A 64,016-nucleotide genomic window follows, 5' to 3' on the forward strand; every position below is an offset into this window, starting at 1 on the left:
TATTGATGCAAAACCTGGCACCTTTTTACATCCTCTATTTTTCTCTTAAGAGGACAGAGGACATAAAAAGGTGTCGGGTTTCGTATCAATAGAGGACAGAGGACAACTGGACTGTCCTGTATGATGGCCACCCTAGCTCCAGGGCTTCTCATACAGAGGAAAGTGGCCAGTGGCACCGTCTCCTCAGCCTTGATGCCATCAGGGGGACTTCTAGGGTCTCTTTACTCAACTGTAGCATGTGGACCTAGTTTTGTGGTGCTAGCTCTCAAAGTATGAAAAACAGGCCTCCCATTTGTCAGGAACCCCCGCCCCCCAACACCCAAGGGCTGTGGTGCAGCCTGGGCCCCAGCATAGCAGCCAGGACAGTCAAAAATGGCTTTTGTCACCCTGGGCCTGTTGGGACCTGCAGGAGAACAGGGGGCAGGGGCCGCTGGGCGTCCCCCAGCATAGGTCAGAGAGACAGTGCCAGCGCTGGGCCCCAGCTCCCGAGTCCCCCGGGAGCAGGGAGGGTCCCCGCTGCGCCTGCCTCGTCCCTGCCGAGGGGCCGATTGCCCCCCTTGGAGGAGCGAGGGCGGCGAGAGGACCGGGTGCTCCTGTGGGACCGCGAGCGCCGGGCAGGGCCGCCCCGGCAACTGCTCTGCCTCGGCCCGCGCCCGGCCCAGCTGGTGCTGCTGGCGCTGGGTGGCTCACTGCTCGGCCGGCCCCGGTCCCGGTCCCGGTCCCAGGCCCAGCCCCGGCGTGATCAAGCGAGCGGCCGGCTCGGCAGGCGGCTCCCCCGCGGCGCCCTGCGCGGAGCGGAGCGGAGCGGAGCGGAGCGGAGCGGAGCAATCTGCGCCAGGCCCTTTGTTCCCCGGCGGCGCAGGTGAGGGTCCTCCGGGCGGCGCCGCGCTCGCTCCGTCCCCGCGCAGCCCGCGGCCGCCGGGTTTTATGCGCACGCCGCTGCCCGCCCGCCCGCCGCCGCCGCCGGGGGTGGGAGGAGCCGGGCAGGTTGTCCCCGCCGGGCCCTCCTCCTCCTCCCCCGCCCTCCTCCCCGCCCGGCTGAGAGGGGTCGGGGGAGGGGGCAGCATGGCCTGTCCGTCCGGCCCCTTTTCCAGCGCTCATCTGCCCCGGGAGTGCGGCGCGGCGCCTCGCGCGGAGAAGAGGTCCGATGGAGACGGACGCCAGCCAGCCCGGCCTCGCCTCGCCGGACTCCCCGCACGACCCCTGGTACCGCCGCGCTGCCCCGGCCCGGCCCGGCTCCCGACCCCCGGGCCCCGCTCCCCGCCGCTCGCGGGCCGGCCGGCCGGGCTGCCTGGCGGCGGCGGCGGCTGCCAACATGGCCGATCCCCGCGCTCCCTCCCGCCGGCAGCGCCCGCTCGCCGCGCCCCGCATCCCTGCCCGCAGCCGGCGTCCCCGGCGCGCCGCCCGCCCCGCACGCGGCTCCCGGCCCCGGTCCGGTCCGGTCCGCCCCGCCCCGCCCCGCTACAGCCCCGGCCCCCGCGGCCCGCTCCATTCACGCCTCTTTTTGTCTCTCCCGCAGCAAGATGTTCATCGGCGGCCTGAGCTGGCAGACCACGCAAGGTGAGGCAGCGCGGCCGGGCCGGGCCGGGCCGGGCCGCGGCAGTGGGTGGGGGGAGCGGCGGGCCCGGCGCCCCGGGCCGGGTCCACCTGCCGCCCGAACTTTCCCAGCCCCGGCCGGGGCCCCGCGCGAGCCCCGCTGGCCGCGGCCGAGCTGTGTCGTGGCTCCCCGCGCTCCCTGCCGGGCCAGGGCACCGCGAGGGGCTGGGGGCGGGGGCTGTGCGCGGCCCCCTCCATCCCGCGCTTTGCTTGCAGAGGGCTTGCGGGAGTACTTCAGCCAGTTCGGCGAGGTGAAGGAGTGTCTGGTGATGCGGGACCCGCTGACAAAGAGATCCAGGTGAGGCGGCTGCTGCGGCTCCTCCCTCCCCCCCACCGGGGCCTGGCACCACTTTAACCAACTTTCTTTCTTCTCTCCATCTCCCCCTTCTCCCGCGTGGGCCTGGGGGCGCAGGGGGTTCGGGTTCGTCACGTTCATGGACCAGGCTGGTGTGGACAAGGTTCTGGCCCAATCCAGGCATGAGCTGGACTCCAAGACGGTGAGACTCTTTCCATCCAAGGGGTTCACTCAATGGCGGGTCAGGCTAGAAGCCCTCTCCCCTGTGGTATTTGATTTCCAATTTGGGGTTGTAAAGTATGGATTCCTGATAAAGCACTATGGATCCCTTCTCCATCCTGGTTATCAGTTTGTAAACGAGCTGTTCTTCTGAGCTGTGGGTTTTAAGTCTGGCTTAGTTACTGCATGGTGGAGTATTGATTACAAATCCCCTGTGATGATGTTCTGTTCTACCTATTGATTTTTAAGATCCCTTTTGAGAAACTGCTCGTGTCACTTTGAGATGGGAAGGACAAATACGTCCTGAACAAGGGGTGCACAGGAAAAGTGACAAGCTAAGAGTATCTGTGCAAGGGATTTTCCTGTGAGTGGGAAAGAGAGGTGGGGCCTTGCACCCTCAGACAGTGCGCAGTCCCAGTCCTTTATGAAAATCTAGCACTGGAGCTTCCTTCTCATGTGAGCGCTAGTCACCATCTCCTGCAATGAGCATGTAGTCGAGTGCTTTCTAGGCTGGGTACCTGACCCTTACAAAGAGCTAGGCCCAATCCTCTTTGGCATGAGTTGTTTGGCATGTGGTATAGACTCCACCTCTCTCTTGGGGATTGTATCTTGGACTCTGAAGGTTCTCCATTGACTTCTCCAGGATAAGCCCTTATAAATCGTGAAGACCCAAGAGTTTGTCTTCTCGTGCAGATTATTAATGCCCATGTGGGATACCTTTTGCCTTTTGAGACATCAGTGATAACACCATCCCTCACAGTGCTCATGGGTTCTCACAAGTATGAGCAGCATTAGGCCTTTGGTGAGCTTGTAATTAGCGTTGTATGTGTTGGGTTTGTTGTTTGGTTTTTTTTGGTTTGGTCTGTTTTGTTTTGTTTTGGGGGTTTTTTTGTAGATGCTTGGAATGTATCAGCAGGAATAGATACATTGTGCATTGCAAGCCCTTGGCACTCAGGAGAGATATAGGATATGTAGTTTGGGGCTGGGTGTTAAATGTCTGAGTGGGAGGTCTTTTCTCTGTCTAGTTGTTAGTGACTTTCCTGATGTTGAATTCCTATTTCTTGTTACTCCCCTGGGGGTGGGGAGATTGGAAGCAGGGTGACATGGTGAAAGAAGAAGTTCCAGTTCCAGGCATGGACTAATGACAAGCCCAAATGTGTACCTTAAGTTGAGTGAGGCACTTCAGGCATAGTAATCTATGTTTAAGTAGACAGAGTGGGAGAGACACCCCTTCCTTGACATTTTGCAGCATCAGTTGCAGTGAGATTTATGTCTGTCCTATTTAACTGTATGGATTATTCTTTTTGATGTACACAGGACCTTCCTCCCCATGGGAACTCCTGGTTAAACCTATTCCAGCTTTCCTTGCCCCATTTTTCCTTGTCTCTTAAACCTCATCCTCTCTGGATTGTATAAAGTTAGTTTTGCTCTAGGGGAGGGTTCTGATGAGGTGTTTTGCAGAGGGAGCACGTTTTTTTTGTTTATGGCCTGTGTAAACATGGTGTGTGATCAACTAGTCCCCTTGCAAATCTGTGGGACGGATGTAAGTCCTTGCTGAAAAGGCGAGTGATGACTGTCTGTAGTGGCAATAATCCCAAGACCATTTCTGGGACAGGAGTGAGATGAAACCCACAGTCTCCATTCTTCTGTCTAAACCAATGCTGCCTCTTGTGTTAAAACCATTCTAGGATTCGTTGTGTGGTAGACACATGAAGGGCTGGGGAGGGGGAGGGTGTGTGTGTGGTGTGTGCGCGCACGCTAAAGGAGAACAGAAGGGTCTCAGGGTGTAGAAAACATGGGGTTGGCCAGCCATTGAAATCCTGCGTCTGCTTTGCTGGTTGTCTGCAGCAGAAAGAAATGAGGGAAGATTTTCTCACGTCCTTTCTTTGTCAGCAACTTTGATTTTTTTCCCCTCTTCTTTTAATTTCTTTATTTAAAGTTTTATGTTGAGCAGAGTGGCTTTGGGTAGGATGCCTGTTTGTTGCTTGGTTAAGTTCTAGGTCTGATCTGTATATGTAGCCCAGTTGTTTTCAGTCCCCTAAAACAGGCTGGTTTTGTAATGCTGTGTGGAGCCCTAGATGTGCCTTTTCCCTCTCTAGGCAACAATCTGTTGTGAGTCATGAGTTAAATGATACAAATTCATCTGAATCTTAATATAGGCCTTTATAAAACTTTGTGGGAAAAGGCTGACTGTCCTGAAACTACACCCCATTCTCTGTGCTTGATGTCTCCTGCTAAACAGCACTGGGTAGACAATGTCTGCCCAACTTGTTGCTTCATTGTTTTCCAAATCTTCCTATGGTAATGAATGTTGTTGGCCTTATTCTCTGGGGGAAACCTTGTGCTTTTCAGACTCTTCTTTGTTTGTTAGCAAGATAGCAGCCTACGGGGTTATTTATGGAAATGCTTGATATGAGAATTGGCTTTGCAGTCTTGAGGTAAAAGATTTGCGTGACTTTGTAAAGCTGCAGCCAGCCACTGCCTTGAGCTTCCTAGAAATAATGGCATTACAGGAGTTTGGTTGCTGTCATGTTTGTTGGTTTTGCTCTCAGCAAGGGGGCAATGTTATGGGTCCTTTCAAATCTAGAGTTAACTCATGTAACAAACCTAGCACTAGGGATATTCAAAATGCATTTTTTTTTTTTTTTGGATTACTTCTGATACCAGCTATTGTATAAAGGCAAAATGGGCAATGATGTAAGCAAGCTAATTGCTGCACGATATTAAATGGTATCTAAACTGTTATGTGACTTGTAAAATGGTGACAAAGAACATAATTAAGCTTTTGGTTACACCTGTAAAGTCGGTGGTATTCCATAGATATAACTGAAGATGCAAATTGTCCCTAAAGGTTAGTACTTTAACCTGAAAGTGATATGGACTTAAATAGTTCCCTCAATGGTATTTAATCCTGGTTTTTGTTTGTTTTTTTACATTATCTGAGCAGCTTTTTTAACACTTCCACCATTATCAGATTTGTGTCCAAACCTGTAAAGGGGATTCATCTCATCCATAGCTGACACTGATATCAAATTCTACCAGATTTCTTGGCTTTGGTACCAGGAATAAGGTATTAGACCACCACTACTTTTGCTTTCATTAGGAAGACTCCAGCACTTAAGGAGTAACCCCCTTGAAGTAACTCGAGTCTCCTTTCAAACTCTCTCCCCTCCGTGTTCTTCCATGACGTGCCTGCAGTCAGTTGGCCTGGCCTTGGTTTACCTGCAACAATAGCTAGTTGTGTAGAAGAATTTGTGAAATTACTGCCTGCCCTCTCCAGCCAGGAGGATACGTTATCTCTGCCCAGTTGATCACGCTCAGGGTAATGAGAAAAATGAGGCTTGAGCTTAACTTTGTTGAATATGAAAGCATCTTCTTGGCAGGAGCTGAATGACACTGGCTGGGAACTAAAAGACAGTAGATTATTGTTTTTGCTTATTATCTGCCATCAACCTCCTGGTCTCCTGCCGTCCCCTGTCCTCAGAATTCACTGAGGATTTCTGCACTAGCCAGAGGATTGTGTATGTAGGAAAGGGGAGGGGAGTTTGAGATGCCCCTGTGAGGCACCACAAGGATATGTTATTCTGGCTGTGTTTGGAACTCTTTGGGGGAAACTTATTTTTGAGTTTATTTTATGTTCTTCACTTTTGTCTCTGTTTACTTACGTGCTGAGTTTATTTATGTTCTAGGTTGTGAGTCAGGATGGAGGTGGGGAAGGCAGGGAGAGAACTGCATGGAGTGACCTGATGAGGCCCTGAGCTGTGGGTTCTGTGAGACAAGTGAAAGGACTAAGGGAAGGGTGAAAAGCCAGGCTGAAAAGTAGAACAATAGCAGTGAGATGAATTGGAGAGAGATGCAGTTTCTTATGGGCTGTTTGAGCTGCTGGGCTAATGAGACAGACCTTTCAGCTGCTCTCCTGGCCTCAGCCTACCCAACTGGGGGCTGAGCCAGACCATCCTTTAGCACAGGTCCTCCCAGAGCTGCTTTGTAGGATTGGATCATCTTCTAACGTGAAGTTACATCACAAGAGTTGCTGTAAAAATAGGCTGTAAAGAATGCGGTGGTATCTGAGGAGGAGCAGGGATGTCATGAGCATTTGGTGTTCAGCTGCATTAATATTTTCCCAGTTTATGGAGTGTGCTTTAAGACTAATGCAGGCATGCGTTCATCCACTGCTGACCCCAGCAGAATGTGCAGCACCTGGATGGTAGTGCTGAGATGCAGGAGCTCCAGCGGACAGCCGGTTTATTAATAAGCTAGACACAGGCACATAATAGAGAGCTCAGCCTGCAGATTGGAACGGATTGTCCTTGTTGTGCACAGTAGGAGATGCTGAAAGGGTGATAGCACCATCTGACTTAATGACATTGCTCTTCATTGCAAAATTGTGTATATGGGACTCCTCTGTTTAATTATCTTTTCCCTTCTCGTATGAATTCTGGTGATTTCACTCACATTTGTGGTGTGCCCTACTTGGCTTTTTGTATACTGTGCCTTACCTGTTCTGTTATTAACCAGATGAGCTACTGCACCTAGGCTGAAGGGGAAAAACAGATAAAGGCAAAGAGCACTTGTAATGTGACAGTTGGTGTGTAGGGTGGCCAGGGAGCAGGCTGAACACAGGGGAGTGGTTAGCAGGGACTGCTAATCCCAGCATGTCAGGTTCCGTTTTGTGCTGGCCAGACATTGCTCAGATTGAAACAGAATGTTGCATGCTGGGAGCTGTAGTCCCTGGGGTCACACCTCTATTAAAAGATAAAGATGTCTGCAGCTGACTTCATTTTATCCTCGTTAGGCGGGTTTCTGGTGAGCTGTCAGTTGGGCAAGATTTGTGCATGCAGAAGAGATCTTATATTAGTAAATGAAACTGAGAGAGAATTAAAGTGTGTTCACTTGCTTTCTCCCCATGTCTTTTTCAGATTGACCCGAAGGTTGCATTCCCCCGCCGTGCTCAGCCCAAGGTAGGTAGTGCTTGTAGCTCTTACCAATCGAAATGGTAAAAACTTCAGGGATTGAACTCCTCCCCACCATGCCCTTGTACAGTGGACTGAGGCCTAGAGGCTTTGGTGATTAGCATTAAAGATAAATGTTAGTGCCTGACCATCACCTTCAGTTCTATATGAACTCCCAGCAGGGTTTTGGGATGCTTTAGGGTTGCTGGTCTAGGGCTGGAAGTAGCTCAAGCTCAAATTGGTTCTGGTTCATGGTGGCAGTAACTAGAGCTGATGAAATGGGAAACTTTGCTCATGGAGAATATAGCACCTTCTCTAACTCCTTTTATAGCCTGTGTCTGGAACTCGAAGGTATGAAAGAAACATGAAGTAGTTCCAGTCTGTGGCAGATGACTTGCTGAATGATCTGGGAGAGGTGTGGGGTGAGGGGAAAAACTTCCTTTTGCGATATGGCAAGGTGCCACTCATGCAGCAGAAGGGGCAGAGAGAGCAATGGATTGGGCCTTACCTACAACAGGAATACAGCTGCTTGGTGGAAGTGAGCAGCCCCAGGTCTTGTTCAGGTTCTTATCCAGAAACTTTTACCTGGGAAGCAAATGGCAGACGAGATCTGCCTTCAGAGTGAATAGAAGCTGGGATCTGCCTTAACTTCACTGTTGGGCTGAGGGATTGCTCTTTACCCTCTGAATACTGCAGTAGGAGAAAGATCTAGTGAGAAGGACAGGGCAGAATCTCTAAAAGAAAGAGAATGAAGTGGGGAGGAAAGCGAAGGAGATCAGGAGCTGAGAACAATTAGCGAGCAGGTATCCTGAGTAACTGGAGCCAGGAAACACATGGGAGGAATTGGGTTAATTCCATTAAGCAGTTTGGTGACAGAAGGTGCTTTAGTGTTAGAACGGGCTGCTCTCCAAGCCATGGAATTGCTGCGGATTAGCCCTGTGCTCCTTGGGGTAATTAGGACCATGTGTTCCTCTGAGAGCGGGGGTGTGGCCAGGCAGGGGAGGGGAGGATGCTGCTGGAGAGTCCGTTCAAAGGACACTGGTGTGTCTCATCCTAGTAGCAGTGGCCCCTCTCGGGGCAGCTAGACTTTCTTTCTCAGACTCATGGTTGGGAGAGGAGAAAGGCTGAAGGTTTTTCCTTTTGCTTTCTTCCAAATGTTAAAGATGGTTTAACAGGGAGGCCCTCCCATCACCATGTAGCTTATAATATGGGAATGAATATGAAGCAGAGCTTTGTTCCCTATGGGCCTGGACTCTGAATAGTTTGTAAAGCTTTGAGCATGTAGCCAGTCTACACTTGGAGGACTCCGTTTTGCTTTGCCCATGAGAGGCATGGAGACTACAAGGGAAAGAGGGTGACCTGAGGATGGATAGAGTTGTAACTGCAGTGCCCTGACTGTGAAGGGGATGGCAGCACTATGTCTGCTAGGGGGTTTGTGAACATGCCAGGTGGGTGAATGGCAGATTAAGGAGGGAGAATTTTTAATATGATATACTAGCCACCAGGGGATTAAGAGGGGGAGATGGAGGCTGTGCACTGGCTGGTTCTGGGAGCTGTCAGCAACTTGGTGACTGCTCCCTCCAGTACTGTCCTGGCCCACACAGAGGGATAAGCAGTATGGTGCAGGTGATGACTGAGAGAGAAAGTTTCACAAAGAGAAATGTGTAAAGCCTGAAATATACCCTGTTAGATACAGTGTTTGCTTAGGGGACACAGTCCTCTGCTGAGAGTGGTTTCCACTGGAATAAAAACATGTAGCATGTTCCTCAGATCACAGATTAGGATGAAGGGGTGGTTTTGGTGGTGGTTGGAGCGATCTTATTCTCTGTTACCTGTTTGTGTCATGAATCCCTCTCCTCCCTTTTTCCAGATGGTGACCCGGACGAAGAAGATCTTTGTGGGGGGTCTCTCAGTGAACACTACTGTGGAGGATGTGAAACAATATTTCGAGCAGTTTGGAAAAGTAAGTCTTACGTGCAATGTTGGATCAGAGTGGTGTTACTGCTGGTGTTCCCAGTGGGAAAGGGTTCTTTAGACTGACTTGGAGGTATGACTAGGAACCATGCTGCACTATGCATTGGGATGGGGATTTCCTGGTGATCCAGCAAAACAAAGGTCAGTGGAAGGCTTTGAAGGGTTAGGGATTTTGTGCAGTGTGTGGATGTTGCCCTGGTTTGAGTTTAAATAGATGTCTTTTGCTCAGTCATTACATAGATAGAATCTGGGACAGGGGAAACTCCTTGTCCATCCCTCCACTGAAGTGCTCTTTTGAGATGTCTCTGCAGCATGAAAATCTCATGCATTCATAGTAGCAATCTCACTTCCATTCAAACCCGTGCTCCAGAGCAATTGTGAATGAAGCTGAAGTTCTGCTCCAGAACTAAACTGTATGGCTTTGGCCTGTTTTAAATTCTGAGTCTTATTGTTGACCTCTCAGTAATTTTCTAACAAAAAAGTAATCTCTGGGCCTGAAACTTCCCCTGCTGAGTCTTGGGCTGTAGGTGACCTTTTTTTTTTTTGGATGCTTGAAGGAAATCTGGCAAGCAACCTGCCCCAAGCCACAATTGCTCTGCATCTTACTATAGGTAGATTGTATCAGCTGATCATTCAGAACTAGATAACTTCAGTTCATTTGTGTGCTCAGTCCACAAAGATCATGCGTCTTTCACCCACTAAGAAACACTTGGGGAAGAATCTGAAGTTACAGAGACTTTCCATTTTTGCCTTTTCACAGCCTTCATTGGGAAGCTGTGAGAATTTTATGGGGTCATAGTGGTCATATTAGATGGCTCTTTTCACCTTGATTGGACCCAAAATGCTTGAGGAATTAAGTAATGATACAAATTATCGTTGATAAAAGATAATTTCACCCCACTGTTGATACACAGTCACTTTGGGGGCAGAGGGCAGTAAAGTTGATCAATGCATGACACTACTGAACAAGTATTTAGGACAGGAAGCGAAGAGCTCCATAGCCAGTTAGAACTTCTCAGGGATTTTTGGAGGCAAATTGCAATTACAAGGTTGGAATTTAGGCAGGAGAAGTGGTTTAGTATCCCAGCCTGTGTAGAAAGTGCCATGGGGATTTAACATTTTTGTGGGATGAGGACATCAGTATTAATGCCTCCCCTGAAAGAGGGCACCAGTCACAGCCCAGAGTACAAAGTAATGGTATTATGGTGTAATATCTTGATAATATTTGACAATAAGATGTTCTTTTGTGACAAGTTGGTTTTGCCATATTTATGTATCTTTTCATAAAATTTTGATCCTTTAAGAACCTGTAAAGAATTATACCCTTTTAGTTGGAATGGCTGCTGTCCAATACCTTGACTTTATTTTGTAGCTATTTACACGTGCATCCTGTGATTAAATTAATATACAGCCTCCTGACTTGCAATTGTTCAATGCTTTTAGTCAGTCTTAAGGGAAAAGGATACAGAAGAAGTGTTCAGTGTTCCAGAAATATATACACTTGTTAGTTACTACCTCCGTATGCTTTTTTTAAATTCTAATAAAGAAAATGAGTCTACTGGATCCATAAGGTCTTTTCCAGGAGTCTCAAGTGTGACCATGTGGCCATGGTACAGTCTGATCAGCAGTTGGTAGGGAGCAAGCTTTTATCTCTTTAGTCCTATGTTCCATGGGCTACAAATACCTTGTATTCGCTGATCATCCCTCCACTTGTCCCTCAGAAAGTTGCCAGATTTCTGGGGCATGCTGTTACTCATGTCCATTTTGTAAAGAGTAAACATACTTTTACAGCTGTTTTTATTTGGAGGAAAGTACATACCAGACTTCTCTTAGTTTGTCTGGTGGCGGTTGTTTCAGTCACGGGCAGAAGAGAAGTGTTCTAAAGTAAAGATTGGTTCTGTTCCCCTGGTCAAGGTTCCAAGTTCTTGGCCAGGGCAGGTGGGAATATGTTGTACAGTTCAGGGAGTTTCACAGCAAAAAGAACTAGCCTTCCAGCAAGCAGCCTGCATTGAATCTAGGTGAACCCTGATGTAGTTGGCCTCCTTGGACCCTAAAGGTTTCCATTTGGTATGATCCTTTGGGATCCAGATTGAGAATCAAATCAGATCAGCTTTAGTGTATCCCTCTGAGTTGCCAGCCACTCCATCCAGAAATATACACCCTCAGAGCTCTGGTGTCAGAGATGTCTCCTGACTTGTCAAGGCAATGTCAGTTACCTAGGATCTGTGGGATTGTTTCCTGACACATTCTCTCTAGAACTCTCAGTGGAATGGAGAGAATTCTTTCTGAAACCAGCCTGTACCATCACTGGATTGAGAGTTGTTCTGCTTCCATCAGATCTGTGTTCACTGCTGAATTCACTTGGAAATCTTCAGGTCTAAGAACAGACTGTTCCATACAATTCAGCTGTGGTTCATCCTCAGGGAGATCCTGGTTGTGGTACATGGACATCTCTGGAGCCTTATACACCATTCTGGAGGACTCTGGATTTTTACTGTGCAGTACTGGGATCTCTTATTTAATGGTATTGTACTCCTTGAATCTGGCTATGAACTTCCATATTTTACCTATGTGGTTTCTTTGGTGAGAGTAGGGATGTGAGGTCTGGTCTCCTGCCTTTCCCAGGAAGTCCCCTCAAACTGAAGCAGTCTCCTTTTCCCTCCTCTGGCCAAGTCCTGCATGCCAGTGGTGCTGTTGGATGTGGATTCAGATATTGTCATGTAGGAATTGGTGAGGATGCTGCTCTTAGGCACCAGTTTTACCTTATCCCCTGATAAGCTGGCTGTACCTGCTTTCTTTCTTCTTATGAGTGACACCAGATCTTCTCCCAGTTCAGCAGATGGAGTAGCTGCATCTCGTATGCTCTGTTCAGGAAGCCACACAAACACTTGAGATTCCAGAACTAGTGGAGAATGAAGGAAAGCTGGAGCCATCTAGTCTCTGGGGCTTGAATTGCTCAGGATCCCAGCTCATTCTGCTGTACCTCCAGGGAAAGGTTTGAATTCTCACAGAATCCTAACCCAAACTCTGCTACGATTTCTCTTGCAAGGGAGAAAAATCTATAGCTGGGAACTTGTCTGCTTCTGAGGGCAAAGAGTTCAAGCAACTGAATGTCTTTCAAGGAAGGTTAATTTCTAGGTAACCCTTATAGCTGTAAACTTAAGAACATGATAGATTCTCCATCACTTGAAATCTTTAAATCAAGACTGGATGCCTCTCTCTCAGAGTAGGAATTACTAGGCAAAATCCTATGGCCTGTATTTATGAAGGAGGTTAGGTTAGATTACCATAGATTTTAAGACCAGAAGGACCACTATGAACTGCCAGTTTTCAAACTTGCCAAGATCGTTGTTGCCAGATAGACGTTTTCTCTCTGGTCAAAAGCAGTATTGGGAGCTGTGTACATTCATGAGCAGAACAATGGAAAACAAATGTTTAAAAATCACAAATGTATTTGTGCTGTTGTAGGGTTTGAAAATAAATGATTTCTTACTTGGGGGGGAAAAAAAAAGCATTTAAAAATATTCCAATCTGACATCTTAGTTTTGTTGCATTTCCCTCCTGCACTGCTTTTTTTTCATTATTTTGTTTTTGTTTTTCTTCCTTTTTCATTGCTCAGAGTGTTAATAGGAGTTATTTGTTTTCTTTTAAAACTCCTTTGACCTTTGGAGAGCTGGAGTGGCAAAAGAACACTTGAAAAAGTGCAAGGGAAATAAATGTACAGGTCTAAAGGAGCGGATAAATATTCTTCCTGAAATTTCACAGTTTTTTTGTTTTGGCAAATAACCAAAGCAATTAAAAAACAAAACTTGTTTTGAAAGTTAAAGGAAAGGGCCCCTTTTTTTTCTTTTGAAAATGCTCTGAATGAACAGTGTTAACCAGGTCCAATCTTGATGACAAGATGCAACAGTCATTGGGTTGACTGAGCAAGATTAGGGTGTGTGTAAACATATTCCCAGAGCTTCCTTTGATATCACAGGCATCACATCTAAGACTTTGAATGTGACTGGATCCTTTTGGAAATGCTCTTGGATCCAAAACTCGTTATCTTTCCTCTGAAGTGTAAGCTGGGGTCATGGACATGCCTTTCAAAGGAGTTGACCTTTTCAGCTTGGGGGAGGGGGGGGGGGGTCTGAAAAGAATTAAACTCTCAGAGCCCATGGCTAGTTCTCTAGACTTGAGCTGATCTTCATTTTTTGATTTTTACAAAGAATAATTTAAGCGGTTCTCCCTGGAATCTGGCTATCAACAAGAGGGATAGTGAATTTGTGGGATTTTAATCTTCCATTCCGCCTCATTTATGGCTATTGCTGCATTTAGTTCAGAAAGGTGAGGATGGTTCCAGCAGACTGTGATCCTCCACATCTTCCCCCCTCTTCTGTACCCTCTGGGAAGAGTTTATATATTTTACTTCAAGAATCAAAGCAATCAAGAATCTAGGATGAAGTTACTTTTCATAGTTCCAAGCTATGTGAAAACTCAAGCCCCCTGCCTTATTCAGGGATTTCTGTGAGGAAATTTTGTAAGAAGAATACTTGTCTTGAAAACTAGAAGTGTTTTATAATTTCCTGATCTCTAGAAGAAACAGTGGCCTCCACCAGATCCTGGGTGTTGGACCCATTGAGCAAATATATAAAGAAAATCAAGTCCAGCAAGGTTTTTCTGAGGAGAATAACCTCAACTCCCAGGAATCAAGATTAACTCAGTCCTTGGCCATCAAGATACTTCCTTCCTTTGCCAAACCTGCAGTTGAAAGTACCACAGTGATAACCACCTGTGCTAAGCTGTCAGTTCACTGTATTTTACTCTTCAGGCTAGTTGCAGCTCCCAGAATGGTCAAGTAGTTGAAAGTTGTTGCATCTTCTCTTGGTTGCCTGGGTCTACAGCTGCATCTGTGTCAAGCTGATGATCTGAGGTGATTCAACACTAGTGGGAAACTAGTACCCACTACATATCTCCTAGTCTGACAATAAATCTATGTTGGTCCAACTTGGATTCTTGTCTTTGTAGTTACCACCTGAGATTCTGGAAAAGTTCTAACCTGTTTGCTGCAAGGTGGGTTCTGAGATCTCATTTAAATGGTAAACCTTGACAGATCAGCGTAAAAGCCCTTTTGAAATATTATCTTCAGGTGCTGGGCCTGATGGCAGCCTGTAGCACATGTGCATACCTGTGAGCATGTACTTTTCACTTACTCTTACACACATGCACATATACATCAGAAGGCTATGGATATCCCCATTGAAGGCATGGCTGAATTGATGTTTACAAAGAAATGATTCACTGTTTAGAACTGGGTATTTTTCCATATTTAGTTGAAGACTCTTGTAGGCACTAATGGAGAGTGTCTGCTCTGGCCTGGGTTGGAAGTGCACAGTTAGGCTCCTTAGTTGTCCATATCCCTTTAGAAGGTTCAGGTGCCAAAGCTCCATAAAAACATACTACAGCAGAGGGCTGCCAAACTGGCTTTCAGATCCTTTCTTCCACAGATCAGAAGACAATGGATGCAAATTCCTTCACAACATGATTACAACATACAACATGAACAGATGAGGCGTGGAATTTGATCACCTCTGTGTCAGTAAACAATCTGTCAGCAATACATGTGGAACAAAGCTTCCCTTTACTCTGCGTCTGACAGGCAGGTAGCCAGACACGTTAGCATGAATGGTCATTCAGCTCCCCCATGGTTTGTTTGATTTTTACCTGGTATCCAAGGTTCTGCTGAAGAGCAGCCAGGAGCACATGGATATTATACTTCTCTTATCCATATCAGTTTACTGTTATCCTCAGAGCAGTGAGGAAGATTAAGCAAGACAGAGCAACAGTGGTTTATTAGCACTGTCTTCAGCATGATGCACCCACTTTTGGAGCACCTGCTCCTTTCCACGGATCAACCATTTACTCATCTCCTGAATCAAGATGTCTCATCTTGGCAGTGTTGCTACCCAGACTTGAGGTAATTTCATCCTATAACCTGCCGGCTAGGTTTCTAGATCATTGTGACTTTTTTTTTTTTTTTTTTTCTGTTCTGTCTTTTGCTGAAGCCATCCTGGCAGCCATCATCCTTTTTACTATTCCATACCAGGACAGGGTAGTATCTCTTAGGACCTGCTGGCCCTTGTTCGTTTGCTGTCGATGTGGAAACTTGTTCTACTTCTGTCTTCAGAGTTTTTATTTTAATCTTTTCAGCTTAAACCAGTATCTGCACCTGCAGGAGCTTGCCCAAATTTCTGACTCAATCTGAATCAATCTGTCACTGGCTCCCTCACCCCAAGGCCCATGACTGTATTAGGAAGAGAAGTTAGAAAAATAGATGTTAGCTGGTATTTAAGTGGGACTAAGCTGTTGAAAAAGTCAGTTTGTTTGTGGCCTTTGGGGAAAAATCTAGAGGCTAAGTCATGTCTGCTCAAATGCTAAGTGGATAATACTGTAGGTTCAGGCTCATTATGAACTGGCTCATCCCTGGGCCTGACCATCTCAGTGCCTACTCAGTTAGGGGAGTTGATGCAGTGGTGTGTGCCCTTTGGTAAAATCTGTGTGGCTCCTACACTTTTCCCACCATTACAACTTGCCATTCTTGTCAACACTAAATGTGGTTTTGAGAGAGGAATTGTTCTGATTGTTCCTCCACTAACAAGGCTCCAGAGCCCATCTCTCAGGGAGCACTCTGTTAGCCAGGCTCCTACTGCAGGGGCTCAGCGGTGGCAAATGCCGTGAAGGATCAAAAAGGGTTTCTTATCAACAGTGGATTTTTCTGAATGTATTGCCTCCACTGGGCCACAGTCTTCCTTCCGTCTCCCATTTCATTTGATTGTCAATTTTGGATAACACTTCTAAAGCCAGGCAGGAACTGCTTGTTGTCTGTGGAAGGCAGAACCTGAGGACATATGTATCTCCTAACTGTCCTATGGTAGGGCTCAGAGAAGGCAGTCCATCTGAAGAACAAAAGTTAGCGCTGGTAACTATAACCCCCTTTTCTTCCCTGACCCTGCTGACCCTAGTAGCTAAACAGGGAGAGGAACATTACCTAATAGCTATAAGAAAAATCTTAACAGACCTTGAACTTCTAACCTCAAGCGTTGGATAACTATAGCCTTGACCAGTAAGTAAAACACTTCCCTGGTACAGAGCCTTGACTACTAAGCTAAACAGTTTTCTGTTAAAGTGATCTGCTCCTTCTATACTCATCTGCTATGTTTAAACAATTGAAACAAATATTTATTTAAGAGCAGGGAAATACAATTCAGTAAAAACCTTGTTAATGCACAGTTTTTAGTTATATGCTGTGTCCACACGCCATGGTATTGCTGAAAGTGTAAACGCTTTTCTAAAAAACAATCCCATTCCCATGTTAATTCTACTCCTGTATTCTTATGCCCGTATCTTGTGAAAGGACTTTTTCTCCCTATGCAAGATCACAGTGCTTCTGTGCCCTTCCTTCCTCTCTCCACACACACAGCCCAAAGATTCTCCACGCCCCATTTCAGATCAACTTTCTCTCTGGCTCTTTCTTTCCATCTACACTAAGAATGTCCCCCCTTCTGCCCACGACCCTCAACCGTTCTCCTTATCCCTGCCTATCCTCAGCATGCAGTTTCATGATCTTTCTTTCTTCCATCGATCTCTCTGAGACAGCAATCCTCTTTCACAAGCCCTCTCAGTATGCAGTGAGGGCTTCTCCCAAGATATGCTGGGATCTCCTTGCTCTGTGGTTGCTGCACAGGGTTGTGGAATGATAAAGCAAATCCTGATGTGTAGTATAAGGGACAGTTGAGATGGCAACAGGGAGGTGAAGGAGTGGTCTCTGGCCTGGTGATGGGGTTGGGGGCTGGGACAGGTTTGATGTTGAAGCCTTGGGCAATGATGTCCTGAGCTTCTCTTCTTAATTCTAATATTTAACTCAGTGTAGTGGTGTTGGAAGGGGAGCAATCCCAGCCCAATTCCAGTTGTGCACTGCAGTGCATTTTTGTTGGTGTGCTGTTTGAAATCAAGCTGGATTTTGTGTTACAGAGAAGTCAGCAAAATTCCTTGTCTAGGCTCGGCATGTCTGATGTGTTTGCGCTGATGCGGCGTGTGGGTATCTGGGGTGCTTGGTGCTCCTGTTCACTGCACACCCCTTCGGGGGCTTGAAGAGAGAAGGGCAGGACCCCATTAGATGCGGGTGGGGGGGATCTGTGCTGGTTTGTGCTCCTGTTATCTCTCCCCTACCGACATCTATGTGAAACTGGGAGAGATCAGAAGTGGGTTTGTGTTTCCCTTCCCTTTCCCATCAAGGCCAAGAGGTGGGGCAACTCTTTGAACCTTCTCTTCCTGGCGGGCATTCTTCTGTGTGGATATAGGTAGGGTGGGTGAGGGCTGGGGTCGGGACAGCTCTGTGCATCCTCCCCCTTCAAGGTGGTGAGTGCTTGGGGCGAGTGGAGCTGTTGTTTTGCTGGCTGAAAGAAGAGGGCCACTGCTCTGGGCACATGCAGCGAGCAGGCTGTGGCTCTGAGGCTGTGTGTTCAGGCAGCCCAGAGTGGAACAAGGTGGCCTGAAAGACAGTTTTGTGCGGTCTGGGGAGGGAGGGCTGGAGGCGGCCTCCTCGCTCTGCTTGCCCCGGCCTGGGCTCCTGGGAGGCAGCAGTGAGACTCGCCCCAGCAGGGTGTCTTTGTGTCTGCGCCGAGCGCTTTGGAGAAGAGCATTAGAGCTCGTACTAATCTGATCCAGCAGCTGGGATTGGAGGGGCCGGGTTGCCATGGCGACCAGGCCCCAAGAGAAGCCGTCCCCGGCAGCCTCCTTTGTTCGGGCCTAACTCGGCGTTGGCAGAGCGAGCGCGGCCCCGCGGAAGAAAGGCTCCGGAGAATGGGCCGGGGAGCGGCGGGGATCCCAGCGGGGGCCCTGCCAGAGAGGCACCCAGCAGCCAGCCGCAACAATAGCCGCCTGCCAAGGGCTGCCACTCACGCTTAGCGCTAGGCCTCATGAACTTGGCTGCTGGGGCCAGCGGCCCGCTAATCCCGCCTCCCCTGCCCGGGGTTTCCATGGACACAGAAGCCTATTAAGGACACACAGTGGCCCTTTGCGAGTTGAATGTGCGCCCAGTGCAAGGAGAGAGGCCTGAGCCTCTGGGAACAGGTTTGGGGGGAGCCTGGCCCACTGCCTCCAAGGAGCCCCATGCTCGGTGATCTCCAGCCAGACCTCACAGCCCTTGCCTTGGTCTCATGCATGTCCCTGCCCCTCCTCCTCTGCCTCAATTGCCCCATCTCTAACATGGCACTCATGATCTTGACCTCTTGGTGCAGAGGCAGGGGCCTCTGATGGGTAACGTTCATCAAGAGCTGTCAATCTGGCACTCGGGAACTGCGGTACTATAAAGCCCTGCTCCGGACAGAGCAGGATCCCTCTGTCCAAGCTCCACTGTACAGCCAGTGCCAGCAGCAGCAGCATTTCCATACAGGGCGAGGCCTCCTGTGTGCCTGCACTTGCTGCTGTGTTGCCTGGGTGGTTTAGCTTTTGCTTTTTTGTGTGTGTGTGCTGGAGTCTTTGATCTTTCTGCTCTTAAGCTGGAAGTTGCTTTGTTCTTGACTATCCCCTCCACAGTCTACCTTACTCTCCAGAGGGAGCCTCACTGAGTAGCCTTATTATCAGGGTGTTGTTCAGGTGGTAGATTCCCTTTCTTGCTGTGTGACTGCCCTGAGATACTGGAGTAAGGTGCATCCTGCAGCAAGCTCCACTTGCATTTTAAGATGTGTTTTAGGATATGGAGCATTTTAGGGAACTTCGTCCAAGATTGAGATCAGTAGTCAAAAGCTACCATGTAACAGCACATTTTCAGTAGTAGAGCATGACATACTGGGCAGGAACATTGGAGCTGTTGCAGCTGGATACTGCAGTGTCACATAGAAGGGGAACTGCAGGAAGTCTGATCTATTGGATGGGGACCTGAAATTGGCCAGACTGCTATCACAGTCTGGGTTGTTCTCTCAGATCTCCAATGCACCTTGATCCTGATGACCAGTAGTCCTGGCTGTGGAAATCTTGAATCCTGACCTGCTGGTGTTCTAGTATAGGCCTATCTAAAATAAAGCTGTATACTGTGCTGAAGTGTGTGTGCCTCTTTCCAAACTATAGTCTGAGATCACCAAACTCACTGAGCCTGTTTTGCTGGAAAGATGTGAATTACAGTCTCTAGAGGTGAAAAACCCTAGGAAGGATCCTCTTTGCTGTCTTTGGAACTACTGTATATTGTTTGTCCCTGTGTGTCTTTATTGACACTATAGAAATCCATTTGTACTGGTGGATAAAAATGATCCTGGCTCCAAGGGGGACTTTGTTTGACAGTACATTTCCAGGGAGGAAGGCTGGTGACTTTGAAGGGGTCAAGAGGTGGCTGAGTTTAGAGGTACTGATTTGAGTTTCATGCAAGAGGGAGGTTTTCAATCATGTGCATGCTTGCATAAATTTTTGCAAGTCTGTGTGTGCTGAGGAGTGAGGAGGCCTCTTATTTTTAAGTACTAGTTGAGATTTGAAAGGAAGAATCTGCTTGATCATAAAGGACATGGTTGGTTCCCCTAGCATGTAGAACTCACTTTGGAGTGCTAGTTGTTATGGCTGGGTTTCAAGTACTTAAAAGTGCAGCTGCTGACTTTTGGGATGGCACAAAGAATGTATGGAGGGTTGGAGGCTGCTGCATTCTGCTCGCACATGGTTTGTAACATCTGGGATCTCCTGCTCAGGAAGGGGATCCTCCCTTTCTAAGTTCTGCAAGTAGTGATTGTGATAGAAACTGTCTTAAAAGGTAGAATAGTGAGCAGCAGGGCCATCTTCCCATCCATTGTGCAGTGGTCCCTCACACCCCTCCCCACCTTAGTGTGCATAAGAGGGAATCAGGCAGCACTGAGCACTGGATGTCATACTGCTTGTTCATCAGATTCAGATTGTTGCCTGAAGTGGATGATCACCTTCAACTCAGCTTGGATTACTAGTGAATTTCTCAGGTCTCAGCTTTTTTTTTCTTGGCTGAGGAATATTAGGTCTAGGTGGAACATTCAAGAGTCTCGCTTCCCATGCTGTGGTGGGGATTGGGCAGTAGCCAGTGCCTATGTAGGTCAGGAGAGAGTAGGTGAAGCCCCTGGTCCTGAAGAGTCCTAAAGCTGACCTTTTGCTCAGACAGCCTTGGGCTGGGCTGGGGGTAGGGGATGGAAGAGGTCCTCCTGTCCTCCCATTTCACTTGCCTGGAAGAAGATGCCTGTCTTTCTTTTGGGAGTCAAAATTGACAGAACCCTTGTTCCGCTCCCCTGGGGGTGTATCTCAGCAAGGCCTGTCCCCCATCCTGTCCTATCTTGCTCCAATCAGAAGTGCTTTGTGAATAAACCCTGTGGTTTGGTTGCCTGCCTGCACTGGACTGTAGAGATGGGTGCAGCCCCTTGCACTCCTTGTGTCAGGGACTGCAGGGAGAAGGTAATTTATGAGTAATAAAAAGGGCTGGCAAGATAATGGGGTATATCACAGGCTGAGCTGGGGGTTGGAGCTGATCTCAAACAGTGCGGCCTGCTTGGCTACTGGCTGTCTTGTGGCAAGGAGGAGGAAGGCCCTGGTCAACTGTGGCTGAAGACCATCTTGTCCCTCCCCTGAACACTTGAGACATCCAGTTTCATAATCAGATTAAGGCAGTGGTATTACCAAGGAGGATAGGTTGGTGGGACACGGGCTTATACAGAGGGAACTGGTGTGTTTTAACCTGCTTGCCTGCCTTGCAGTTGCTCCCCTGCAAGGAAATGCCCAGGAGAGAACCAGCAGGCAAAGGAAAGTGGCACCAGGCGCTGATGTGTCTGCCTGGGGAGGGAAGAGGGAGAGTGGCACCAGGTCCCAGGGAGGGGGATGGGTGGTGCCTGCCTCCCCTCCCCCATGCAGTAGGCAGTGCTAGCACAGTCCTTGCAGTAAATTTGCTCTAATTACAGCCTCCAGCACTGGGAAACCTCACTTAGAGGAAAGGCTCCTCTGGGGTGGGGGTGGGGGCAGCTTCTAAGCTTCCCCAAGCAGAATCTTTGCTGTCTGAGGCCTCCATTTCCCCTGTTGCTGTGAGGCCCCTTATTCCTTTTCTCCTCTCAGGCTTTGGCTCCCTCCTCCCCCTCCGCCTTTAATTCTCCACCGTGGTTTCAGAACAATGCCTTTGGTGCTCTTTGCCCCTCATCGGAGCCACAGGCAAACAGTCTGGGGTGCTTACCAGCTCAACAGGGAGGAAAGCAGGTGGTGTCCCCAGGAGCAGAGCTGGGTAGGAGCCTGTCCTCCCAGCCCAGTATTTGGGTGGGAAAGGGTTCACTGACTCAGGCTGGCAGCACCTGCCTGACGTGCAGGAAAAAAATATGGTTCTCTTGCACTCTTGCATTGGAGTCGGGGTTTGAGACCCTGGGGCTCAGTGACCTCCCAGGGAGGGGTGAATGTTTGGGGGTTTGTGCCCTGTTTATGCTTAGGCAGCAGGTGGGTGTCCCATTCTCCCTAGCTTGGATCAGGCGAGGGAAGAGCTCTGTGTAAGTTTGTGGTTGTAATTGGCCAGGCCTTTTGTAACATCAGGAAGAACCTGATCCGAGTCCTGTCTTTCTTTGTGCCTCTTGCAGGTGGATGATGCTATGCTGATGTTCGACAAGACGACCAACCGACACCGAGGTGAGGGCAACAGCTCCGCAGCTGGGGATTGGGGGGGGGTTTGAGATCCGGTGGAATCTAGCAAGGGCTTGCCCAATGACTGGAGCAGAGCATGTGTGGGGCTGGAGGAGGCGGTGGAAGGGGGCTAGGAGAATTGGTATCCCATTGCCAGGAGCAGGGCAGGCAGGTCACAGCTGCTCTCTATCTCGCCTCCCATCGCCCCATCCCTCAGCCTCCACATCCTCTACTAGAGTCCCTCTCAGCACAGAGAGCTTTTGTCCAGTCCACTTCCTGTGCTGTAAACATGCCGAGTTGCAGATATGTGAGAGGAGGTGGCTTCCTTCCCTCCCCTGTTACCTACGTGGCTCCAGTCATGTGTGTGTGTCTTACCTTGTCCTCAGTAATCTGAGCCTCAGGGAAGCTGACATGGGAGGCAAAGTAACTGCCTCTTACTCTTACTCTTCCTCAGCCCTGATGCCCAATTGTGCTTCCAGGTCACCTTTCTTGGGATTGTGGTTGTGGAGCTGTTGTGCAGACACGATAAAAATGCTTTGGTGGTGGGCGGGAGAAGTTCATGGAAGGAAGCTCTTCTTACAATACCACCCAGAAAAGACTTAAGTATTTTTACTAAAGTGATTTTTAGCAGTGTGGAATTGCCATAGCTGGCAACTGGCAGACTGGAAGCTCCACCTAACCACAGCTTGGACAGCTACAACATGGGTTGATTCAGAGTCCCTTGCTGATGCCTCACTTCTTCTCTGGAAGGGCCATTTCTGGGTGCGAGAGAGGTTTTGGGACTTCATGAGCCCTTTGATGCTTTGTCCCTTAGCCCAAGATTGTCAGCAGTGGGGTTGGTTAGAGAGAGATGCAGCCTGAGCACAGGACTAGGAGCTGGAAATCCTAAACTTGTATTCCTTGTTATGCATTGACTTCCTGTGTGCACTTAAGGAAATCACTTAGCCTTTCTGTAAAACTAATCCTGCTACTTGCTGGCACATGCAGGACTTTAAGGACTAGTCCTTAATGTCCATCAGGAGATGAAAAACATAGAGTAATACCTTTTTTACAAGGGTTGTGAAGGCCCCTGACTATTGAAAACTGAACTAAGACCCACTGAGCTTGTTTAATTATGAAATAATGAACTGCCATTGAGTGATATCAGCTCTGTTCAAAATGACCCATATTGGGTAAGACCTGGTTTGGGACCCTCCTTTGCATTATGAATTGTGGAGCAATCTAAGATATGGCTGTAGTGCTCTTGAGAAGCACCATTGAGAACCCTGCCCCACTCCTGCTCTACAAGTGCCAACCCCAGGAAGAAGGCAATGAAGTTGCCATGAGGAGCCTTCCCCCTCCCCTTTTTTCTTCAGGGTTTGGATTTGTCACATTTGAGAGCGAAGACATTGTGGAGAAAGTGTGTGAGATCCATTTCCATGAGATCAACAACAAAATGGTGAGTACCAAGGGCAATGCCAGAGCTTGGGTTGCAGAAGTACAAAGTGGGTCAAGGGTATAGCATGTGGGGGAAGAGGAACAAGACACTGATGATCTGAAGCTAGGAAGTAAATGAGACCCCAAAACTCACAGCAGCAAATCAGATAGGAAGGAGAGGAGAGCAGGTGTCAGGGTTTGAAACCCAAAGATGAGAGCAGTCTGTGACTGGGAGCTGTAACTGCAGGGCATCCAAGCGCGTGATGAAATTGTGCATTAATAAAAGCTGTTCCCAGCCATATGAGGTGGGTATTATCTTCACTCAATGAATAAAGAATCTGAGACTCCAAGGTTATCTTGCACAAGGATGCAACCACAGTTGAATCCAGGAGTACAATGTCCAGCTATCCTTCCTAGCTGCTCCAGCACCCGGCTTCTCTACCAGAGTAGCAGAGAGGTGGGAAGGATTCTAGTAGTGTCTAGGTCAAGGGGAGTGGTGGAGGTTGAAGGATGGGGGGAAGGGCTGGGTGGTGACTTGTGGGATGCTTCCAGTACAGTGAGACACTCCTGCTGGCCCATGGTACTGTGTGTGCTCTGGTGGAATGTGCTGTGTGTCAAGGCCGAGGTCTGACACTTTCTTTCTTGTGGCAGGTGGAATGTAAAAAAGCTCAGCCAAAGGAAGTGATGTCCCCTACTGGCTCTGCGAGAGGGCGGTCCAGAGTGATGCCTTACGGGATGGATGCCTTCATGCTTGGGATTGGCATGCTGGGTAAGCACTGAAAGAGAGACTCTTTCTCTGTAGCTCTTGCTAAGCAGTAGGGAGCAGCTGGTGGGAGGAGGTCTCCTAAAAGGGCACCAATTTTTGTTCTGGGACCATGTTACTGGTGCAGTGTGATGGGAACGTGACTGAAGCTGTTCAAGGGTAGATCAGAACAATGACATCAGACCACATTTTGTAAGGCCCATGGTACTATAGTTGGGAAAAGGAGGGCTGGGACCTCTTGTGATCACAAATCGCCCTCTGGTGGCAGCATGGGAGAGCTATAGATGTATCATTACTCTCAGTTCTGGGGCTGGAGTTATAAAAGATGGATATACAGTTGCACATTGGGAGAAATTTTGACAAATGACTGCATTCCTGTTTTTTGGGGGGGTTTTTTGGGGGGGGTTATAGTAGTAAACCAACAACATATACACTCTTGCAAGCTTAAATGTTTGTTTAAAGAACCCCACATAATACAATACTAATCACATTCCATTAGTTGGGTAGAGGGGAGCCTGGTCATTTCAGTATGCAGACTGAGTGTTTTTTCTGCATATCATCCTAATAAACATTTTTGCCAGTTTTCAAGGGGCATCCAAATGTCCTTTAAATCCAGTGGAGTTCGTATTGCACTAGCAGCCTTACTTTAGTGAAAGCCAATGTTCTTTCACATTGCAAACAAAACCACATGCTTAAAGTAGAGCTCATCTCTGAAGATGGAATTGCCAAATGAGGTATTCTGGGGTTTGTGTTAGTTTGTGGCTTCCATGCAAATGTGCTGAGGTTATAAGAAAAAAAAAAAAAAAAAGGAATTGCCCCCATCCACCTTCCAGCCCCACAAATTCTTTCTGGGATCAGAGAGTCAAGCCAGTTCTTGCCCAAACCTCATTACTGGCAGTTGTATAACCTATCCGACCAGTGTTAATAGTGTATTTAATAGGAGCAGCAAAAAGCCTCTCATTTGGATCTGGGTCACTGGTGGTTTTGCCAGGGCAAGAAAGAGTCTAGCGCAGATCCCTTAAATCTGCAGGCCCATAATACCATTGTAGTATCTGTCTGTATTTAGGCACACTGCTTTTTAAACAAGTAGACTCCAGTGAGTCAGTGGGAAATCCATTTACTCTAGTCATGGGAGATTTCAAATAAAACTTTCAGCTGAGTCAGCCTCTGGGTTTCTCATGAGGCTGTTTAAAGGAGGTGGTTTGCTGTGGCAGCTTCTCAGAAAATGGTAAGCATTGTAATTCTTATCTCTGCCAAGAAGAAGTGCTCTGCCTGCCTATTTCCAGCCACCTGTTCCTTCTGTATCTACTTCAGTAATACTGCTATTGGCTAATGTTCTGAAGTAGATGGTCAGTGACTCAGTGCCATTCAGTCATTTGGATGCTTCCCACTACCCCTCAACATCCTTTTCATATCCTTAGCTTGTGCTTCTGGTCACCTTCGGTTGGACTTTCTGACATGGAAATCTCTGGTGCCAGGAAAAGCAAATGTAATAAAAATTTAAACAAAATTCCATTAAACTCTTCCTTGGATTCATGTGGTATATATGCTTTGTGCGTGTTTATGTGCACATGGACAGGTCTCATTGTGATGCTGATCATTCCTTTTGCACTGTGCACATTGGTCAGAGCAAAGGCCTGGAGCAGTGGGTTTGTGTGTATTCACTGTAATAATCTCCTCTTTGCTGGCAGGTTATCCAGGTTTCCAAGCTGCCACTTATGCCAGTCGAAGCTACACTGGTATTGCACCTGGCTACACTTATCAGTTTCCTGGTAAGAGTCTCTCCCTTCCTGTTCCTTCCATTTGCCTTCATTCTATGGGAGGTCCTTGGCTTGTCCCATGACCCAGACTGTCTGTTTTAGCCTTGCTGCAGTTTGGTCTTCCCTTAAATTTGAGAGGGATGTGAGTGGGGGTGGGGTAGTAGGTAGGGAAGGGGAGGGACCAGCCTGCTAGCTAGATAGGAAGGAGGCTGTAGCTGTACAAGTTTCTGATTGTTATCCCTGTACTCTAGTAACAGGAAGACCCCAAGGTTGCTGCAACTCCCTCTGCTAGATCCCTCCTTAGGTCTTGTTATGAAGAAGGGCCCTTTGCAGCTCTTGTTCTCTTGCTGCCTCGTGTGTATGTCTGCCTGTCTCCAGCAGAGTCACCACCTTCCTGAAAGCAGGACATCACCACCCAGCTGTAAACAGGCCAGGGGATCCTTAGGCCTCTTAAATGTAAGAGTCACAATGCTGGGAGCTGTATTCTGAATAAGTCCCCTGGGTCTTTTACAGTCCCCAAAACCACCTATGGGGACAGTTGGCTGCAAATCTTCAGCAGATCCTTCTTTGGTATATTGGGTATTTTTAAATTAATAACCTGCCCACTTCTCACCTGGATGTGTAGACTTGACCATCACTGATTGGCATCTGATGCTGCAGCTGCTCTGAGTTTTCTTGTGCCTTTCCCTTCCAGCTCAAGTGAAGAGTATGATACACATCACACTAATAAAAGAGCAGCCTGCTATTCTCAGGACAAGTGGAAACTCTGAGTGTCCCCTTACCCCCTCCACCCCTGTTCCCAAAGGTTTTTGTAGAAAGGCCTGAGGTTAGAGAGTTGGGAATGTGACCTGGCATCTTTCACTTCAAGACTACTAGTATGAAGCCAGCCCAGGTTGGCTGTGACTAAAAACAGTTGCCACCTCATGGCTGTATAGAAGTCTTTCTGAATCCACTTGTCCTTGACCCCAAACCACCACCAACTCAGTGGCACAGATCAACCCTGGAGAGGCTGAGGATTGGATCGGCGTAAGAAACTGAATTTCCCTTTCAGTCCTAATGATGGTCCCTCCAGGGCAGAGGTGAAGTATATTGGCGGAGTGGGGCAGTGGAAGGGGAGTTTGCACTTGCCCCTGCTCTGGCTATACCTGCTCTGGATTAAGCAGCTGCTAGGAGTTGCCAGGGCTGTCAGTCCAACAGTTTTCACCAGTTCTAAATGAACTAAAATAGGTGAAGGCTGGATGCTGCAGCAACTCCTTTGGTCTCTGTCTGGCTTTGGGGGGCTGTATCCAGAAGGCCTGATGCTGCTGTCTCTGCTGGTTACCCCCCTGCAGGGGGTGTTTTACAAGGTCCTAAGTTGTCTTACATTTCGTTTTTAGAATTCCGTGTAGAGCGGACCCCTCTCCCGAGTGCCCCCGTCCTCCCTGAGCTCACAGGTCAGTCCCGCTGATTTCCTAAAATTCAAAAGCTGGAAGGGGAGAAGGGGCTTTGGGTCATTCCAGTGGTGTCGCTGCTTCATGGATTGGAGCAGTGAGACTGGAAAATTTCCTCATTTCCTCTTCCATCTGCATTAGCTACATCAAAAGCAGGGGCCGGGGGGGAGTGGTGGAGAGGGGTTCAGAACCATGCATATCGCCTCCAGGGAGGGGAGAGATGCAGGTTATACGTGATGAGGGCAAGTGAATTTTAGTCCCCAGATAGCTGCTGCTGTTCCTGACCCTCTTTTAGCTCCTAATCCAGGGGGTTGTCTGTATCAGTTACAGAAACCTGATGACAGCAACGTAAATATTCTAATAATTCCCCTTATGTTGCAGCCTGAGTCACTACAGTGAAGGATGCTGGGGCACTTGCTGTCCAGGGAGTTTACACTTACTCTAATCTCAGCTTCACCAGGCAGGAGCTCGTGTAGGGATATGATGGATAGGAGAGTTGTGGATATTATGCAGCTCACAGCTACTCTGATCCCAGGTTTACTAGGCAGGGAATGCTATAGGAACATTGCGTGGGAGGGAGCTCAAAGCCAAACTCTTTGATCATAGCTGTAGGGAATGGGATTGTAGCACTGGTCATGAGGACTACTTATGACCATAATATTTCATCAAAGTATAACAACTATCTCTTCCCTCCAGTTCCTCAGACCTCTAACTTTGTCTAGCATGTATTCTTAATGATGTTCCTTCCTTAGACTCTTCCTTCCATGGTCACAGTTTCCCAAGCTCTGTTGCACTTTCAGTACCTATCTTAGAAAAGCAGCTCTAGGTAGCTGATGGGCTAGTGTCATGTTCCCTGTGCACCATCTCATCTTCCACGACATCCTTTCTCTCTAATATTTCCATGACTCCACCTGCTGCTTCAAGGTTTGGATTTATCTCTAATGAGGATACAGGGAGTTCTCTGGAAGCTTTTCTAAATGCACTTGTTTTGCGGACGCCTGGAAAGAGGGTTTTTCATGACTCGCTACGCTGCTAATAGAAGCAATACTTCAGAGGACACAGAGGCTGATAAAAACACTTGCCTTTTTTCACCCACAAACAAAACAAATTACCCCAAGGGAGATGAGGAAGATTAAGTCTTGTCCCTTTTTAATAAAGCTAGTCCCCAGGGCCAAGGAAGTAGCTGTGTAAGCCTTGGATGTACCACCTCCATCTGTCATCCTTCCTATTTGTTCTCAAATTGAGAAGTGGACTGGGTCTGTCCTTGAATGTGTGACCTCCAATGAAAAAACAGGGGGGTGCTGGTGTCAGTAGATGGCACTCTTTCCTCTCAGATTATACAGAACCAGTGTTCCAGCAGGGTACTAGACCTGCCTACTTTGAGAGAGAGACTGGGCCTTTATATACCAATGTATTGTTAATCCCTGCTGTCCTGGCTAAATGCCATTTTGAATAGTTAGTGTCCATATCTAAAATACCTCAAATTCTGTCCCTCAAACTTGCCCTTGAATTTAACAACATTCTTTGCTTCTTGTTGTACCCCATTGTTGTGTGCTGTAAACAGGTTCTGTGCAGCTTTGTGTCAGTGGTGAGTGATGAGATTCCTGTGCCTCTGCAAAATGCTCTATCCCCTCTGTCCCTAGGCATCAGTGGGAACTGAGAACATTCAGTAGTTGGCTGAAAATCGTAAAGGATCTTTCTGGCTGGAGGTGGTTGTGTAAATGTAAACTTATCTGCCTTCCGCATGGGTTTGTCAAATGGAATTGACCCAGGCAGGGTGATGAGTACCTAAGATGAAGGAGCTAAAGGAGGGTACATCACTGACAAGGCAAAAATCTGGTTCCTAAGTGGATAAATTACAAGGCAAAAATGGCTCTTCTGTTTGCATTTTGGATTTTTTCCTCTAAAGAGAGAATGGAATTCTCTTTGAGCAGAACTGGCTCCCTTCCTGGTGATGGCTGTATTTATTAATTCAGATATGTATTAGTGGCTTCCAGCAGCAATGGTGTCAGAGAGATGGGTTTGGTGTGATCAGCTCTTTCTTTACCAGAATGGCATCTTTGGGAGCAATCAGATGGCAGTGGTGTGCTTATGCTGGCCAAATACCTATAATAAGCAACTAACCCAAATATAAGCCCCAATATGACATATGCATGAAACAGGACAGAACCTGCTGCTAAATATTCCCTTCTGAGCTAGTCTGGATTTCAGGCCTTTAACTCAATTGATTTGTTCTGACCTCTTTTTATGCTGCTCTAAACAAAATTGCAGTGGATTTCACATTCAGGCATGAAACAGTGACCCAGTCATTTTAAGGGCAGAAAAAAACATTCTGGCTACACTACGTGCTTTGTGACCTAAGGGCTGGATGCCCGCGGTAGTAGGAATGGGGACTAAGTTTGTTATATATAAGTTAAGATTTCTTCTGATTCTTGCACAACCAAGAATATGCTTCACACTCTTACTGTTGACAGCTTGGTCTGAGTTTGCATGTTGGAAAAGAAGGGAGGATTGCATGTCTGGAGCTGGGGTAGAGAAGATTGTCAAGGGTGAAACCGTTATCCCCCAGAATGGTGCTAGAGGCAGGTGCTGTGTCACAGCATGGCTAGGGAATACTAAGGTCCCCTTTTTTGGATGAGATGTAAAACCTTGCTTGTGGCCATTAAAAATCCCAAGAGCTGGGGTGTCAGCCTTAAGGTTGGAGTCAGTTACCAATCAAGTCATTATACAGGGTCATCCTAAGCTTCCCCTTTCCAGTTCTGCTGGCTGTGGGATTCTCTGCCACTTCCTTTCCTAAGCTGCTGTGTAGCATGACTGTTAACAGTGCCGAGCTGCTGGGTCCACCTGGATGTCGCTGCATTTCACTGATGAATGAGTTTCCTCCGTGTGGCATCTGTAAGCTCAAGCACTCTGGGGTTTTGCTGCATGAATGGATTCCTCTCAATGCAGGGCTGGGTGCTCCCTTCCCCTTATCACTCTGGATGTAAAGGGTAACATGTCAGGCTAATGCACCTTTTTTGCTGATGTATTTCCTAGAGGGAAATGAAGATTCTTGCCCAGGATCTTTTCTCAGAGTCATAGTGCCACTATGAGATGCCTGTTACTTCTCTTTCAGCAATTCCCCTCACTGCGTATGGACCAATGGCAGCGGCAGCAGCTGCAGCAGCTGTAGTGCGAGGGACAGGTAACTGCTACTTTCCTACCCAGTGACATGTCCTATTAGAGGAGGTCTGCACTGGGCTACAAGCGGGTGGGGCAGGGCTGTACTTTGGGATTGTCACTGTGTAGTTTTGTTTCCTCCTGTAGGCTCTACTCCAAGCCGTACTGGTGGGTTTCTGGGCACTACCAGTCCTGGACCAATGGCAGAGCTTTACGGAGCAGCCAATCAGGATTCAGGGGTCAGCAGTTACATCAGTGCTGCCAGTCCAGCCCCAAGTACTGGCTTTGGCCACAGCCTAGGGGTGAGTGTTCTGTATCCAGCTGTTGAGGACAGCAGGTAGGAAGCCTGGAGAAGAAAGCAGGTTCTCAGAGTGGAGGTGCACCTCTGGAAGCACTTGAGGATGTTGGTACCTGAGGGGAAAACCTAAATGATGCCAGTTGCAGAAAACTCTGGCTCACCTACAGCTGTTTGGTCAGGAGATCGCATTCCAATGCAGCCACTAGGACTTCAGTGACCCCTTGGCTTGGCATTGCTGTTTACTATTCCTTGGCCTGAAGTCACTGATCTTAAAAAGGCCCCTTTTGTGTAGAATAAGGCACTTTGAGTACAGGCCATTGAGAGCATCATCCTGGAGCTCTGTTCTCCACATTGTTTCCCCTTTGAACACCAGTCTGGGTCCTAATCATTAAAGCCCACCATAGAACTGCCCCAGAGTCTCCAAGGGCCTCACTCACTTATGTTGATTGAGACATACCAAGACAGCCAAGTTCCCCTGGGCAGATGGAACTGATACCTTGAGGGCTGAAGAGCTTTCTCAGCAGGTAGGCTATGCTGAACTCACTGCAGCAAGAGTTCAGATGACTGTGACCCTTCCCACCTTCAGAATGAAATGTGATAGCATGTACAGCATGGAAGGTGTATAGATCCTCAGTGACAATGGCTGAGTGGATAGAGTAACAGTGAGGGTGGAATATAACAAATATTGGCCACCAGCACATTTCCCTATGTTCAAACCATAGAGTGAGGCAATAGCTGGAGGAAAATAAGGCCATATGACTTTTCTAAGGAAATGTTAAGAGAAGGTCTAGTGACTGGATATTATCTTTGGGTGGGGAATAGCACACCTTTAGAAGGTACAAAAGCTATATGACTTCATATGAATCTAGGTGCTGAGGAGTCCTCTTACAGTGGGTTGAGGGGCTGAAGGATTCTAGTTTTATAGTTAAGGTGTAGAGAGTATTTTCAGGGGGAGCACTTCAGAGGGGGAGAGAAGGATGCAGAAATTGTGTATGGGACTTGCATCCTTTAGCTTTGTTTGCTAAACTATCAGGTTTGAATTTTTTTGCAGGGTCCCTTGATTGCAACAGCTTTTACCAATGGGTACCACTGAAGCTGGGGACCAAGGAGCAGGAGGTAAGATCTTCAAGTGGGTGAGGGGGACAGTGGGAACTTGAGCAAGAGGAATGAAGTTCTGGAATAGTCTGTTGTGCATATGAACCCCTGGGGAAGAGGATTTTTCCCTCTGCTTGCCTTGTTTAGGCTTGCACTGAGAGGTCTCTGTTGATTTTTTTAGCCCAAACTTCAGGGGATGCAGCTGAATAGGAGAGCTCAGAGGCCAGTCTGGTAGATGGATTCTGTGCCATCAAGCCTGTCAGATTGGAACCAAGAATCAGAACCAGACTGGAAGTGCTGCAGAAGCATCACATTTGAGTTGGGGTGGGAAGGGAAAGGAAATGGATTTTGCTCATTTTGTCAGTCAAAGAGTACTGTTGGGCTCTAAAGGGAGTTCTCTCATGCAGTTCTCTTACATCTCATGAAATAGTGGCTGTAACTTAGCACTGGCATGGGGGGTAGGAAGCTTGAGGTTAGAAGAGAGTAAAGCAGGAGAAAATTATAGGGCCCCAGGAAATGTTTAGAAATAGGGAAGGTTGATGGAAAGAGGCAAAATGAGCAGGTGACCAAAATCATGGGCTGGTATGAGCTCTCATGCTGGCAGCCCTGAGATAAGTCCCTCCCATCCTTTTTCTTCAGCTAGCTGTATGCAGGGGGGCGCTTCTTGTACTCCAGAAGTCCCACTTCTGCTGAGATCATTGAATCTCTGGGCTGGAGCTTCTTCAACTGAGGCAGGGGCAGGGGCAATCTTGTACACTTTCACTTTTCTCCCTTTGAAGGAAGTGAAAGGGAGTGTTGGATAGCATCGGCGCACCTCAAAAGGGGCAGAAATGTGCTAGTTAAAAAAAAAAATGCCTCTGTTCCCTGGAAACCTCTGCTCTTGCCATCTTCGTATGCTGATGGAGTTCCACTCTTCTAGTGTAGATGACAGACTTCAACTAGCCAGGCCACATTGTATGTGGTGCTTGTCTCTTTGGTCCACATCTTCATAATATTGTAAATTGGGGTGTTTTGTGTTCTGCCCCATTTCCATGCCAGTGAGGTGAAACCATTATGCTTCTACCAAGGTGACAAAACAACCCTGTACTAGGGAAAGCTTTTTGGCGCCCCCTGAAATTATATCAGACAGGATACAAAAATGACAGGCTGTTAGTTGTTTATTTCTGTCCCCCCCCTCCACCCCACCCCTGCTGGTCTCCTGCAGATTCCCCAGTGACCTAACAGAGGACAGCAGGCTGGAGGATCTGGTGAGCCTTGGGGGGATGAGCCAAGGTTTCCTTTTTGTTGAGTAAAACTGCACACTGCCAGCCGGCTGCCAGGCTCCTGCTGACCTGCCCCGATCTCTCCCATTGACCAGACCGCACTGGACTGAACCCAAGGAGATCATCTCGCTTTCTTACTAACCACCGACGGTTTACGCTTCTCCCTCCCCAAGCCCCCAACCCACCGATTCTTCTTTTATTTATTTTATTAGCTGTTAGTTTTATTTTTTTATTTTATTTTTTTATCTTTATCGTTGGGGGGGGGGTCCCTCCTTTTGTTTGCTCTTTCCTGAGCTAGTAGACACATTTTATGAATTGGCTTTGTGATTGTGTTAGGTAGTTTTTATTGAGGAGTATTTTTATTTCACTTTGAAATTGTTTTGAATATTTTCGACTCTGTTGTTGTGTTGTCACCGTTTTTAAAGGACAGTAAGTAATGTGAATGCAGTTCGGAAGGGAAGAGAGAGACACAGAGCGAAGGCTGAGAGGAACTGATACATTTCTTTTCTTTTTTTTTTAAAAGAAACTGTTTTTAATTGTTCTGTTTTGTAAATGTGAGGCTTTGAAACATGCGAAACTCCAAGGATCCAGAAATGTGGGACATCGCTACGGAACAAAACAAATGTATATTTTGCTAAGTGAGAAAACACTATCCTTATGGCTGAAAGAAGTTTTGTTTTCCTAGGGTTAGTTTTATGTGGGGTTTTCTTTTTCCTCCTGTATAATATGTAAATACTGTGAGGTGAACCTGGCTTGAGGCTGCAGCCTGCCTCTAAGGAGCAGCTCCAGGTTCCTGGACTTGGCACCTCAGCGTGAGCAATATTCTCCAGCAGAATCCTGACAGGACTCCTTTCTTTTTTCTACACCTTTTACTGTAAGATTTTAAGACCTCTGATGAAATGAAGGGGGGGGGAATGACACTTACCAGCCATCGGCTGTTTTGCTGAGCGGGTTAAAGCTGCTTCCAATTGCTCGATGTACAGACTCCCTCATTGGGCTCCTGTAGTGCCAGCATCTGGTTTGGCTTAGGCAAAGGGCTTTACCGCCACTGCTTGTCTTGGTTACTTTGAAAGGAATTGACTCTCCAAATATTATCGCCTGTGTCAAGGTTTCTGGGAGAAGAGGATCTTCTTCTAGGGGTTAGGGTGTTTGGAAGGAGTGTTGTCTGGGGGGTGGGATATTGGGGTGGTCATTCTCTGAAGGGCAGGGCAGTGGTTTGGGGTGTGATTAGCTTGGGAGAAAAGCATTAGGGTGGTGATTTGGGGCGGGTTAAGGGCTTCTCAGGGATCATATGAATTAAAGAATCACAGCTTCCCATTTGCTTTACTCTGTTCCGAAGTCTGTGGGAGTTTGTCCTCTGTCCTGTACTTGGATGATCTGGTCCGTTCATCAGACTGTTGGGACCCCCCCCAAGTGGCCCAGGCTCTCAATAACAAGAGGTCTGTGCTCAGGGGAGGCTCCTGCAGGAATTTAAGGGGCAGGTTTGGGTCTGGATTTAAGTGAACCAAAGACCTTGTTTAGGGGGGTGATTAAGCCTTTCATTAAGATGCAGCCCAACACTTTCCCAGGGAAATAATGCTGCTTCATCTTAAGTTTTAAAAATCATTCCCCCTCATCCCCCAAACTGAGCCCCAGTAAGGGAGAAGGGCCACACAGCCCAAATGGGTCCCTCCCTTCCTTCACTTTCATCCTTCTTCCCACCCCCACTGCCTCATGGCTTGTACTGAGTCCCAGCAGTGGGGCCCTGCCTGACCTGGCGATACATTTGGAGAGTTTTGCTTTAGGCAAGAGGTACTTAATGGTTTAGTACTGAAAACACAAAGCAATAATTTTTGTTACTGAGACAAGAGTCTGTATGTCTGTTTTTTTAAATATTTCCTAATTAAAGAAGAGCTGCATTTTATTGGGTTTATTTTTATTCTATATACTTCAAATTTGGGTCTGCAGACAGCGCTTTCCTCCCTCTTGGTACATGCGCTGAACTGCTTCCTTGTGCCCCTCCAGACACGCACAGCCCAGCCACACTGCTGCTGGGCTGCGAGTCGCTCTATGGCAAGTGTTGCCACTGCCTGGGAGCAGGGGTGCTCTGGTTTCAGGGTGGGCATTTTTTTTAAAGAAATAAAGCTGTGTTTTTAAGCCAGTAAGTTATTACACTCCGAAGTTTGTTCTCTCCACACCTGTAACCCTTTTTCCAGATTTCAGTTTTAAATTCCTAATAAATTATTTGAAAATCTTCCCTCTGTTACTGTGGTGGTGTGCATGGTTCTGGAACGGCAGGAGCCTTGTCCTGTGGTTAGCGTACAAGCTTGGGTGCCACAGCTCGTGTTCTACTCTCAACTCTAGCATTGATTCGCTTTTTAATGCTGGGCAAATCCTTTGGCTGCTTTGTGCTTCAGTTTTTCATGTGCAAACAGGGATAATAATATCTCCCAGGAAACTAGAAAAATATCATGGAAGTACCCTTTGGATTTGCCAAACGCAGCAAGCCAAGGACGTTGGGTGTGAGAAAGCAAAGTGGGAAGACTGAAGAAATCTAGTGAGTGGAGAGCACTGAGGGTAGGCAATGTCAAAGTCTACTGATGTCGAGGAAAGTTGAGCGATCCTAAGAAGCAAACTAATGAAGGCATAAGAGATTACAGTGCTGCTGAAAGAATGCAAAGAACCAGAAGCAGCCAGTGGCGTTTAATGAAGCACTCTTCAAAGTTCTGACAGTAAAAGTAATCCCAGGAGTCCTGATGGAGTCTGCATTTAATAATGTAAATAATGCTTTGTTGTTACAGCTGAGCATCAAGGTGGGAGGCTTTGGCATAAAGAGGCTGTCATCTCTTAAAGCTAGAGCTGTCATCTAGCAGCCTTGATGAAATGAAACATACTCTTCTATTCCTCCTCATGCAGCTCTCTTCTAATGTTCATTTGCTCACTTTCCCATGTTGCATAACTCTCTTGCAGTCACAAGACAAACGCTAAGGGACGTGAACTGTACTTGGCACACTGGTATGTGTGACTAAACAGAAGATGCACTAATGGGACTATTCTTTGGCAACACTTGCTAAATCTGGAAATTAAGTGGATAGGAGAGGACCCCCAGAAGGTTGTTTTACAGGCAAAAAAAGGCAATTAAGGGAAGGTGCTCTGCTGACTAAACCAACATAGACAAGGTCTGTACAACAAAGGTGAAAATACTAGAGGATAAGGTGAAATCAGTGATGATTCTAAAATAGCTGAGGTACTGAATTGTTTTAAATCTGTTCTAAATCAGGATTATAAAGGAGAGGATTGGGTGAATTTGTTTTAAGTGGATGCTTTGGATAACCTGTACCTCAGGGTCTAATGGTTTGTGATCCAACATGAAGGAGTCCTGCGGAGTGGAAGATACCAGTAGATTTCTAAAATCAGAGAGAATGTGGGACTCAAGCTTTCTAAAAGTACTTTGAAGAAAATATAATTCTGACAATAGCCATCAGTAAACTAGTGTTGGTCTTGAGCCTAACATTGGAAATGTGAGCAGGTTTTATCTTTTCTACCCTGAGAGTTTTAGGCTGTTCCTCCACTGTTCCTTAAGTACCACAGCTCCATCAACATTTGTAATGGTGGGAGCACTGTGTGGACTGGTTACTAGTTGGCTGAGCATCAGGTTGACTTGATCTACTGTGAACAGGGGTAATATTATTTTTGGACAATCTCCCACTGTGGCTTGCTAGCTCTGGCGAAGCTGTGTGGGCACAAGGGGTGAAGTGGGAGAATTGATTTTATAAATTGGTGCAGATGGAGTCCTAGGGAATAAACCAGCACAAATAATACACTATGCAAGTTTTTATTTATCAGGATAAGCTTGATTGCACAAGGTGCAGAAAGACTGCAGAGGATTGAATAGTTGGCTATTAGCAAAACATTTCAATTAAATTAATAGGGAGGGGAGAAATTGAGAAAGTAAGATGTTTTTGAGGACCGCAGAGTAAGGGAAATGACACCAGGCACAATATAAGATTGTAGAGAGATGGCTATTGGAGAGCTGTTTGTGTAAAGTCCACTTTTATTTAACATTATGATCTAGAACATAGCCTGGTGAGAGGTGAGTGGGCATGTATGCTGCAACTAATACAGCATCCCATGTTAGGAAAAGATAGTGCTCTTAGTTGAAGTGGAAACAGTTGGGTAGGTTTACAGCACTGAACTGCTGAGGCCCAGGTAAGGTTGAATTTAACTTTTTTTTTTTTAAATCAGGCAAAGTTTGCCTTGCCATGTGTGTGGGAACTATGCCACCTGCTTATTACTAGAACCAATTTGTCAATTGTTCCTTCTGTTTGTGACTTTTATTATCTATTTGGTGACATGTGACTGGGAAGAAATAGATGCAGGTGTTCCAGTTAGTCAGAACCAAAAGTTCACAGGCAGAGGACTAGGAAGTGCAGTGCAGATTAATGGTGTGCTTGGGAAATAAATTATTCTGGCACAGTGTGTGGTAGAAAGGAGAGAGAAACTTGCATTCCCAAGATAGTGTTGACTAACAAAAATAAAATGGAAATTTCCAGGATAGTGGCCATCTGGAAAAGGGCACTGGTGACTGCATTCTGGTCAAATACAGGCCTGCCAGTGTTACATACCCCCCACCATACAAAACTCCTTTTGACAAGATGTTGGTGTTGGCCTGGATCAACTGGACAATAATTTAATTTTTTTTTCTCTTGGTAAAGTCCTACTGGACCTTTTTAAAAGTTTGCTCTGGAACTGTTGCTAATCTTAAACCACCACTAACTAATGTGTTAATTCCTCCAGTCATCCCCTTCTATATTCTACAACCCCCATGCCTATCCTCCTTCTCTCTTTTGTTTGCATCTTTCTACCAATATTTCCTGTGGCTGTTCCATGAAATACAGAAATCACAGTTCACTGCTGCCCTGATTACCAGTTTCAGCAAGAATGCCCTGGCTTGTCTAGGCCTAGCATCAGTTCCTAGAGTTTCATGTTTGGGAGCTTGCCCTGCTGCTGCCCATGCTGTGGTGTACCTGTTTTGTGGATATAGCTCATTGCTGGGGCTCTTGATTTAGCACCTCACATCAACACTGTAATTAGAAATAGAAGAAAAAACCCTCATAGCATACAGCTGGCCAGCTGACTCTGGGAAAGTTAACTGCTGGTCCTCAGCTGCCATGACATAATCTGTGATTCCCATAGCCTCTGATGAAAGAAGCCTGCATTTAGCAGTGCAAACACTGCTGTGTTATCACACCTCTGTGTCAAGGTAAGACTGCCATATAAAGAGAGGAATGCAGATACCCCAGGGTCCTTTTTGCACACCCCTGCTAAAGGAATGAAAGTAATCCTGTTCATTCTCCTGTCATCAGGTATGTTTGCATCATTTGTTTATTCTTGCTCCAAGTCTGTCTTTTAGGTGCCTTCCATACCCCATACCTGCTACACCAATGGGCGCAGAAACAGGTAATTCGTGGAAAGTAAAAGTTGAGTAAAAGAATTACTTTTTTTTAAAGAAACTGCCTGTGCAGGTCCCCATGCCTGGAGGGCAAAAACCCACAATGCCTTAACTTTACCACCCATGTAGAAGCAGAATTTACTTCCTGCCCCATACCTAGATCACACTGCTCTTGAGATGTGTGACTGACAGCTAGTTGAAGCCAAATGTGTATCAGACATTAGGAAATGCTTTGCAACTCTAACCTCCATGGTTGTGTTTCTTCTTAGTGGGCACGGCTTCTGCCGCTGCCTTCCCCCGGTCAGTGTGGCAGCTGCATAACATGATCAAATGCACTATACCAGACAGTGACCCAGTGAAGGATTATACTGACTACGGTTGCTACTGTGGCCTGGGGGGCAGTGGAACACCAGTGGATCAACTTGACAGGTTGGTGAGACTCTTTCTGTAACCCCCTCTCTTCTGGAGGTTTCAGCAGCACTGTCCTTTACAGGTGCCATGCACTTCTCTTCCCAGGGACTGATTCAATGCAGGGTAATTCAGTATCTCACTTTGGTGCCCCATCTCTGCAGTTAGACATCATCCAAATAGCTCCACCTGCCTCACTTTACTCTTCTGCTGTGGTTACTATATTGGAGAATTGGAGTGAATGAATATGAAGAGTTCTTGTAATAGCCCTGTAGTAGTATACAACCAAGAAAAGGTAACGGGAGACTTATTTCAAGTGGGTTACATGTCAGGGCTGCATGTGTAAGTGATGAGTGTCATTCAAGGATGCAGTACAGATGTGACTGACTATGATTTTGGCCCTTAACTATTTTCCTTTTGCAGGTGCCCAGTGTTTGCTAAGTCCAGGATCCTTTTTATCTAAACACTTAACTGTATTAGCTGGCTTGTTCTAATGAAAGTCATCTGAGCTCACATCTTAATTTTACCTATTCTGAACATTTTCCAGGTGTTGTCAGGCACATGACCACTGCTATGCTGAGGCCAAAAAATATTCCAAATGTAAAGGAATTATGGACAACCCTTACACAGAGATATACTACTACAGCTGCCATGATCAAGACATTACCTGTAGCGGTATGTCTGTTTCTGTGTTACTCTGTTTAAGCCACTCTTGCTTTTTTTTATGTGGATTTGGTCTAAGCTACCTTTCTTTAGCAGAAAAGTATTTCCTGAACAGGGTCAGCCCACAATTTTGGGGGGCCCCTGCAAAATATAGTTTTGGGGCTCCCTGATCCATTGAAAAATCAAGATTGCAGTTAATTGTAGTATAAACTCACTGAAATAAAATAGTTGGGACTGGGCTGTGCACATGGGCTGCACTGCAGGGGATGTGGGGTGGGGGCAGCATGTGCTAGGGATACCTGGGTTTCCTTCCTAGGACCAGGAAGGGGCTCCCTGCCTGTATCGAGCCCTTTAAATGTGGTGCAGGTGGTGGGGGGCGAGCAGGGCACTGCCCCTTGGCTGTGGGGCCCCCTGTGGCCACAGGTTCCGCAGGATAGGATGAATCATAGAAGTAGGGTCGGAAGGGACCCTGTAGATCTTCAAGTCCGACCCCCTGCCTGGGCAGGAGGGAAACTGGGCTCAAGTGACCCCAGCCAGGTAGGCATCGAGCCGCTTCTTAAAGACCCCCAGGGTAGGAGCCAGCACCACTTCCCTTGGAAGTCGGTTCCAGATCCTAGCCGCCCTGACTGTGAAGTAGTTCTTACGGATGTCTAATCTAAACCTACTCTCCAACAACTTGTGGCTGTTATTCCTTGTTATCCCAGGGGGTGCTAGGGGAAACAAGGTCTCCCCCAAACCCTTCTGGTCCCCCCTAGTGAGTTTATAGACGGTCACAAGGTCCCTCCTCAGCCTTCTCTTGTGAAGGCTGAACAGGTTCAGGTCCCGTAGCCTCTCATTGTAGGGTCTGCCCTGCTGTCCCCGGATCATGCGGGTGGCCCTCCTCTGGACCCTCTCAAAGTTGTCCACATCCCTCTTGAAGTGGGGTGCCCAGAACTGGACACAGTACTCGAGCTGTGGCCTGACCAGTGTCGCGTAGAGGGGGAGGATCACCTCCTTGGCCCTACTTGAGATGCACCTGTGGATGCACGATAGGGTCTGGTTAGCCCTGCCGACCGTGACCTCGCACTGTCGGCCCATGTTCATCTTGGAGTCAATGACGACTCCAAGATCCCTTTCTGCCTCCATGCTCTCAAGAAGGGAGTTTCCCATCTTATAAGTGTGCTGCTGGTTACTGCTGCCCAAGTGCAGCACCCTGCACTTGTCCGTATTGAAACGCATCCTTTTTTTGTTAGCCCATCCTTGCAACCTATCCAGGTCTTTCTGCAGTCTCCCTCCCTACTAGCATGCCCACCTCACCCCAAATTTTGGTATCATCAGCAAATTTGAACAGGTTGCTTTTCACCCCGTCTTCCAAATCGCTGATAAAGAAATTGAACAGTGCAGGCTCAAGGATGGGCCGACCCTGCTCCTGAAAGTAGACTGTTCACCATGCCATCATCCACTTCAGCAGTGATGGCATTTAAGCAAGAGTTTATCTTCCCTGCTCTAGTAGTCCCCAGTGAAACACAGTTTATGTCAGGGGTTCCCTAAGGGTACTGTGTGAACTTGCTGGAAGTGGTATGCTACAACAGGGAAGTCTGTCCCTTGAAAGAGGTACTGGATCTGAGGGTCAGCTAATCCTAATATCTGAGGAAGGGTATTCAAGGGAGCTCAGGCTAGCTGAGGAATGTTACCATGGGTAAAACAAGTAGCACATTTTTAACACAGAACTCCTGGAGGGAAAGAGTACAAAATCATGTGTTAGTGTCAGGAGGGAGGCTGGCAAGACCAAGGGATGACTAGCAGGCTGAAACCTGCTTGAAGCACTGCATGACCCTAAGAAGCAGAGTTTTGGGACCCCAGATCTAAGGGGAAAGAGTATAACAATGCAGGAACCAAAGGCAGGGCCGGAGCCAAGGCTGTGGTGTGCTGAAGTCTGCATGAATCACTACAAAAGCCCATGGAAGGGGCTATGAAATATCCTTAAGAGGAAGGCGTCCTAGGTCCAGGGACCAGGGCAGGAAGACACCTGTGGGAAAGACTTGCCAGGAAGCCCAAGGCTGCAGTGAGACCAACAGAGCTTGCTGCCTCCAATAGAACAGGAAGAGAACTAGGAGCCCAAAGCCTTGGAATGCGAGTGAACTTGGGCAGAAGCTGCCTGGCGCCCGGGAAAGCCAGCCCCACTTCCAGCAGCACTAGCGCAAAGAATTTTGATGTCCTCCCTTTTAATGTGCAACCAGGGGAGGGTAGGCACCAGACAGTGCCCCAGAGCAGCAGCTCTGCAGTGCCCAAGCTGCCCAGCTTGCTCCTGCATGTACCCACCCTCCTGAGGCAGCCCCCACTGAGCAGGGGGGAGGGGTGTGCAGTTTTGCCACCCCTTCAATTTGGGTTACTCCAAGAGGGACTTCCCCACCTCATCTTCTCTACCGACTCTCCCAACAAGAGGCCCCTGCACTTCAGCCAGGGCCTCTTCCTCACCTGCTCTAAGGCTCCCACTGAACTGCCTTTCCCTTCCAGCGGTCCCCAGGCATGGCCAGCAGTTCGTTCCAAGTCTGTAGCAAATTTAAAAACTTCTACACAATGGACCCTAAAATAATAAATGTGCCCCCAGCTGGGAAAGTTCCACAGACCCAGGCAATCAGGCTGGAAAGGAGCGTGAGGGGGTGCCTGGTTTGGCCCCCCCTCCTGGGAACGCCACCCCTCTGAGCTTGCCTGTCTGCACTTAAACCTGCTGGAAGGAACAGTGCCCAGGTGGGGTAACCGGCCAGGTACCAGCTCCCTGTGCTGCACAGGGGCCTGCGGGCATCTAGCACCGCCAGTGCCGTGTAAAGAGAGGGATGCAGTCTTATGCTAGATATATATACACACGATCTAATATTAAATAATCTAATATATATACTTTCCATCTCTAATATATATATTGGAGATGGAAAGTTTTACTGTGTGTGTGTGTGTTCTCTCTCCCCCCGCAAAAAAAAAAAAAAAAAAAAAATCTAGCACTGCCGGCCTTCGAGCAGGCCTGAGCTCGCTGCACCTGGCCCCGGTACTTCCATGAAGGCAGCGGCGTGTGGAGCACTGCGGCCCGGTCCGGCCCGGCCGAGGATTTGCAGAGTCCCTGCGGCTCAGGCCGCTCACGTCCCGAAGGAGGCGCTGCCGGCGGGGCGTGAAGGGCTGGTGCGAGCGGGGAAGGCGACAGGTGGGGACGGGGTGCGCGGTCGGGGAGGCCGCCTCAGGCTGACGGCGCTTTCCTTTGCCCTTGCAGCCAGGAACGACCCGTGCGAGGCCTTCATCTGCGAGTGCGACCGGCGGGCGGCCGAGTGCTTCGCGGAGGCGCCCTACAACCAGCAGTACAAGGCATTAGACACCGCGCGCTACTGCCAGTGAGCGTCCGCGCCTGCGCAATAAAGCTTGCAAGCCCGCCCCGCCTCGCTCCTCCTTCCGCACCGCCCCCTTCTGTGACACCGGGTCATTGTCACGCGCACAGCTCCTGGGGTGGGGTTCCCAGGCCCTGATTGGCTCCACAGGGATCGGGGTTCCAAACGGGTGACCATTCCCAGCGCGAGGCAGGGAGCAGGTGAGCTCCGCCCTCAGCCGCTGCGGGCGCGAGCCAGAGCCCCGCCCAACCCCACAGCGCCGCTCACAACCGCCTGCACCCCCTGCTGGCGGCCGCCCACCCCTGCGGCCCGGCGTCGCCGCCTCTCCCCTGCCCGGGGGCGGTGAGGAGCCCTGGCCCCCCGCTGTTTCCATCCGGGCAGGGGGGAGCAGCAGTCCCTCCGCTTTCACCCTTGGGGGGAGGGGCAGACTGAGGAGCCTTGTTCCCCTGCCTTCACCCCCCCTCACCCGTCTGTGCCCGCTGGGTGGGGACGTGGCCCCAGCACGGCCCCGGGGGACGCTCGGCGGGAGGATCGCGCAGCCTTGCCAAGGGGGCAACCCAGAGCCATGTTCTCCCAGACACAGAAGGCCTTGGGGCCTGGCAGTGCCAGCGACAGCCGCTGCCCTGTCGTTCCCTGCAGAGCCTGACACCAGGGCAGCGCTGAGCTCCTGTGCTTCAGGGACTCTGAAGGGGAAGGGCAAGGGGCCCTTTCACTCAGTGGAAAGTACCTCTGCCAGCTCCCATTCACCTCAGCCTGGTTTCCGGTGGTGCCTGCTCTCTGGCCAGGTGCAGGATGGAGACCTTGGATGAGTTTGACGACGAGTACCCCCTCAGCATGTCATTCTGCAAGCTGATTTCCCTAGAGGACTTCGAGGAGCAGTCCTTGTCCTACACTGAACAATGCCTGCAAGAGCTGGTCACAAACATGGAGCAGAGCCCAGGGATCTGCGAGAGGGTCATGAGAAAGCGGAAGCAGGTGGAGAAGGAAGAGGCTGGCCTGGTATCATTTCTAAAGGTACCTGCCGTGCCTTCACAGAGAACAGTTCCCTGCAGACTACCAAGGTTAAGGGAGGTCAGGTGTATCCAGGCCCAGGAATTGCAGCTGTTTTAGTCCCAAGGACAAATAAGTTTGTAGTTTTGTCCCAATGCCCATCCCTTCTCTTCCACAGGCTGCTTCTGCCTGGGCCATGAGGGGAGGAGAAAGTGTCTGCCTGCTGAATAGTACCTGAGATTTTTCTGAAACCTGCCACTCCCCAGGGTTCCCTCCCCCTGGCCTGGGATAACAGCTGGAATATAGCTCTGTCATATGCCTTGATAGACCACCTGTCAGGAATGAAGTGCTAGCTTGGAACCAGAATCCGGATCCCCTCGTGAGGGCCATGACGGAGGTTGCCAAAATCCAAGGTGGATTTTAGCTTTACTGAAATCCATCATTGTAGGTATAAATGTTTACCTTGGTCAGTAGGAATCTAACCATGTGATTTCCACTAATGGGAACTCGTCATGGGAGTAAGTTTCCATCATGCCATGGAAAAAATTACTCAGTTTTTTTAGCTGTCTCTTTAGGGGGCGGGGAATGAAGCGCTACAGAAGCTATCGGTGAACCCCTCCTTTTCCTGCAGTAGGGGATTTTTAAGTTAAAGATAACTGGAGCACACACTAGAGACTTCTACCTTCAGTGTGACTTTGGCTTTCCTGATGTGAACCTGACAGAAAAGCTGAAGGCATCTGATGATTCTGATGCAGCTTATACAGGTCTGCATTTGTTTTGGGGCCCGCAAGCCTGATTCTCATATTCTGGCTGTTTTATACAACTTTGGTCATGCGAGGGACCTTAAACTAGCTATAGCCGTCCCCCTGAAAATACCTCTTGCGTCAGAAGTCTCCTGACCAGTATAAAAGGTCATTGCTCCTATTCACAGCCCTTAGCAACAGGACTGTGTTACATCACACCTCTTCTCTGTTTTCCACGGTTCATAACAGATTATGGGAAGTAGAGCATAGTAGCAGTTTAGAGACTGATCTAACTTATGCTGAAGCTAGGCAAGGCCATGTACAGCACCAGAAAGGTATATAAAGACTATTTGAAGTTGCTTTGTCACCTCACATGCCTCCCTGCCCCAAGTTCAGGAACAGATTGACCAAAAATGCAAGTTCCTTATGCTGGGAGAGTGTTTGGGGATCTGGAGCCATACATAAGACACCATACACATAACAGTTGGTATATGGCAGAAGTAGGCAAAACGTCAGATTGCAGCAGATTGCAGTTCTGCCCTGGCTCCAGACCATGCTGTGACTGCTGCAAGATGACTTGTCTGCCCCAGCCCCAGGGCAGCTACCTGCCCAGCCATGAGACCTGTCAGTGCCGCTGGAGCTGATCTCTATGGAAACCCTGGCCCTGAGCTGTCACATCCTTGCTGCTGCTGGGGTCTCCGTAGAAACTGGCTGTGGCAACAATGGCAGGGGCTGCTGGAAAATGGAGTCCGCCATGGGCCCTATCCAGCCCATGGGCTATACTTCGCCTGCCTCGGTATGTGGGATGCTGGGAAAATGGTGAGATGGTTTTATGACCCAGTAGTCCTGTCTTTGTTATTAAACCCCAGCAGAGGTGTAGAGGTGAACAGTCAGTGCCTCAACTTCCCTTTCCCCTAATGTTTTTTTCTAGGCCAAGTTTTTCGGCACACTTCAGGGGGAGATGAACTGCTGTAACTATGTGGGGATCGCAGAGATGCAAGAGAAGGTGGCACAGTTGAAACGAGACATACAAAAAGCAAACAGCTATGCTCGGGGTAATCCCTGTATTTTAGTCTCCCTTTGGGCCTGGGGCCATGGTAGGAATTTTTCCTCCCAGACTTGTGGTTTTCTCCACCCTCTGGCTGCTGATGCAGAAGAGGAAATGAAGCAGTATTATGAGTGGATGCCTGTCCTTATTGGCAAAGGTTAAATCAGGGGGCTAAGCACAGGCTTGTAGCAGCTAAGTTCTTGCATTATAGGCTTGAAGCACAGCATGCTTGACTCCAACTTTCATCTTTCTGATGCAGTTTTATGCCTGGTCACTCGCAAGATCCTAGTAAGAGAAGTTGTGGCATTTAGCTAGACTTTCTCTAATGCTTTTCATCTGTAGATCTCATAGTTCTTCATTGAAGTATGCAGAGTTATCACTTTGACTATGTTGGAGGCAACAGGCCTAGGGAGGTAAAATTGCTTTCTAAGTGTCACAGACTGGGTTGACAGCAGAGTTGGAGACCATGCCCAAGTTTCTTGAATCCAACTATCTCTGGTCCCTGGAAAACACAGTTTCCCCAGTTTGTTTCACTGTCCTTAGCCAAAGTTTTCCTTCTTCTTCCCATGGGGCTGTTGTGTACCCATCCACCACCCTCTTACCTCAAAGCTGGTTGCTGTTTAGGGTTTTTTTTAGGTACATGGTTTATGGAGCACTTAAAAAACTTGAGGACAAAAATATGTAGGAAAAATTGAGTTCTGTTAGTTAATTAGCCTGCTTATACTCTGATTGTCTGTCCAGTCCAGCACACTCCAGGGAGATGACTCTGGTGTCTCTGTATAACTCCTCCTGCCTATTGGTTACAAGAGCTGCAGGTACAGATGCCGTGTGTGAGAGAGAAGGGGAGACAGAGAGAGAAAGAAAGAAAGAGGAGGGGAGAGGGAGTTTCTTCCCTCCTCACTCTGATCTAATTGGTAGTCAGGACTCTTTAGGTCTATACACAAGTCTTTAGGATTGCCTAGTTCTGACCTACCTAGTCAGAATAGTAATGAAAGCACAGCCCATGGGCAGGGAAGACCACCCTGCAGCCTCACTTTAGCCTCTCATGTATGGGACTGTAACAGGGCCCCTACCCCATTACTGAGAAGGGGAAACAAACCCTGGGGCTAGTCAGCCATGCAAGCCCCCAGGTGCAGATTTAAGGGTGCAACAGACTCACATGAATGCTTACCATTGAGCCAGCAGCAACAGCAACCTCAGGGGCCGAGGACCTGCATAGAAACACCACAAGATCCAGCAACAAGAAACCTCCCTGAGGCTACTCTAGCAAGCCAAATCAGACAACACCTGCAGCAGCTCAAGAAGTAAAGTGACCAGCTGGGGGCTGTGGTGGGCAGCTATATAAACCCAGGCCTGAGCCAAAATGGGGCAGTCTGGCCCTGGAAGGTGCAGAAGAGAGTGTGGAGGATTGCAGAGTTGCCTGGAACAACTGGCAAGATGCTTATTATGATTTACAGGTGGATTGAGCCCAGAGTAAGAGGAAGCCTGGTTGTACAGCCTATGGGCTAGGCTTAGGTTTGAGCCCAGTGTGGAGCTAGTTTGTGTTATAGCCAGGGGGCTCATGTCTTTAGTTTGGAGGTCCCATTAGTGTCCTAAAGGCACATGCTTGCCTCGAGACATGCTGGGGGCAGGCTCAATGCATACTGGGGAAGCAGTAAGCTTGGAGCAGGGGAAAGTTGGAGAGCCAGGGAACCCAGAGCCTGGGGCAGGGTAGAGTTTGGGGTTGGGGAGCCCAGGGCACTGTGCCTAGCTTGCAGGCATCAGTGACAGAAAAAGGGGGCTGAAGAAGGGAAAGCCCAAGTCCTAACAAGAATATAAAGACCTGCAGTAGCCTGGTGTCAAGTTAGGACCAAGTGCCCTGAAACACTTAACTAGCCCTGGGAGCCAGAGAGTGAAGCCAGGCTTAGGTAAATTTGAACTCTTCCAATAATTGCATATCCTTTGAAAGGACTGTGTTCACCACAGACTGGATTCCAGCCTCTTGATGAGTCCTGCCATATTTTCCTTTTATTTGCATCCTTTTGGATGTGAACTGCTCTGGAGGTTAGAGGATATTCTCCAGAACATAGAAGTGGTCCAACAGCCTCTCTATCAGGCCTGGCATCCAGTCTTTCAGCAGCAACAAAGGCATGAGGCTCCAGTAAGGGTAGAAAACCTCCCGGTGTCGCAGTACACCAGCCTGCACCACTTCCTGGGCACATTCCTCCTTGGGATTTGCTGTCATCCTGACTTTATCACGAACAGATTTCACAGCATTGTCTGAAGTAAAGGGAACAATTATCAGAGGGTGATGTCTCTTCTGTCCTTTTCCCAGAGTAAAGGAGAATGTGGTACAAGTGGCTGAGCTACAGGAGGCAGCTCTTGAGACTTTTCTCTAATGCTGAGACTGCTTCTAGTATATCTCTTGACCTCCTATAACCTCTTGATACTTACTCTTGGCCTTGGAATTACATTATGCCCCTCCTGCATTACTTATTATAGCCTAATGGCTGTGTTTCTGCCCAGAAGTGAAGTTACAGCATATTGTTCTCTTACCCGTGTCAACATATCCCAGAACAGCAATTGTGACGGAGAGATTGATCTGCTGAAGGTTCAGCTCCCTGCGTAGTGAGCTGTAGAATCCTTCCAGAGCAAACTTGGCCGCACTGTATGAGAGGGCAAATGGGGCTCCCATGCGACCTGAGAGTCAAGGTGATAGAAATAAGTGAGAGTTTTCTTCACGGAAATGATTAATTCAGAAACTATTATTGGCAAGGTTAGGCAGTTGAGAACAAACTGGAGTCTCCTGCATATCTCTGTGTAAATAGTGTTCAGGTTATTTGTGTTTCATATCTGATGAACTAAATGAAAAAGGCTTCTAGCTGCAAGATGGGACAGTTCTACCAGGTTTTGCTGGGCTTATGTAAGACCTTGTAGTTTGAGAGCTGGACCATTTTAGCACCTGGGAGGAGACTGCCCAAGTGGCCTGATGCTGTGGTCAGCAGTGTTGATGAGTTTGGTAGTATTTTGCTATGATGTACATTACTCTGACTAACCCAGCAGAGATGGCTGCATTTCACTGGTAGGTGAGCAATCCCAGTGAACAGTTCTAGATCAGTTTGTAAAGAGCATTTGGAAGACTAATTTAGAGAAGAGTTGCAGTGATGCCTCCTTAGTCACCAAGGAGTCAACAGTTTCCCTGGAACTGAAAGCCCCTGGGACAGGCAGGAAAAGAGAAAATTGTTTCCACTTTACAGGAAATACTAATCTCCCTAGTATGGTTAGGCATGGAGCCAGCTTGACTTAGAGTAGTACAGGTTAGGTAATCCACTAGCAGAGAGCAGCTTTCCTTACCACCCATGGAGGAGATGACAATGATACTGCCCTGAGATTCCTTCAGCATAGTCATGGCTGAAGCAGTCAGCTGGACATAGCTCAAAAAGTTGACAGTCATGGAGCTGGTGACAGCTGCCATATCTCCCTGAAATGGGCCAAATGAACCAGTTCCTCCAACGTGGTTCAAAACTAGGTAGTCAAGGCCTCCTGGAAAAGAAAAGGAAACAAAGATTCAGAGGGAGCATATGAATCTGTTTTGGGGTCAGGATGGTTGGGATACAGTATACTTCTCTCTATTCTTCAAGACACCAGCCTGTCCTCTCGATGCCTCAGCCTCCCTTGTGCGAGGGAGAAGTGTTTCAGGAAAAGGCAATGCAGAGGGCAGGTGTCAGTAACCCAAGACAGGTCCCACTTCCCATTTTTTCAGAGGACAGTTGCATTTTGCTATGAACCTGGAAAGCATACCTAGTTTGCTTCCAGCTTCTTCAATGACTTCCTGGGCTGAACTCAAGTTGTTCATGTCAGCCACAACATACCTGGCAGAACTCGCCCCCAGTTCCAAGCACTTCTTTGCCACCTGGAGAGAAAAGAGCAGCCTTCAGCACAGCTAAGGTCAGAGGACTTGGTGCTGCTGCAGGCTACACATAGCAGCTGTTCTGTGGCACAGGGGCATGCAAATGGCATGCAGCCATTTGCTTTAGTTGGACCCTGGTCAAGGATGAGGCTGGAGCTCATTTAACATGCCAAGGAAGAACTAACTGTATATGAGGAGTTACACTGGGCAAGAGAGCAAAGAGGTGATGGTCTACAGCAGTATGCTCAAGGCCAGATCCTGGGCTTAAGTGTACACACACAGATCCTAGGGAGGCTATCGTTTCTAATGGGGTAGCCACTCCGGTGCCCTTTGGTGGTGGGATGGAAAATGATGTTTAAAAGGAACCCAGAGGTTCTGTTTCTTCCCCCACTTTGGGTTGCATTCCCTTGGGGTTCTCACCTCCTTGAGCTGCTTCTCCCTCCGAGCGGTGATGATCAGGTGGGCTCCCATCCGGGCAAACTCGTAGGCTATTTGTTCCCCAATCCCAGTGCTTGAACCTGTGACCAGCACACGCTTCCCTTGCACCATATCTGGAGGTTTAAGAGACTCATCAGGAATTTGCTCCCTTCTCAGTACTGTGAACATTGGTGCTGTCATAGCAGTTTGCAGAACCCCAGAACATTCAGCATTGAGTCCTGATTCTCTAAGTCTCACAAAAGGAAGAGAAAAAGGGCTTCCTTGTATGTAAAATGGGTGGAGTGGTGCTTTCTTCCTCCAAGAGGGGTCAAAAGTGTCACTTTGCAAAGTACTGAGTGCTAACAAAAATCTTTGAAAACTGGGTAGTAGTAGCCCCTTGGATGTTCTAGGGGCCATTGGTCTTCTGTGTAATTGGACAAATTAGGAGGGGAAGGACCCATTGCCTCATTCTGTTCTGTGGCCAGTGCAGAATAAGGTATGTCTACTGGAGTCCAGTTAAGGCTAACTTTAAATGCCAAAGTGGCAGGCTTTCAAGCACTTTCCTTGGGAGACTTTTCCACAGGCTATCACATCCCCCTGCCTTCCTGGTTTTGCCTGACACTGGCCTGCAAGAAGGATGCCTGCCAATGGATCTGTGAGCATCTGAAGTCCCAGGGTGATGGGTCTTGGATGAAGGATGCTTGCCAGTTGTAGCACCATGCATGGTGTTTGGAACAATTGTGTTCTGTCTGCTTAATCAATATGGTTTTTGGAATGACTGAATTCTACTCAGTTAATAAGATTTGGAAATGACTTGGCTAATTTGACCTGGAATATGGAATATATTATTAAAAAAATACAGAAAGGGTTTTCCAAATCTATCACTTCTGTGACAGTTCCCAGTCCCCAGAGGCAGCTCAAGGCAAACACCAAAACTCTGGTCCCCCGTTTTTTCTTTTAGAAAGAGAGATGTTCTCACTTCCCTTCTGGTCAGGTTCTCCATCCTCTGGAACAGAGTTATCTCAGACCCCTCCATCTTGCTGAACAAGAAATCAGTCCGTCCTTTGACATTGAGGGAAATCTGCTTGTTGCAGCCATGAGCTTACTTTTCCTTAGCAAAGTCTTTTGCTTGTCCTTTGTTCCTAAGGTCATCACTAGACTGAGCCACCAACCGATCCCCTGCTTTTTTTGTTTTGTTTTGTTTTACGCTAATACCTTTTGCTTTCATTTTCCATTTTAAATTTTCATTTAAGAGACAATTACCCTAGATCAAACTGAGTTTTAGAATGTTACTTTATTCCATTTGACCACAGACAACAGTCACTAAACAGGGGTTATTTTTTCCCTCTATATGAAACTGTGAAAATGCCATGAAAGAAGATTTACCTATGTCCAGATTTCAGCTGAGATTTTGGCATGCAGCATAGGATCTGACCCATAGATCCATAGTGGGGAGTCAGCCCCAACCTCTGGAGTGTACCTAGAATGTAAATTTCCTGGAGTCTCTCCAGCTTTACTTACCTGCAGATAAAGTTTCTTGGCTGTAGAAATAATATGCACACAGGCCGATGAGGACAGGGACAAGAAGCCTGACTGCAGCCATTGTGTTGGTTTTCTGCAGCGACACCAACGTCAATCATTAAACACAACAGGCCCCATCATGCCAAATGATAAGCAAGTGAGGGTCATAAACTGATTTCTCCTAAAAGGCTTATGGGGGAATGGGGCACTGCCTCCCCCCTGGCAGCAGCTAGTACTAGACTATGAGTTCTCTGGAGCAGGGACTCAAGTGTTCCACCCAGTTTCACCTCATGTGCTGTGCAGCATGTACGGTGACATCTTCTCTGTGCTGCACCCAGCTATTCTGGCCCAACTCACACCACAGGTATCATTGGTGTGTCACTGGAAAAGCCAGTCACCCCTCTTTGGGGTGGGAGAACAAACTTAGGAAACTGCTGCAGGATTCAAGCAGCTACTCAAATTTTCCACTTCCTAACCCATGTCAGTATAAACATTTCAAGGGAATTTGGGGCAGGATGAGATCCACTGGATGGATCCCAACTTGCGGGATGTTGTCTTATCAGTGCAAGACTCTTGGCAGTGAGGTTTTCATCTCTCCTTATTCAGGGTGGGACTGAATCTTGCCGTGTATGTGGACATCTCTTCCTGTTGTCTTTTGGAAATGATGCCCTCTAATCTACAATAAATTTCAATGGTACAGCAAAATACTGGGCTGGGTTTTTTAAAAACATTTGTACCCTTATGAAATGTTATTGGCTGCCCTGTGGTTTAATATTGGACTGGATAAAATAAGAGCTACTGGTTGTCCTTCATACCACTTACAATCACCTGTCTCTCGGGAGCTCAGGGCATACAGGTTGTAGAGTAAGGTGTGCAAGGGTGCGTGTATACATCTAGCTTGGGGTTCTTGCCAAGAAAAAAGGTCCCAGTAGCAGCTGAGCTGCAGACAGTAGGATTGGTGGATAAACAGTGTTGATGATTTCCTGCGAATCTTAATTACCAAGAGGAGTGTCACTACATTAGATTGAAGCCAAGTAAATCTGAAACTAAAGCTGTTTTGACTATGAATGTTCACCAGGAATGTAGAAAAGTCTAGCTTCCTTCCCTTTCAGAAGGAGACTGCTCCTGGCTCAAACACAATCTGGCATTTTTAAATAAAATCTTTGCTGAATTTACATGGAATGAAAAATGCTATGTTGGCAATGGTAGGTGAAGTCATCTGTCAATAGATTCTCCTTCCCCCCCCATATATCTCTCTAGCCTGAAAAGGGGGGTTGCTTGGGGTGAGAAAGTTCAGTTTCCAATGTCTCTTAGCTGAAACATCACCACAGCTGCCTGTTGGCTATGGATACCCACCCACTCATACCCGAGGCATTTATTTAATATAGACCACAAAGAGCTCCCAAGGGCTAGTCTCTTTCAGTAGCCAATGACCTGGACTGCATTGGGCCAAGTAGCATAGAGGTGAAAGGCTCCATGTACCACCACCAAACTGGGAGGGCTTGATTTCTAAGTAGACCCAAAGTGCAAACAGCCATATTCTGCTTGGCCTGCCTCTCTGAGCCGTGCAATGTTGGCAAAGACCTTACAGCTGTGGGTTAGAAATGCTCTGATGGTTTTTCTTTGTAGCTGCAAAGTCTGGAAAAGTGCGACATCCAAGGCACATAGCTGGGAAGCATCAGGCTTTGGAGGGAGGCTTCTGTCGCTCCCACACCAGCGCTTTGCAGTCTGCTTCTGCTCCCAAGGTCACCATGCCCAGAGTCTTTGGCCCTTTCCCACAACTTATGAACAAGCAGGTTTGTACCTGGCTCTTCTGCTCATGTGTTCCTGGGGATTCCAATCTTGCCATATCTTCCAGACAGAGAATTCCTGGAGTCTTGATGCTGAAGCATGTTATGTGGGGTTGCAGGCCTTTCTAAGGTGGGGCAAGTCTGATAGTAGACATTGACATAGGCACCACTGACCAGAGTCAGAGTCAAATCTCTCTCTGCTGCTCCAACCTCACCCTTCCCAGCAGAGATGCTCTGGGAACAAAGGCAGGAATAATCTTTGTAATGGAGCTCATGGCTCCCCCAGCCCAGCTTCAGCAGCCTATCCCACACTGGAGGGGCTGAAAGGGAATAGACGGCAGTCCTGGGGTTTGGGTTAGTAAGCTGTCTTGTAAAGGAACCATTCTTGCAGTGCTCTCTAATGAGTGTTTTTATTTCTGATAGATGGACAGAGCAACAGCTTCAAACACTGACCTGAAATATCACTGGGCTGGTGTGTCAACAATGAACCAGAAAAGGTGTGAGGGTCTGATGTACTGGGAAAGGTCAGGTCTGGCAAGCTAACAAAGCAGGGTGGTGGGAAGTGAACACGTGACAAAGGAAAACAGGTGCCTGCCCAGTGTGATTTGAATATGCATTTAATATGCCCCAGGCTTGTAATACTCCTCCTCTTTCTTCCTAGTCCTTGTGGTGCAAGGTTCTTTTTCCTTTTTGCCTTCTTCCATGGAATTTTTACATCTCCCTTCCCCTAATGTTCTCTTGTTCTCATTTTCAGCAATCCCTCACAGGCAAGGATAATTGTCTTCCATGACTATCTTATCTATGTCAAGATGGCTTTATGAGGCCTGTACTCTACTGTAGCTTGGACATGTGTTTTCATGTGGGGTGGGTGGCACTGGATTCTTGATTTGGTCTGTGACATGCTATTTCTGCCACTTCCACTTTTCCACCTCCCAGCTGAACAACAGGTCATCTCCTTTACTGAATTGTTTGTCTTCCAACAGCATGATTGATCTACATCCTATAGTGTTGAACCCTGCAGGTTTCTACACCTCCCTCCAGACTGGCAATCACATCAATAAGCTGAGGCACACCAGCTTCCTAAGGTAATTGTCATCCGACTTACTGTGTCAGGACTGATACCTGTATTTCTGTGGGTTGCATCTTCTTATGCAAGGAGTCCCATGGAAGTAGTGAGGGAGGGGCTCAATTCAGTATGAAAAGAGGATGAGAACCCTGCCCCTGGTGAAGAAACTATTGGCTCATTGTGTGGAGTGGCTGACAAAGCTCCTGTTTTACCAGTGCTTGCTCAGAGATAGCAGAAAGAAGGGAAGATCTTAGTCGGTAGGAAAGGGTTAAAGGTTTAACTACTGCTGCAAAATGGCAGGCTACAAGACTGACTTTGGAAGAATCAGACACTTGACCAGGAAGAACTAGTAATGTAGAGCTGCAATTTGTTTGTATAGAGTAATGTTAGGTGGTGAGTTTTGTTTGCAGGGGCATTTACTCTGCCCTGTTCCTGTATATGTGCATGTATAATATGACATCAGCCATTGGAGGGCTGATGTAGCTTTGCCTGATCTATCATTGCTGCCTGAGGAGTGCTTTGATAGCATTCATAGATTCTCATACTTGTAATGAATGAGAGGCAGGTGGGGACAGAAGGGGGGATTGTTACCTACCAATCATATTCTCAGTGAAGAGCCCCTGAGAGAAGTTATGTTTTCTTATTCTAGGCCTCTTGGCATCAATCCCACACCTTCCCAAAAACCAGGCCCTTCTGGCACAAAATCTGCAGCCTCTGTTTTTAACACGCCCATGCTGGCCAAGTTTCAAGTTGGCTCAGAAGATGACATGGATAATGAGAAACCTGGCCCCAGCTCTCCTCCAAAGGGGGCATAAGTGTCTCTTCCTGTGTGGAAAACTGCTACTTGAATAAAAATTCCATGGAAGCTACTTGGTTTCGTAAAGGATGCTGCTATGTAGAAGTCCTAGCCCTGAAATAAAAGAAACTCTACGTGATCGGCTGGGGAAGCTTTGGCAAGCAGGACAATTCTATTATTCTATCTCTAGCCTATTACCTGTGAGCTTTCTCTACCCCCAGGCAGCAAGGAGATCCACAACTCGTTGCAAAGTATGAGCCCCAGCTCATACTTGTAGTCTGTGGGGAGAAGGACATGAAGTTACCAGTGGCATGTATAGCAGGATCTCTCTTATTCTGTTAGTCCCAAAGACATTTTAATTCCTTGGGAGATAAGTGTCTAAGTACTACTGAGAATATGGGCTTTAGCTGTGAGTGTCTTGGGCTAGATTTGAATTCATGCCTGAACAGGGAAATGCTGTGCATCTTAAGGCCAGCTCTCCACACTTTGCTACTTAGAGAGGCTATGCTCTTTCAGTGAGTGATCCCAGCAACCCTGCTTATCTCCAGTAGTCATTATTTTCAAAATATTAAACATTAACATAGGAAACTCTACCCCAGAAGATAGGAACAAGCCATTTTAATCTGCATTCTAAGTGCAATCCCTAGAACTAACTTGCAAGGATTCCTGCCTTCTAGTCTAACCACAGTGAAATATGTCATGAGAGACTGACAATTGTTTATTTAACAGAGGCAGCTCTTCTCATAATAGGAGGCTATTATTAGGGGCAGGGATACCTTGCAATGGTCTGTATAAGCAGGAGACTCTGCTCAGGGTGGTCTCTTGCACAGATGTATAGGCAACTGGTAGGAAGGGCGGGTGGGGGGGGCATGTGCCCCCCCTGACAGGGCTGTCCCTGCTGGCGGTGTCTGCGGGTGCTCGCCAGCTACGTCCCTGCCACCAATGCCGCTGGTAGCTTCTGCCCCCCCAAGACTCAGAAAGCACCAGTCACCCATGCACAGATGCCACTATCCTCTCTTACTTCATCATTCTAAGTGTTTATAATTGCAGCCTGAATTCCTCAAATGGGGTATGAAACAGCTTTACATTTGACTGACTCATGGGAAGGAAGAGAAATTCCAAAGCCAGCAACACAAATCTTATAAACCAGTGGCCACCAACCCGGGGATCCCAATCAACAGGTCAATCCCAGAGCCTCTTTGGGTCAATCCTGGGCTGGGGGAGAGCTGGGCGCATGCACATATGCACACCTGCCACCCCCTGCCCCAACAGGTCAATCTATTTGAGAAGGAAGGGGTGGGGACGAGATCGAGGCCCCCGCGGTGAGTGACTGACTGTGTGGCCCAGCCAGGAGATGGGGAAGGTAAGTGGGGCCCCAGCCTGGCGGGATGGTACGAGGATTGGGGCCTTGGGGGCTCCTCCAGGGGCGTGGGGGGCTCCCTTTCCATTTCTGTGGTGGCAGACGAGGCTGCTGCTGCTCCTCGAGTCCTGCTACAGCTGGCTACATATAGGCATGGCTCAGCTCAGGAGTGGGGACTCACGTGGGGGTGGCCGTGGCCCAACAGGGTCTGGGAAGATCTGGTCATCCAGGGATACGTGGGGGGGCTCCCGCCACTGGATGCAGCTCAACGGAAGCCCCGCAGCCCTGTGCCCCCTCACGCTCAGGGTGCAGCAGGCAGCCCACAAGAGCATTCGCCTCATCCTGAGCACAGGTGGGGTGGGAGGGTGTGGGACCCTGGGACCTCTGTTGGGCTGCGCCCGATGGCAGGAGCCCCCCTGTGCGCCTGGACCAGCCACCTGGGCTCTGACCCTCCCTTGACCCAGCCTGGCCAGGGCCCCACTCACCCAGTGACAGGGACTGCAGGGTCATAAGTGGCAGAAGGGAGGGCCAGCAGGACTTAGCCCACCCACACACACGGGGCAGTGGTAGGGCCACAAGAGACCCCGGCTTTGGGCTTTTGGCAGCTGCAGCAGGGGTGGGAAGTGGCGCACGTAGTGGTGAGTGGGGGACTGGAGCAGGGGTTGATCCTGCACAGTCAGGGAGGGTGCAGGATGGAGCTACGAGCAGCTGGTCTAGGGGGTGCAGGAAGGAGGGACACATAGCCTGGGAGGGCATGGGGGGCGAGTCCACCTGGATCTGTGGGCGGGGCAGGCTGGGACCAGGGTGGCACGTGGCTCAACTTTTTGGCAGCGCAGCCCTAGGGTCAGGTGGCGGAGGTGGCACTGGGAGGAGGTTGGGCGGCTAGGGCAAATTTTCGGGTGCCAGCAGCCCTCCCTGTACCCCAGTCCCAGCACCACTGCTAAGCCACGTGGCCAAAGAGCCCTGCCGCCCCAGTCCCAGCCTGCCCTGCTCCATGTGCAGATCTGGGGGTATGTGCCTGCCATGCCCTTCTGGGCTGTGTGCTCCCCCTGCATGACCCCTGGATGAACCTCTTTTTGAGACCCCAGCGGTGAAGGAAGGAGCAGGGCACAGGTAGAAGCAGGGGCTGGGGGGAGTGGGAGACAAGCAGATGCCTGGGGGCAGAACAGAAACACTGTTATGTAACACTTCCCCAGGCCCTGCTCTCTCACCTACTGACTTCATATTCCTCACCTGCCAAACATCCACAACCCCCTTCCAATTAGTCATATCCTTTTACTAAACTGTCCTTCTCCCACCATCCTCCAGGTGACAATTGTAAGAGAATTGTTGGGGTTTTGATACGCACAATATACACTTTCCAATGAAGGCAGAGCACAGGCATAGTCTGAATGGACAAGCAAAGAAAGAGAACCTCATGGAAGATGTTTCCAGGCTCAGTGCAGGAAACCCATCCAACTGAAATGTGTAAAGGCTTGCTGCCCTCTGCTGGGCCATCAAGGAATGCACCTTTGGTGTCACCTCTGACCTCTCTTGGGTTGAAATCTCTCTTCTTCAGATATGCTGGGTCAATGGAACCTGCAGGTATGTAGGTCCAGAATCTGCTTTATAGAGGGAATTTGACACATTCAAAATCAGGGTCTTGATTAGCTGTGCTCAGTCCCATGGGCCACTGTCTGTAGTGCCAATAAGAGTCACAGTGGCTCAAAGGACCTGGGTAAATCATTGTAAAAAGAATCCTGATGCAAAGGTTAATCACTGTGCTGACCAGCTACTCTGGGATTTTCCTGCTACTCCCCTAAGTGCTTTCTGCTGACAACCTTGTTACAGTAACAGTCTGACTGAAACTCCAAGGGACCATAAAACTAAAGAAAGTGAAGTCTAGCACACGGGGAGTCTGGTACCGAACATTCTCAAACTGGCAAAAGTCATGACCACCATGCTACAGGATCTCGCAGTCAAAGCTGTAATCTGTTTACTCACCATGCAATAATTACCTAGTTTTGTTAGGTGTGGTTGCTTCCCTTATGGGAATTGTATCAGTACAAGACAATCAAAGGCAGCAATTTCCTGTAGCAGGAATTCAGTTTCAAGGATGCCAAGTGATCTGACCTTGTGGGCCCAATGTTCAGTACTGCAATTGGGAGCTTCTTCTCATGGGCAGCAAGAGCAAACCTGTAACAGGGGTACACCTGCAGGGCCACCAGGAAGCAAAGTGAAGTGCACCAAGTAAGAGCAAAAGAAAGGACCAATTCACTCCTCGGCTGCTATCCAGGGAGTGAGCGCGGGATAGTTCTATACATCTTGTTCATACAAATTGCTCTTTGTTCAAGCACCAGCTACACAGGATGGAAGCAGCAGCTCCTCAGCTCCAAATAGGGGCACGATTTAAATATGGTGGAAAATGCACATAAGTACAAACCTTCCCCCTTCAGTCTGTTATTGCATAATTCTCTTGGCCAGTCACTGCTGATTATCACAGGTGCCCGGTCAAATGCTTCCAGCTGCATGGCCTATGTGCTCTGCTCTACTGGTTTTGTAAGTGAAGTCCCAGAACAAACCTGAGACACTGCGGTCACTCTCAGAGGATATTGATTCAGGGCTCCTGAAACCCTGAGGATCATAAAGAAAGCTTGGTTTTATCCCATCATAGGAATTTCTCTTAAGGTGTATGTTAATGTTTTAAACTACAGCTTTCTCATGGAAAGTAACCACTTAAACTGTTTCTCAGTCAGATACCTCCTGTTTAAGGACAGGCCCAGAGCCAGGATCAATAACTGCAGAGGCAAGAGCTGGTTAAGGGAGAGAAGAGATGGAGAAGCAAAGAGGGGATGTGGTCAACAGAACTGTTACAAATGTCAGGTGAAGACTGTCTGCTCCCTCTTACTCCTCCATGTTCTTCAACAGGCTAATGAGAAGTTAACTGGTAACATGAGCTGTCCCTGTAATGCACCCACTCTTACATCAGCTTGCATCCATCAAGTCTGTAGCACAGAGATCTTCCAATACTAGAGACAAAAGCCCAAATCCTCCATGGTACTTAGGAGCTTGCCTCTCACTGTGTTCATCCTGCCATTTGTATAGTATTAGTGAATAAGAGGAATAAAATCCACACCAGAAAATCCAGAGGGAAACATGGGGCGGAGGAGAGGGAGAGAGATTTTGTAACATTCAAGTGGCCCCAGGACTCCTGGTATGGCCTCTAGAGCAAGGCCTAGAAAAACCTTTCCGGTAGTTAAGCAAGAAAACATGGGATGGTCTTTGTAGGGCTAATTTATGATGTAGGTCAAGCAGGTAATAGGGGCACATGGGCAGCGGTGGAGCCAGATTAAGATAGTACAGGAGGGCAGAGACAAGAGCAGGCTAGAGGTGTACAGTGCCAAACAGTTGCTTCAGGAATAGAAGTGCATTGTACCGCCCCAGTGCAAGTCTTTGAGTTTGCCTATATCCCATATTTAAGGACATCAGGAAAGCCAGTTTACGGGGAGCCTGCTAGACCCCAGCAGAGCTGATTAGCTTATCATGTGTCTAGTGCAATACTGACTGGACTCCATACTATTGGAGAGGCTTAACCCTAACACAGAGAAACTGCTTGCAGGGACCCTGCAGGGAATGTTATGAATCCAGGCTGTAGGAATAAAACAACAAAATACAAGGAGGCTCTGGAGAGACAGTGGACCCAAAGATAGTAGGGAACCAGAGATGATGGATCAGGAACCATGTGGAGACAGTAGCACAGAACAAATGGGAATTTAGCATAGAAGAGCTGTTCAACTGCTTGTAAAGAGGATTCTGCCACCAGCACAGAATCTGATTCAACCAGGCGCTGGCACACAAAATTCACTCTTTCATGGCTCTTGGAATGCCTGAAGAATGTCATGTCTCGCTTCAGGATCCCACCACATTTGTTGCAGGCTGGGATGTGGAAATAATGCACCTGTTCCTGTGTGAGGAAGACATCCCCATCAGGCCACGCTATGTCCTTCAGCTCTCCATGTCATATTCATGATTTCAAAGCGCTCTTGAAGCTCAGAGTTTGGGGGGGGGGGGGGGGTGATCTCCACAAATCAAGCAGAAAACTCTGAAGCACAAAGAGCTCATCACTCCTGGGCTCCTGGGATTCAGGGAGGTCAGAAATTTTAAGACCAGGATGGATCATTATGCTCATCCTATCTGACATCCTGCATATTACTGGTGAAAGGACTCACCCAGCTAAGTCTGTATTGAGTCCAAAAGTCCCACTATAGACCTCACAAGTCTGGCCAAAGAGCAGAGCTGATGCAGTCTTCCGCCGGCCAGAAGGATGATAGAGAATTGTGTTTAAATAATCTATAAATATGCTCCTGAAAGTACCACCTGGTGTGAGCAGAAGGATTCTGTGCTATGGAGATCAGTAAGAGGTCTGTTCTGTGCTCTTGCCCTCACTCCTATCATGAGGTAATTCCTTATTCCTGATTCAGTTGAGATTCCGGTTCCAGTTATTACAAAGAGCCTCTGGGAATGAGGAATAAAGCGCTGGCTACAGAATAGGATCTGCTGTGGTGGAACCTGAGAGTTGTGCAACCTCCTGATGCCCTTCCAGCACAGAACATGTTTTCCTGGGACACAAGAAAGTAGTTCAAGCTTAATTACAGGGTTACATTTTCATAGGATACCCTGAGGAGCCAATGATGTTGATGACACTTTGGCCTTTTATTTTGCCTTCCAGCAGAGAATCTCAAAACATTACAGGAATGTTAATTATTTAAGCTGCACTCTGCAAAGATGGTCATGCAACAAATCAGTGGCAGAGTCAGGCATAAGGATCAGGACTCCTGACTTAGTCTCATCTCACCAAGACGGCCTCACCTTTCCTCCTTACCTGGCAGCTAATTCCCCTCTGGCAGTGGGCAAACTTGGAGAGTTATGGAGCTCATTCTTAACATTTTGTGATCATTCTATCAAGACAGCCAGACAAGAGAAGGGTGTGAACGAACTGAAGGCATTGTTTTAGACTGGCTGGATTTGAGGCAGACAGCCTTGCTTTCTGATGTATGTGCAAGGGACCAAGGGCAGCACTAAGGAACTGGGGGAGAGAATCACTGAAGTGTCAGGTTGGGTGTTTTTTGGAAAAATATATTTCTATAATATATAAATTAGCCCTGACAAACTATTAAAAAAATAGTTGTGGCTGCAGCAAGAAGGGCCCAGCAACGGTGAGGGGGAGGTGCTGGTCTCCCCCATGCCCCCTCCCGCCTAAGTAGCAGCTTCTGCCTGCCCCTGCTGTCGCTGCTCAGCACAGGCAGGTGTATCTGCAGCAGGCATGGGGCAGGCTGGGGACAGGGCTGTTCACACGCGTTTGGGCTGGACTGCTCTGCTGGTCAAAATGATGTGTGTGATTAACGCGATTAAAAAAATGAATGCATTAATTTGTTTTTTGCATTAATTGCATAAATTTACTGCAATTAATTGATAGCCCTAATATACATAGATAGTTATACATCATCAGACTGACCAGTCTTCAATACTCTAAACACTATTTCAAACCATACACCTGTTACAAGACTTGCACCCGTGCTCCCATGCACCCATATGTATTTCACAGTTATGTTTACACTGTCCTTTTATTTGTACCTCTGGTTGCTACATCTTAGCCCTTAGTTCATATCACTGTCACTGTGATTGGTGTTTCCACTGCTGGTGTCATCTCTGTTGTTCTCATCGCTGTCACTCAACCCAGTCAACTCCTTTTCTTCTTTGTCACTGTTCTCTTCCCCGCAAGGGGGGTCAGGTACAACATCCTGGTCCTGTCAGGGGGATACCTGGCTGCTTCCCAGGCAGGGATCACTGCTGTGTGACTCCCAGTGCAGATCACTCCCTGCGTCAGGGTGAAGTGTGCCCACAGATCAAAGCCCTCACCAACAGCCAGAGCAACCCCCCTGTCAGCCCTGCTCACTATGGAGGGTGCCCTGCCTGACCCTGGCCTCTGATGTGCAGAGTGAAGAGAAATCACCCTGCAGTGTCATCTCTCCAAGACGGAGACCCTGCTGGTGGCCTTCTTCCAGGGGCACCTGTGGGAAGGAGAGAGCAGTCCCAGCCCATGTATAGAGCCTGCGCAGGGCAGGCTATAGAAGTGAAATGGCCTACGCTGTCCCCAGAGCCATGCCCTGTGTTGAGTGCCTCCCCTGCAGGCAGGGCAGAGGTCAGGCAGTAGCAGGCTTTGCTCAGCCACTTCCCCATCAGGAGCTGGCTGCTGGAGGTCTCCTGGCCTGCCAGACCCTTTGCAGCAGGATAGAGGGTGCCAGGAGGAAGGGCCTGACGGAGAGAGGGAGGAGGGCTTCCAGCCGGCCCAGGAGAGAAGCAGAAAAAGGGCAGTGAGGAGAATGGGTGGCCCTGTGTTGTGTGCAATAGAGCCAGCAGGCACCCATGCTGCCTTGCACCTGTTTCTAGGGCCCTCCCCCTCCCCTGAGAAGCCCCGCCCCCTCCTGTGACAGATGCATTGTCACATGCGCAGCTCCTGAGGGATTCATGGGCCCTTATTGGTCCCTCAGGGATCAGGGTTCTGTAGGGAGTGGGTCCAGGAACAGCTGACCAGTAGGAGTGAGACAGAGCACTGGTGAGCTCCGCCCACAACCGCTGCTGGCATGACCTGGAGCCCCGCCCCCTGCCTCACCCACATGAGCCCCGCCCCCCGGCCTGTAGACAGCCAAGTGCCCCTCTCCCGCATGCCTCCCCTCAGCGCGATGCTCAGAGCTGCCTGCACCCCCCTTGCTGGCTCCCCACCCACCCCACTCAGTCCGGTGAGGGCTGGGGGGCCTGGCTTCACTGCCCTTCGGCTGCCACACGTGCCACCTGTGCACCTGCAAAACCACCTGTGAGCAGTGAAGTACTTGCTTGGGACCAGAATTCGGATCCCCTCATGAGGGCCCTGACTCTCAGGTTGCTTATCCACTAGATCCCAGGTGGATTTTAGCTTTACTGTAATCAATTGCTGTAGGTATAAATGTTTACCTTGGTCAATATGAATTTGGCCATGTAGTTTCCACTAATGGGAAATCATCATGGGAATAAGTTTCCATCATGCTGTGGAAAAAACACTTGTTTGCTTTTTTTACCTGTCTCTTTGGGGATGGGGAATGAAGGGTGGGACAGAAGTATTACAGAGGCTATCAGTGAACCCCTCCTTTTCCTGCAGAAAGGGATTTTTAAGTTAAAGATAACTTGAGCACACTCTAGAGGCCTCCACCTTCGGTGTGACGTTGGCTTTCTCAAAGTGAACCTGATGGACAAGCTGAAAACACCTGATGTGTCTGTAGCTAAGATGAAGCTTATAGAAGTCTGCATTTGTTTTAGGGCCCCAAGCCCCATTCTCATTTATATTCTGCAGGAGTTTCCTGACCAGTATAAAAGGTCATTGCTCCTATTCACGGCCCTTAGCAACAGGACTGTGCTGCACCACAGCCCTTCTTTGCTTTCTGGGGTTCATAACAGGTTATGGGAAGCAGAGTGTAGTAGCAGTTTTGAGACTGATCTAACTTACACTGGAGCTAGGCAAAGCCATGTACACTACCAGAAAACCAGAACGGTATACAAAGACTACTGGAAGTTGCTTTGTCACCTCATATGCCTCCCTGCCCCAAGTACAGGAACAGATTGACCAGAAATGCAAGTTCCTTATGCTGGGAGTGTTTGGGAATCTGGAGC

General features: G+C 48.3%; 4 protein-coding genes across 5 annotated transcripts; 3 read left to right on the plus strand and 1 right to left on the minus strand.

The window, feature by feature from the left end:
* Positions 1-1,008: 1,008 nt before the first annotated feature.
* MSI1 (musashi RNA binding protein 1) lies at positions 1,009-35,094 on the plus strand. Of its 2 annotated transcripts, XM_059713533.1 has the most exons (15): positions 1,009-1,206; positions 1,520-1,560; positions 1,813-1,894; positions 2,009-2,093; positions 7,030-7,071; positions 8,933-9,025; positions 21,633-21,681; positions 23,031-23,113; positions 23,743-23,860; positions 25,546-25,626; positions 26,991-27,047; positions 30,160-30,228; positions 30,351-30,505; positions 31,553-31,617; positions 32,801-35,094. In XM_059713533.1, exons 1-14 carry the CDS (start codon positions 1,148-1,150, stop codon positions 31,592-31,594), a joined length of 1,056 nt encoding a protein of 351 aa, XP_059569516.1. In that variant the 5' UTR covers positions 1,009-1,147; the 3' UTR covers positions 31,595-31,617; positions 32,801-35,094. The 2 variants fall into 2 exon arrangements, with proteins under 2 accessions (XP_059569516.1, XP_059569517.1); XM_059713534.1 differs by lacking the exon at positions 26,991-27,047.
* An 87-nt stretch (positions 35,095-35,181) lies between these two features.
* Positions 35,182-42,759, plus strand: PLA2G1B (phospholipase A2 group IB). Its single transcript, XM_059713544.1, has 4 exons — positions 35,182-38,203; positions 38,559-38,718; positions 39,245-39,372; positions 42,602-42,759. The coding sequence occupies exons 1-4, from the start codon at positions 38,170-38,172 to the stop codon at positions 42,721-42,723; spliced, it is 444 nt and encodes a 147-aa protein (XP_059569527.1). The 5' UTR covers positions 35,182-38,169; the 3' UTR covers positions 42,724-42,759.
* Positions 42,760-42,836: 77 nt separating this feature from the next.
* Positions 42,837-55,112, plus strand: LOC132243550 (uncharacterized). The gene is made up of 7 exons (XM_059713543.1): positions 42,837-42,913; positions 43,499-43,727; positions 45,378-45,501; positions 52,951-53,117; positions 53,535-53,608; positions 54,095-54,196; positions 54,827-55,112. The coding sequence occupies exons 2-7, from the start codon at positions 43,506-43,508 to the stop codon at positions 54,990-54,992; spliced, it is 855 nt and encodes a 284-aa protein (XP_059569526.1). The 5' UTR covers positions 42,837-42,913; positions 43,499-43,505; the 3' UTR covers positions 54,993-55,112.
* Positions 47,480-51,415, minus strand: LOC102559578 (hydroxysteroid 11-beta-dehydrogenase 1-like protein B). The gene is made up of 6 exons (XM_059713542.1): positions 51,322-51,415; positions 49,804-49,934; positions 49,275-49,386; positions 48,828-49,016; positions 48,030-48,173; positions 47,480-47,753 (listed from the first exon to the last, which is right to left on the minus strand). Exons 1-6 carry the CDS (start codon positions 51,401-51,403, stop codon positions 47,539-47,541), a joined length of 873 nt encoding a protein of 290 aa, XP_059569525.1. The 5' UTR covers positions 51,404-51,415; the 3' UTR covers positions 47,480-47,538.
* Positions 55,113-64,016: the final 8,904 nt, after the last annotated feature.

This window comes from Alligator mississippiensis, chromosome 10, assembly GCF_030867095.1.
Source record: "Alligator mississippiensis isolate rAllMis1 chromosome 10, rAllMis1, whole genome shotgun sequence".
NCBI classification, from domain to species: domain Eukaryota; kingdom Metazoa; phylum Chordata; order Crocodylia; family Alligatoridae; genus Alligator; species Alligator mississippiensis.

Excerpts from the sequence above, each read along its gene's own strand:
- MSI1 (XM_059713533.1), top strand. The coding sequence starts at position 1,148 with ATGGAGACGGACGCCAGCCAGCCCGGCCTCGCCTCGCCGGACTCCCCG. Across the intron at positions 7,072-8,932 it reads CCCGCCGTGCTCAGCCCAAG|ATGGTGACCCGGACGAAGAA; the intron begins GTAGGTAGTGCT and ends CCCTTTTTCCAG. Across the intron at positions 21,682-23,030 it reads GACGACCAACCGACACCGAG|GGTTTGGATTTGTCACATTT; the intron begins GTGAGGGCAACA and ends TTTTTTCTTCAG.
- PLA2G1B (XM_059713544.1), top strand. The coding sequence starts at position 38,170 with ATGAAAGTAATCCTGTTCATTCTCCTGTCATCAG. Across the intron at positions 38,204-38,558 it reads GTTCATTCTCCTGTCATCAG|TGGGCACGGCTTCTGCCGCT; the intron begins GTATGTTTGCAT and ends GTTTCTTCTTAG. Across the intron at positions 39,373-42,601 it reads TCAAGACATTACCTGTAGCG|CCAGGAACGACCCGTGCGAG; the intron begins GTATGTCTGTTT and ends TTGCCCTTGCAG.
- LOC132243550 (XM_059713543.1), top strand. The coding sequence starts at position 43,506 with ATGGAGACCTTGGATGAGTTTGACGACGAGTACCCCCTCAGCATGTCA. Across the intron at positions 53,609-54,094 it reads TCAACAATGAACCAGAAAAG|CATGATTGATCTACATCCTA; the intron begins GTGTGAGGGTCT and ends GTCTTCCAACAG. Across the intron at positions 54,197-54,826 it reads AGGCACACCAGCTTCCTAAG|GCCTCTTGGCATCAATCCCA; the intron begins GTAATTGTCATC and ends TTCTTATTCTAG.
- LOC102559578 (XM_059713542.1), bottom strand. The coding sequence starts at position 51,403 with ATGGCTGCAGTCAGGCTTCTTGTCCCTGTCCTCATCGGCCTGTGTGCA. Across the intron at positions 49,935-51,321 it reads CCAAGAAACTTTATCTGCAG|ATATGGTGCAAGGGAAGCGT; the intron begins GTAAGTAAAGCT and ends TTAAACCTCCAG. Across the intron at positions 48,174-48,827 it reads TGTCATCTCCTCCATGGGTG|GTCGCATGGGAGCCCCATTT; the intron begins GTAAGGAAAGCT and ends CTTGACTCTCAG.